This window comes from Bufo gargarizans, chromosome 4, assembly GCF_014858855.1.
Source record: "Bufo gargarizans isolate SCDJY-AF-19 chromosome 4, ASM1485885v1, whole genome shotgun sequence".
NCBI classification, from domain to species: domain Eukaryota; kingdom Metazoa; phylum Chordata; class Amphibia; order Anura; family Bufonidae; genus Bufo; species Bufo gargarizans.
Window position 1 is genome coordinate 528,716,342 of NC_058083.1, and position 72,089 is coordinate 528,788,430.

At 47.1% G+C, this 72,089-nt stretch overlaps 1 protein-coding gene and 1 long non-coding RNA gene across 3 annotated transcripts; both read right to left on the reverse strand.

Annotated features, from left to right (window-relative positions):
* Positions 1–5,363: 5,363 nt before the first annotated feature.
* On the reverse strand, positions 5,364–44,750 carry LOC122934749 (oocyte zinc finger protein XlCOF22-like). Of its 2 annotated transcripts, XM_044290430.1 has the most exons (7): positions 44,655–44,750; positions 44,077–44,218; positions 43,797–43,964; positions 43,590–43,713; positions 43,382–43,479; positions 42,445–42,499; positions 35,270–37,023 (listed from the first exon to the last, which is right to left on the reverse strand). In XM_044290430.1, the coding sequence occupies exons 2-7, from the start codon at positions 44,182–44,184 to the stop codon at positions 35,540–35,542; spliced, it is 2,037 nt and encodes a 678-aa protein (XP_044146365.1). In that variant the 5' UTR covers positions 44,185–44,218; positions 44,655–44,750; the 3' UTR covers positions 35,270–35,539. The 2 variants fall into 2 exon arrangements, with proteins under 2 accessions (XP_044146366.1, XP_044146365.1); XM_044290431.1 differs by lacking the exons at positions 35,270–37,023; positions 42,445–42,499; positions 43,382–43,479; positions 44,655–44,750 and adding exons at positions 5,364–6,480; positions 10,358–10,412; positions 14,376–14,473 and having other exon boundaries at positions 44,077–44,621.
* Positions 14,901–15,752, reverse strand: LOC122934835. The gene is made up of 3 exons (XR_006388691.1): positions 15,715–15,752; positions 15,074–15,218; positions 14,901–14,961 (listed from the first exon to the last, which is right to left on the reverse strand). It is a non-coding gene; the product is annotated as an uncharacterized LOC122934835 (long non-coding RNA).
* Positions 44,751–72,089: the final 27,339 nt, after the last annotated feature.

Consider the following 72,089-nt stretch of genomic DNA (forward strand, 5'->3'; position numbering starts at 1 on the left):
CCCCTTGGGCAGATTGGTGAGGAGACAGGCAAGTTATAAAACTTTATATTTCGGTATTTAGAAGGTGGACAGGGGGGATACTTACATGCTTTTAATAGACTGTATAAGACCTGTAATGTCAGATATATAACACAATATGCTGAATTTGCCTGTCAGTGTCCCTTTAAGACCACTTGAAAAATGGCAAAAAAATCATATTTAGCATGGCTGGATCTTAACAAGGTTCCAAGTAGCGCTTCAACATGCAACAAGAAGAAATGGGAGGGAGACAAAACATTTTTTGAGCATTCAATTTAATGAAAACGAATAAACTGAAACAGGCTGTTTTTCAGCTGATCAAAAGTTTAGGACCACATGCCTTTAAAAGGCCAAATCTATGCAAAGATGTGGATTCATTGTCATTCTCTGTCAGGTAGTCACACGTTGTGATGGCAAAGGCAAAAAAACTCTTGTTGAACTGTATAAGCAGGGTCTCTCACAGCGCGCCATCGCTGCTGAGGTGGGACGCAGTAAGACAGTCATTTGGAATTTCTTAAATGATCCTGAGGGTTATGGAACAAAAAAGTCAAGTGGAAGACCCAAAAAAAATGTCATCAGCACTGAGCCGGAGGATCCAATTGGCTGTCCGTCAAGACACTGGACGATCCTCAACCCAAATTAAGGCCCTTACTGGTGCTGACTGCAGCCCCATAACCATCAGATGGCATCTGAGACTGAAGGGCTTCAAAAACAAAAAACGTCTTCAAAGACCTCGCCTCCTTGAACGCCACAGAACTGCTCGTTTGGACTTTGCAAGAGAGCACCAAACATGGGACATTCAAAGGTGGAAGAAAGTTTTATTCTCTGATGAGAAAAAATTTAACCTTGATGGTCCTGATGGTTTCCAACGTTACTGGCATGACAAGCAGATCCCACCTGAGATATTTTCTACGCGCCACAGTGGAGGGGGCGCCATAATGGTCTGGGGTGCTTTTTCCTTCAGTGGAACAATGGAGCTTCAGGAAGTGCAGGGGCGTCAAACGGCCGCTGGCTATGTCCAGATGTTGCAGAGAGCATTCCTCATGACTGAGGGCCCTCGTCTGTGTGGCAACGACTGGGTTTTTCAAAAGGACAACGCTACAGTACACAATGCCCGCAGGACAAGGGACTTCTTCCGGGAGAATAACATCACTCTTTTGGTCCATCCTGCGTGTTCCCCTGATCTAAATCCAATTGAGAACCTTTGGGGATGGATGGCAAGGGAAGTTTACAAAAATGGACACCAGTTCCAAACAGTAGATGGCCTTCATGCGGCCATCTTCACCACTTGGAGAAATGTTCCCACTCACCTCATGGAAACGCTTGCATCAAGCATGCCGAAACGAATTTTTGAAGTGATAAACAATAACGGCGGAGCTACTCATTACTGAGTTCATGTTTGGAAGTTGGATTTCTGTTTTGGGGGGGGTTTAGTTTTTTTTTTAGAGGTGTGGTCCTAAACTTTTGATCAGCTGAAAAACAGCCTGTTTCAGTTTATTCGTTGTTTTAATTAAATTGAATGCTCAAAAAATGTTTTGTCTCACTCCCATTTCTTCTTGTTGCATGTTAAAGGGAGTCTGTCAGCAGATTTACCCCTTTTTAACAGTTGCCATTATGCTGTAGCCGCAAAACAGATGATTAACACAGTACCTTGATACGCTTTGGTGGACTTTTAAATCTGCCAAAAACGAACTTTGATGAGGGCTCGCAAGTGCCCAGGGCGGAGTCCACCGGGTTGGAGCCCAGGCAGCTCTGCCTCTTCGGCTCTTATCCCCGCCCAGCCTCCTCCTCTGCTCGCCTATCTGTTGTCTCTCCCCCTCAGCGAGATCCCGCGCCGACGCGATGACTTCCTTGGTCGGGGCATGCGCATAAGCTACTGCGATGCCGTGTCAGCAATGGGCATCGCAGTGCGCATGCCCCGGCCAAGGAAGTTATCGCATCGGCGCGGGATCTCGCTGAGGGGGAGAGACAACAGATAGGCGAGCAGAGGAGGAGGCTGGGCGGGGATAAGAGCCGAAGAGGCAGAGCTGCCTGGGCTCCAACCCGGTGGACTCCGCCCTGGGCACTTGCGAGCCCTCATCAAAGTTCGTTTTTGGCAGATTTAAAAGTCCACCAAAGCGTATCAAGGTACTGTGTTAATCGTCTGTTTTGCGGCTACAGCATAATGGCAACTGTTAAAAAGGGGTAAATCTGCTGACAGACTCCCTTTAAAGCTCTACTGGGAACCTTGTTAAGATCCAGCCATGCTAAATATGATTTTTTTTGCCATTTTTCAAGTGGTCTTAAACTTTTGATCAGGACTGTATTAACATAGAAAATTAAAAATAACACCATCAAAAATTCTTTAAAAATGTTAAACATAAAAATGGGATTTAAACAATATAGGCTATTTTCTGATGACACATTTCCTTTAAGAAGATAGAGGAGCCCTCTTATATTACAAGTGCCCCACTTGGTTTCTGGAACCTTACAGCAAGCCCAGACCAGACACCTTTCTACGGCCAGACTCACCAAATACGAGGTTTCGCTCCTCACACCTACAATCTAGTTATTAAGCATTGCAATGTTCTGAATTCAGCCACCTTGCTGCAAGTGGATTCAGAAAAGGGACTAAGAGAAAGTGGAAAAATCAGCCAGTGAGGAATACCAATTTAACATGACTGACAGGCATTGATGGAGCTGAAAACTAAAGGGTTACCAAATATTACTAATGTACTACCACTGAGCATTTTGTAGATGGCTTCAGATCATGGGACAACGACCAAGGAAGATTCCTCAAAATGGTAAGGCAGTGATACAGAAACCACTCCCTTGTATTCGTTCTGCACAGGAAGCAGAGCTGAAGGCATTCACAGCAGCGTGTAACCTGGGTAAGGGAAAAGAAGTGAACATCTATATAGACTAGAGGTATGCATTTGGTATAGCACATCATTTTGGAGCCATTTGGTGAAGCCGCATCTTCTGGACCTCTGCAGCTAAGCCTAGAAATAAAAGCTGTTAAACGCTATTATCGAAGGTGTGAGCACATACCAAAGCCCTGTGGCTATTGGGAATGCCCTGGCAGACCAGGTGGCTAAAAAGACAGTATTACTCGCCTTGATGGTAGCTTCCTCATCTGCTAAGACTGCAGTTGACTTGTTACATACTGTCCAGAACCATATATCCCTTCAAGAAAAATAAGTATGGATGGAGGGAGGTCCCATACAAGGAAAAGGAGGGCTGTGGCACTAGACTCTGCTTGCCACATTGTTTGTTCCCTATGATAGCTGCCCTGACTCACTCCATGGTTCACAACCTCAAGGGAGCGGTGTGCCATAGTCTTGCAGTGCTGGCCGGCCCCCAAGGTTCCTGAATGCAACTGCTCAATTTGTGTAGGGATACCTTATATGTGCAAGGCATAACCCAGGTAGGCCTACCTAAGTTCCAAGGAGATGTACCCTGAAACAAAAGTATGATTTTAGATATTGCAGGTGGACTACATTCAGCCACCTAACCTGGGTGCTTACAAATTAGTTTGGGTCTATATAAATTTATTTTCAGGATTGCCCAAAGCCAGGTCTGTGACCAAAGCAAACACCAAGACAACAGCCAAAAAACTAAACTAATGAATAATAATCGTCTACAGATCTGAGGTGCCAGAGGCCATAGAGAATGATAGGGGCACACATTTTACTGGTGAACTTACAAAGGAGACCACAGCAACCCTAGGGATAGAACAAGTCTTCCACACAACTTACCACCCCAATGCTTAAATGGTACCCTAAAAATGAAAACTCAGGAGGTGTATGGAGGAAAGTCAGTTTCCATGGAGCATTTAGCTATTGCTATGTAATCTGTCAGGATCAACCCGAGTAAGACAAACTCTCCCCACACGAGATAAAAAAAGGTATGGATGGAGGGAGGTCCCATACAAGGAGAAGGAGGGCTGTGGCATGTGAATACTAGACTCTGCCTGCCTTGTTGTTTGTTCACTATGATGGCTGCCCGGTCTCACTCCATGGTTCACAACTTCAAGGGAGTGATGTGTGCCAGAGTCTTGCAGAACTGGCTTGTCAAAAACTGTCCCCACACAGACCACTCTCCATGGTCCCCCCTTTCTCACACAGACCGCTCCCCATGGTCCCCCCGCTCTCACACAGACCGCTCCCCATGGTTCCACCTCTCTCACACAGACTGCTCCCCATGGTCCCCCCTCTCTCACACAGACCGCTCCCCATGGTCCCCCCTCTCTCACACAGACCGCTCCCCATGGTCATCCCTCTCTCACACAGACCGCTCCCCATGGTTCCCCCTCTCTCTCACACAGACCGCTCCCCATGGTTCCCCCTCTCTCATACAGACCACTCCCCATGGTTCCCCCTCTCTCACACAGACCTCTCCCCATGGTTCCCCCTCTCTCACACAGACCGCTCCCCATGGTTCCCCCTCTCTCACACAGACCGCTCCCCATGGTTCCCCCTCTCTCACACAGACTGCTCCCCATGGTTCCCCCTCTCTCACACAGACCGCTCCCCATGGTTCCCCCTCTCTCACACAGACCGCTCCCCAAGGTTCCCCCTCTCTCACACAGACCGCTCCCCATGGTTCCCCCTCTCTCACACAGACCTCTCCTCATTGTTTGCACTCTCTCGCACAGATCCTTCCTCATGTTTCCCACTCTCTCGCACAGACAGCACTAATGTTCCCTCTATTCATACAGAGTAAGCCCTTCACCTCCCGGATCACATGACCATCCTCTACTCCTTACATACACTCTGGACTGTGTATGAAGCTGGCAGTTTGGTGCACCACCAATATGTTTCTCATGAAGCACACACATCCCTATAACCTGTTCATGAGAAGATGTTCATATAAGTTAGACAGAACTGAATGCTGCATTCCAGGTGCATGCTGTACCCAGGGAAGGGGTCTCTTTTTTTTTTTTCCTGGATCCTCCCAGACATTCCAGGAGAGTTGGCAGTATGTACTGATCACACTTCCTTTAGCTCATCACAGCTTGAAATCGGACTCCTCCCACACATGTAACAGATCAGATGGTCATAAACCCCTCCATGGACAATCCCTGACTCATGTGCACTAGCATTAAGGAGGAGGGGAGGGAACATGAACACTTCCCAGGACAAACGTAGAAGACTTTTGTTTTTTGTATTTTGGGTTTGCAACTGTGACAGATTATGAGCAATGATTGGGGATGCACTCTGCCAACCAACTAAACATGCAGTGTTCTGTAATCTGCAGACAGCATGAAGCTGGGCAGATTGCTATATATTAAACAATATAGTATAACTTATCCATAAAAAAAAAGAGGAAAACATGAATTGCACAACCACACGTTTTGGGCCGAAACCTGGCATTTATGCAAGAAAGTGGTGGGATCACCGCCAGACCTGATTACAGTCAATAGGGATGCGGCAAAGAACTGTAACTGCTCTCTGGCTGTCGGCTGGACTAAGAACCATTGCATGCAACATTTTTTGTCCTGCCAAAACCCGCGATTTACGCCGGAAATCGGTCTGATCACCGCCAGACCTCATTACAGTGAATGGGGATCCGTAGGAGAACTATAACTGCTCTCTGCTGGAACAGCCTGCCAAATCTGCTGGCGATATGTGAATGAAGACTTAGGCAGCAAGCTCCAGTCCTGTCACATTTTGAACAAGGTCTCCTCTCCTCTGTGAGTTTTTTGATGTATACGAAAACCCGATTTCCAGCTAAAACACTTTCCACATTCTGAACATGAAAATGGCTTCTCACCTGTGTGTATCCTAAAATGTTCCACAAGGTTTGATTTCTTCCTAAAACATTTCCCACATTCTGAACATAAAAATGGCTTCTCTCCTGTGTGAAGTCTTATATGTTCAACAAGACTTGATTTTTGACTAAAACACATCCCACATTCAGGACATGAAAATGGCTTCACCCCGCTGTGAGTTTTCTGATGTTTTACAAGAAACGATTTCATGCGAAAACATTTCCCACATTCAAGACATGAAAATAGATTCTCCCCTGTGTGATTTCCCAGATTATGAACAAAAGCTGATTTCTGGGCAAAACATTTTTCCCATTCCGAACATGAATATGGCTTCTCTCCTGTGTGAATTCTTAGATGCTCAATAAGATTCGATTTCTGACCAAAATATCTCCCACATTGATCACATGAAAATGGCTTCTCTACCGTGTGAGTTCTTTGATGTCTCTCAAGAGAAGCTTTACACTGAAAGCATTTTCCACATTGCAGACATGAAAATGACTTTTCATCTCCATGAATTCTCTCATGCAAAGAAAGATTAGAATTCTTTTTCAGGTGTTTTCCAAATGGAAACATTTTCTCCTGTCTTTGTCCAGTTCTTGGTTTGTCAACCGGTGATTGATTAGCTGAAGGTTTCCAGTGACCAGTGGTATCAGTGAATAGATGTCCGCTGTGAAGGGCTGAGGGTGTGTCTTGTGTGTTGTTATCTTCACCTGAAACACATTTTCCCAAACAAATTGATTATGGCCAAAAAAAATGTAACCAGACAAATTTTTTAAAAATAAAAGTGTTATGTGAGCTAGAAAAGAGAAAAAGAAAGGAAACAAGAAAGGTAACACCAGGATTGTGAGTAGTGGTAGTAGTCCAACTGGACGTACAATCATATTTTAAAGAGGACCTTTCACCGATTATGACATTGTGAACTAAGTATACAGACATGGAGAGCGGCGCCCGGGGATCTCACTGCACTTACTATTATCCCTGGGCGCCGCTCCGTTTTCCTGCTATGCCCTCCGGTATCTTCGGTCACTAAGTTATAGTAGGCGGAGATTTCAGTCACTAAGTTATGGTAGGCGGAGTCTGCCCTTGTTCTTCTGTAGCGCTGGCCAATCGCATTGTTGCAGAGCTCACAGCCTGGGAGAAAATAACCTCCCAGGCTGTGAGCTCTGCGCTGCGATTGGCCAGCGCTAGAGCAGAACAAGGGCAGACTCCGCCTACCATAACTCAGTGACTGAAATCTCCGCCTACTATAACTTAGTGACCGAAGATACCGGAGGGCATAGCGGGAAAACGGAGCGGCGCCCAGGGATAATAGTAAGTGCAGTGAGATCCCCGGGCGCCGCTCTCCATGTCTGTATACTTAGTTCACAGTGTCATAATCGGTGAAAGGTCCTCTTTAAACTCTTCCTGTATACTTATGTGACTCCACACTTTATTAACCCTCATTAAAGACTTCTAATGGAAGTATAAATGGTAATAGAAGTAGTAGAATGTATCTAGCAGCCATGTACAGTAAAGTCCTTTATTACCAAGGTATTCAGGCTGCGATTAAAGGGAACCTGTCACCTACAAAAACCATCTGAAGCCGCTAGCAGTTCGGCTGGCTTTGTCAAACTCTCAGCATAAGCGCCGTCAGTCACAGCGAAGAGGCAGGGAAGGTGGCGTGGTTACCCCCCTGACTTCAAGCATGTCTAGAGAAGCGCGCCGGCAGGGAATAAAGGAATGTTTTCAGAGCTTTTGTCGCATCGGCCTTCAGTAAGAAAATTATTGTCAGAAACACACTGCTCGCTACTCTCAGGTACTGCTAGCGGCTTCAGATGGTTTTTGGAGGTGAAAGGTTCCCTTTATGCCCCTTGTGACCTCCACTATATTTGTATGGTGGAAGTTATGTCGTTAAACATGACATTCGCTCAGGCGTTCAGCAGGCGGATAGCTGCCGGGTTTCTGCTGTTTCAAACCCGGCTTATGTATGCAATTAGCCTACTTCAGGTAAACATAATAAAACAAGGCTAGAATTGTAAATTTTTAGTCACCTTGCCTTCCAAAAAATTTAATAAAAAAGTTGCATGTACCCTAATATGGAACCATTAAAAAATACAACTCGCCTGCACTCACACAGCTCCACTGGCAGCAAAATAAAAAAAACTTATGGGTGTCAGATTCTGACATACACAAAGCAATTTATATATTTATTCTTTTTTCCTACTAAGCATAAAAAAAACTATATATACATGTTGGTATCCTTTTACTGCAAAGTGAACATTTGAAAAGCAAAAGTAAAAAAGCAGAGGCTTTTTGTTTCTTCCATTTCCATCCCACAAATGTTTTCATTTTTGTTACAGTTTTGTCAATACATCATATAAACTATTAAATGGTTCTGTTAGAAAGTACAACTCGTACCAAAAAAATAAGCCCTAATGGCAAGCAACGTTGCATTACAAAAACATCAGTCACCTTTTTAAAACACCCTCCTTTCCAGTGCTGTGTCTCCCGCCCTTTCAACTCTGGCCTCAAAGTGATAGTCGGGTCCAGGAACCCATTCCTGGTCATAAGACTCACCACACCTGTCACACGTGTGCCAAAATGGCAAGTCAAGCCTGCCAGACGTTATTTATTAATTTATTTATTTATTTTTTAACCTAGGCCGCATATCCCCTTTAAAGGGTTTATGGGGTTCCCTGAGACTGCATATGTCAATATCACGTGTGGATGACTCTAAATACTGCGGCGCTATCCCACTCACTTAAATACTGAAGTAGGTAGCTTTACCCACTACACAATTGAGACAGCTTTGACGTTTCTGTGGTTGTTTCCAGCATCCAAAGCTTCAGCAAAAATCGAAACGCTGAAATCTGATATATAAAACTGAGTCTGCTTTCATAGCGCCTACCAGTAGCCATTTGGCTCCAGAAGTATATAGCGGGCTCAGCATGCATGTTGGTACTTGCATCCCTGGATCCGATGAAAGCTGTAATGGCACCGGACGGGGTTAAAAGCAGAGTGTGCCTGGAGTGCATGCTGTACCTGCGCTCCCTGGACTTTGTGCAGCTGTCATGGCCCATAACAGGTAGGAACTAGTGTTAGGGACCACTCATAGAGGCGACCTTGACGTGGCTAGTGGCTTATTACGCTTTGGCCAAAATGTACACTAATGCCTCATTCAACATCCAGCATAGAGGCAGGGCAGAGTGCTGGTTGCAGAGTGCGGTTGTGTTTTTGCATTTGTATGTGTATTTCACCATAGCAATGTGCACCTGCATACAGGGTTGTGCTGACTGAACCCCCCACATTTTTTTCTTTGAAATCTGATATTGATGACCTATCATAATGTTCAGTCGCAGAGAACAGCTTTAAGGTTACCTGAAAAGTTGTCCATATACCCTACTCCAGATTCTTTCCTTCTCTCAAGCTTCATCCACACTGCAAACACCCTTAACCCACCAGCTATTTATCTTCCTGTTTGGCCGCTATAATTCTGAATTCTACTAAAACGGACGCCCTTTAAAGGGCCACTAAGCCCAGAATCCAAAGAAAAAAGAACAGACTAAATGTAACATCATTGCTTGTTTCATCAGATATCACAATTTCAGAGTATTAAAATAAACTAGAACAGCAGTACATTGTTCTCTCAGGCTGTAGCCATGTCTTCTTCCCCTCCTTCTCTCTCCCTCTGATGCTAGTGCACGTGAGCCAGGAAGTTTAGGAGGAGGCGGCTGGCTTAAGTCTGGATAATTTTTGTCTACACAATCTGAGTGACCATTTTGTTTAAAGGAATACCCTAGTTACTAATAGCACAAAATAGATTTGGTAACAGCACCAGCCATAGTACCAGCTATAAATCATACAGCTGAATAGTGAGAAATCCTTCCTGCCTACAGTATATAGACAAACTTGACATTTAGGGACCTGGAAAAACTCGGTAGCACGTTCTGTAGCATCAGTGCACTGGTACTGTCTAGTATCCCTGCGCACACACAGGAGGAGGTTTTGTAAGCTGCTATGTTTCGCAGTTTCCAGCCCCTTCATAGTGCTCTGGGTGTCTACTGAAGTGTATTGGAGTTAAGCCCCACCACTTTCCTGAACTTCCTATGTGACTGTGAGGTCAGGCTAATGCACATAAACTGATAACAGCCTGTCTCCAGCCAAAGATGGAGAGGCAGGGAGGAATAAGGAACTTTCGTAGCAGTGTGAAGATGTCCAAACAAAAAGGAAAAAGTAAAGACAAACTTTCCTTAGCAGGTTCTTCTTTTTTCTGGCTGTAGTGTCCCTTTAAATTCATAGGATGAGGACAGTACAAGTTTCCAATACAGACATGCCATGGAACTTATATCCCACTGGTTAGTCTAATCGTATAATTCAATATTCCCTCTGAATCAGCATTTACCCTCCAGTCTTTTTGTGATTGTATCTGTCCATATTGTGTCTCATTGGACCGGGGCAAATAAAGATGATGGAATATTACGGCAGAATACGAAGAATTAACTATAATGTTAACAATACTCATGATGAGGAGGTTTCTCTGAACTTACTATCAGTTTTCCTATTAATAAAGAAATTTACAGTCAAAAAAGATTTACGATAGGCTCTTACTTTTCACAGACACTAAAAGGGTTTTTTCGATTCCACTCGTTCCATCAGAACTTTCCTGCAAGATTAAGGACATGAGATAAAAAGGAAATGGAGCCTTAGATTCATATATTTGTACAGTTGTATCAGGTCTCCTCTCAAATATCTCCTCTTAGGACTAAATTAAGGTCATTACTATTAATCTTTCCTCATAACAGACGTTCTCCAGGCCCCTCATTACTTCCTGTTTCTCTACGTATTCTAGAAGAGGGTGCACTAATGATTTGTGAAGTATTAAACATTATGGGGGTCTTTTATTAAGAACGATAGTCTTAATATCCCCTATAGCTGGTGGTGGATCCGTCAGCGTTATGTAGAGGTGCCGGCCTCTACAAAACTTCGGCGTATCCACCGGCCGGTCTAAATGTAAGACAGCTTCCTTGTCTTACATTTAGACAATTTTCTATGTCTAAACCAGGTGTGGTAAATGATGAATAAGATGGGCCTACTGACCCGTCCCCTTTCCCCGCCCACTTTTTTAGACCTGGCGTCTAAAGCGCCAGTCTTAATAAATGTGCCCCAAAATGTCTACTCATAACTCAGGGTCTCCAGTCAACATCACCTTTGTTATTCCTCTGCACATTCTAGATGAGGTTGTGCTAGTGTTCTGTAAAGCATTACGATTATGTACCTAACCAGTGAGGCCATGACTTTTTTAGACAATAATAGTAGTATTCTGTCTTAGAAGCAGCTGCCTGGCATTGTGCTCTTGGTCTATACAGGTGGAAGTTTAAAAGAATCTTTTTTTAAGACATCAGAAACCATTTGTGGCCATGTCCTACATAGCGAAAAACAACAAGAGAAAATGAACACACAGTATACTCCACTGCTGCTGGGGGAGGTCAGTAGATGGAGAGTACAGTATACTCCACTGCTGCTGGGGGAGGTCAGTAGATGGAGAGTACAGTATACTCCACTGCTGCTGGGGGAGGTCAGTAGATGGAGAGTACAGTATACTCCACTGCTGCTGGGGGAGGTCAGTAGATGGAGCGTACAGTATACTCCACTGCTGCTGGGGGAGGTCAGTAGACTGGAGCGTTTACAGTATACTCCACTGCTGCTGGGGGAGGTCAGTAGACTGGAGAGTACAGTATACTCCACTGCTGCTGGGGGAGGTCAGTAGATGGAGAGTACAGTATACTCCACTGCTGCTGGGGGGAGGTCAGTAGATGAGAGTACAGTATACTCCACTGCTGCTGGGGGAGGTCAGTAGACTGAGAGTACAGTATACTCCACTGCTGCTGGGGGAGGTCAGTAGATGGAGAGTACAGTATACTCCACTGCTGCTGGGGGAGGTCAGTAGATGAGAGTACAGTATACTCCACTGCTGCTGGGGGAGGTCAGTAGATGGAGCGTACAGTATACTCCACTGCTGCTGGGGGAGGTTCAGTAGATGGTAGCGTACAGTATACTCCACTGCTGCTGGGGGAGGTCAGTAGATGTAGTGTACAGTATACTCCACTGCTGCTGGGTGAGGTCAGTAGATGGAAGCGTACAGTATACTCCACTGCTGCGGGGGAGGTCAGTAGATGGAAGTACAGTATACTCCACTGCTGCTGGGGGAGGTCAGTAGATGGAGAGTACAGTATACTCCACTGCTGCTGGGGAGGTCAGTAGATGGAGAGTACAGTATACTCCACTGCTGCTGGGGGAGGTCAGTAGACTGGAGAGTACAGTATACTCCACTGCTGCTGGGGAGGTCAGTAGACGGAGCGTACAGTATACTCCACTGCTGCTGGGGAGGTCAGTAGTGGAGCGTACAGTATACTCCACTGCTGCTGGGGGAGGTCAGTAGATGGAACGTACAGTATACTCCACTGCTGCTGGGGGAGGTCAGTAGATGGAGAGTACAGTATACTCCACTGCTGCTGGGGAGTCAGTAGAATTTACAGTATACTCCACTGCTGCTGGGGGAGGTCAGTAGATGGAGTGTACAGTATACTCCACTGCTGCTGGGGAGGTCAGTGAGTGGAGCGTACAGTATACTAGATGGAGCGTACAGTATACTCCACTGCTGCTGGGGGGAGGTCAGTAGATGGAGAGTACAGTATACTCCACTGCTGCTGGGGGAGGTCAGTAGATGGAGAGTACAGTATACGCACTGCTGCTGGGGGAGGTCAGTAGATGGAGAGTACAGTATACTCCACTGCTGCGGGGGGAGGTCAGTAGACGGAGAGTACAGTATACTCCATGCTGCTGGGGGAGGTCAGTAGATGGAGAGTACAGTATACTCCACTGCTGCTGGGGGAGGTCAGTAGATGGAGAGTACAGTATACTCCACTGCTGCTGGGGGAGGTCAGTAGATGGAGGCGTACAGGTATACTCCACTGCTCTGCTGGGGGAGGTCAGTAGATGGAGAGTACAGTATACTCCACTGCTGCTGGGGGAGGTCAGTAGATGGAGCGTACAGTATACTCCACTGCTGCTGGGGGGAGGTCAGTAGATGGAGAGTACAGTATACTCCACTGCTGCTGGGGGAGGTCAGTAGATGGAGAGGACAGTATACTCCACTGCTGCTGGGGGAGGTCAGTAGATGGAGAGTACAGTATACTCCACTGCTGCTGGGGGAGGTCAGTAGATGGAGCGTACAGTATACTCCACTGCTGCTGGGGGAGGTCAGTAGATGGAGAGTACAGTATACTCCACTGCTGCTGGGGGAGGTCAGTAGATGGAGCGTACAGTATACTCCACTGCTGTGGGGAGGTCATTAGATGGAGCGTACAGTATACTCCACTGCTGCTGGGGGAGGTCAGTAGATGGAGCGTACAGTATACTCCACTGCTGCTGGGGGGAGGTCAGTAGATGGAGAGTACAGTATACTCCACTGCTGCTGGGGAGGTCAGTAGATGGAGAGTACAGTATACTCCACTGCTGCTGGGGGAGGTCAGTAGATGGAGATGTACAGTATACTCCACTGCTGCTGGGGGAGGTCAGTAGATGGAGCGTACAGTATACTCCACTGCTGCTGGGGGAGGTCAGTAGACGGAGAGTACAGTATACTCCACTGCTGCTGGGGGAGGTCAGTAGACTGGAGAGTACAGTATACTCCACTGCTGCTGGGGGAGGTCAGTAGATGGAGCGTACAGTATACTCCACTGCTGCTGGGGGAGCGTCAGTAGACGGAGCTGTAACAGTAATACTCCACTGCTGCTGGGGAGGTCAGTAGATGGAGAGTACAGTATACTCCCACTGCTGCTGGGGGAGGTCAGTAACGGAGCGTACAGTATACTCCACTGCTGCGGGGGGAGTCAGTAGATGGAGCGTACAGTATACTCCACTGCTGCTGGGGGAGGTCAGTAGATGGAGCGTACAGTATACTCCACTGCTGCTGGGGAGGTCAGTAGACGGAGAGTACAGTATACTCCACTGCTGCTGGGGGAGGTCAGTAGATGGAGTTTACAGTATACTCCACTGCTGCTGGGGGAGGTCAGTAGATGGAGTGTACGTATACTCCACTGCTGCTGGGGGAGGTCAGTAGACGGAGAGTACAGTATACTCCACTGCTGCTGGGGAGGTCAGTAGATGGAGAGTACAGTATACTCCACTGCTGCTGGGGGAGGTCAGTAGATGGAGAGTACAGTATACTCCACTGCTGCTGGGGGAGGTCAGTAGACGGAGCGTACAGTATACTCCACTGCTGCTGGGGGAGGTCAGTAGATGGAGAGTACAGTATACTCCACTGCTGCTGGGGGAGGTCAGTAGATGGAGCGTACAGTATACTCCACTGCTGCTGGGGGAGGTCAGTAGATGGAGAGTACAGTATACTCCACTGCTGCTGGGGGAGGTCAGTAGACGGAGAGTACAGTATACTCCACTGCTGCTGGGGGAGGTCAGTAGATGGAGTGTACAGTATACTCCACTGCTGCTGGGGGAGGTCAGTAGATGGAGTGTACAGTATACTCCACTGCTGCTGGGGGAGGTCAGCAGAAAGCTTCATTACATCAGTCTATAGAGGATTTGTAGAAATCTCAGCTTCACCTACCTGATGATCCAGTGGGATATTTGGTTTCTCCTCTGGACAGTCCTGGGAATACTGAGGACTGGGACATCTCTCTGGTGAATTTCTCTGATTGGATCCATCTGTAGGAAATACACACAGTGACTGAATACATTGTCTATATGTGATGATCAGATGATGGGGAATCTGACTCTCACTGTTCTCTCCTCTGCAGTCATGGAAGGTCTCCTCTTACCTGGTGATGTGAGGGACTGGTGATTCTCCATCATGATGTCCTTGTACAGATCCCTGTGTCCTTCTAAATACTCCCACTCCTCCATGGAGAAATAGACAGCGACATCCTGACACCTTATAGGAACCTGACAACACAAGGACACAGTCATTACCAGACGCCTCCCTTGGCGTTATTGTATAATGTCCCAGCATTCCCAGCAGCGCTCACCTCTCCGCTCAGCAGCTCAGTGATCCTGGTGGTAAGTTCTAGGATCTTCTGCTCATGTATCAGGGAATGAGGTGGAGGCTCGGTGATGGGGCTCTGGGTCCTGCTCCATCCTCCTGACACACGGGGTGTCACACACTCACCAGACGACTTCTTCACTACTGTGTAATCCTGTGTATGGGGAGACGCCGATCACTACAGAGATTCTAAGAATCCTTCACCTTTCCAGTCATTTCCCTGTTTTATTACTAGAGATAAGAGTGATGTCATGTGAGACTCTCACCTCTCCAGTTATCAAGGAGATGATCTCCAGGGTGAGGTCTAATATCCTCGCAGCCATGTGGTCTCTGTCCTTCTCCATCCTTGGTGGGTCATTGATGGAAAAGACCATTGGCTCTAAAAAGAGGAGAGTCCTGCACCTAAAGAACCTGAGGGGAAACAAGGACAAGTGAGAGAAATATCACAAAGTGGAATTATTTTGATTGTATAAGCCATAAGTTTGAGTGATAGGTGGCGGTCCAGCTGTTAACACCCCCATTGATTCTGAGAATGAATAGGCCACAGTACTGGTTTAGTGCTGCATCCCTCCGCTGTGCAGGGACAGTGAGGAGAGGACACAGCGCTGCAGCCCCTTCATCTAGAAGAGGTTGTCCCCACCGATCACACACTGACTCCATATCCTAGTGATATCACAGAACAGTGTGTGATGGAAGACCCCTCTAATCTATAAGAACAGCCCCTCTTACAGGGGTCTGGGGGTCTCCTAATATTCCAGGGGGAGAGCAGACATGTCTGAGGAGAACTCCCCTCCTGTGAGCAGAGACTCTCTATGGCCGGTGCTGCCCCCTGCTGGCTGGACCTGCTATATATCACCTATAGAACCGCTCCATTCTAATAAACCCAGAACCAAGACCAATAACTGACCTGCAGATCTCACCTCCTGGGGCTGCAGGACCTGCGATGACGTCACACTGGTCACATGACAGGAAGTGCTGAACGGTGAAAAACAACAACTGCTTTACTCCTCCCCTCATGTGACTGATCACATGACCATGACATCATCAAAGGTCCTGAAGTCACTAGGATATAACATCTATAGATAAGTTAGTGTAGCCTCCTCCAATATAGAGCAGAGACTAGAAGGAAATGCTCCCTATGTTTCTCCCTCCCTCACACAGACCAATCCCCATGGTTTCCCCCCTCTTACACAGACCTCTCACCATGGTCCCCCCTCTCTCTCACAGACCGGTCCCCATGATTCCCCCCCTCTCTCTCACACAGACCGGTCCCCATGATTCCCCCTCTCTCTCTCACACAGACCGGTCCCCATGATTCCCCCTCTCTCTCTCACACAGACCGGTCCCCATGATTCCCCCTCTCTCTCACACAGACCGGTCCCCATGGTTCCCCCTCTCTCACACAGACCTCTCCCCATGGTTCCCCCTCTCTCACACAGACCTCTCCCCATTGTTTCCCCTCTCTCACACAGACCGCTCCCCATGGTTCCCCCTCTCTCACACAGACCGCTCCCCATGGTTCCCCCTCTCTCACATAGACTGCTCCCCATGGTTCCCCCTCTCTCATACAGACCGCTCCCCATGGTTCCCCCTCTCTCTCACACAGATACCGCTCCCCATGGTTCCCCCTCTCTCACACAGACCTCTCCCCATGGTTCCCCCTCTCTCACACAGACCGCTCCCCATGGTTCCCCCTCTCTCACACAGACCGCTCCCCATGGTTCCCCCTCTCTCACACAGACCTCTCACCATGGTCCCCCCTCTCTCTCACAGACCGGTCCCCATGATTCCCCCCTCTCTCTCACACAGACCGGTCCCCATGATTCCCCCCCTCTCTCTCACACAGACCGGTCCCCATGATTCCCCCTCTCTCTCACACAGACCGGTCCCCATGGTTCCCCCTCTCTCACACAGACCTCTCCCCATGGTTCCCCCTCTCTCACACAGACCTCTCCCCATTGTTTCCCCTCTCTCACACAGACCGCTCCCCATGGTTCCCCCTCTCTCACATAGACTGCTCCCCATGGTTCCCCCTCTCTCACACAGACCGCTCCCCATGGTTCCCCCTCTCTCTCACACAGATACCGCTCCCCATGGTTCCCCCTCTCTCACACAGACCGCTCCCCATGGTTCCCCCTCTCTCACACAGACCGCTCCCCATGGTTCCTTCTCTCTCACATAGACCTCTCTTTATGGTTCCCCCTCAAAAAGATAAATTCTGCATTAACAATACAACTCACGTATCCCCGTTAGTCTCACTTATTGTAGGGTCATTTAGAGTTCATACGCTGGGTGCATAGGATGGTGCAAACTGGTAAAAAAAAAACTGTTTATACTGGGATAGTATAGGGGCCAGGAGAACTTCCATATAGATATATATGTATAATGCTTCCTGTAGCTCTATGTAATTTGCATCATGTCCAGTCTTCACAGTAAATGTGCAGTTCTGCTTTACACTGATTTGATGAATATAATCCAGTCTAATTATGTCTGTTGACAATAAATTACTCTGCCGGGCATTGTTTCCCAGAGAAAGATTCCTGGAAGCATTGTATCTACAGTACAGACCAAAAGTTTGGACACACCTTCTCATTCAAAGAGTTTTCTTTATTTTCATGACAATGAAAATTGTAGATTCACACTGAAGGCATCAAAACTATGAATTAACACATGTGGAATTATATACATAACAAAAAAGTGTGAAACAACTGAAAATATGTCATATTCTAGGTTCTTCAAAGTAGCCACCTTTTGCTTTGATTACTGCTTTGCACACTCTTGGCATTCTCTTGATGAGCTTCAAGAGGTAGTCACCTGAAATGGTCTTCCAACAGTCTTGAAGGAGTTCCCAGAGATGCTTAGCACTTGTTGGGACTTTTGCCTTCACTCTGCGGTCCAGCTCACCACCAAACCATCTTGATTGGGTTCAGGTCCGGTGACTGTGGAGGCCAGGTCATCTGGCGCAGCACCCCATCACTCTCCTTCATGGTCAAATAGCCCTTACACAGCCTGGAGGTGTGTTTGGGGTCATTGTCCTGTTGAAAAATAAATGATGGTCCAACTAAACGCAAACCGGATAGAATAGCATGCCGCTGCAAGATGCTGTGGTAGCCATGCTGGTTCAGTATGCCTTCAATTTTGAATAAATCCCCAACAGTGTCACCAGCAAAGCACCCCCACACCATCACACCTCCTCCTCCATGCTTCACGGTGGGAACCAGGCATGTAGAGTCCATCCGTTCACCTTTTCTGCGTCGCACAAAGACACGGTGGTTGGAACCAAAGATCTCAAATTTGGACTCATCAGACCAAAGCACAGATTTCCACTGGTCTAATGTCCATTCCTTGTGTTCTTTAGCCCAAACAAGTCTCTTCTGCTTGTTGCCTGTCCTTAGCAGTGGTTTCCTAGCAGATATTCTACCATGAAGGCCTGATTCACACAGTCTCCTCTTAACAGTTGTTCTAGAGATGTGCCTGCTGCTAGAACTCTGTGTGGCATTGACCTGGTCTCTAATCTGAGCTGCTGTTAACCTGCGATTTCCGAGGCTGGTAACTCGGATGAACATATCCTCCGCAGCAGACTCTTGGTCTTCCTTTCCTGGGGAGGTCCGCATGTGAGCCAGTTTCTTTGTAGCGCTTGATGGTTTTTGTGACTGCACTTGGGGACACTTTCAAAGTTTTCCCAATTTTTCGGACTGACTGACCTTCATTTCTTAAAGTAATGATGGCCACTCGTTTTTCTTTACTTAGCTGCTTTTTTCTTGCCATAATACAAATTCTAACAGTCTATTCAGTAGGACTATCAGCTGTGTATCCACCTGACTTCTCCACAACGCAACTGATGGTCCCAACCCCATTTATAAATGGTATAGTATAAAAAAGTAAAAAAATAAATAAATAAAACAAAATCACTGCCATTCCCCAAAATGAAAATACATAAACAATAAAAAAAATACACATCATGGGCATCGCCGCATTTGAAATGTCCGTACTATTAAAATATAAAAATATTTATCCCGTACGGCAAACGTCGAAACAGATAAAAAGTCAAAATGGACAGTTAGCTGTTTATTGGTCACTTCACCTTCTGTAAAAAAATTAAATAGAAAGTAATCAAAAAGTCTTACACACCCCAAAATGGTATCAATCAAAAGTACAGATTGCCTGGCACAAAAATCTGCCCTCACACAGCTCTGTACTCATAATTACAAAAAAGTCATATTGGTCAGAATATGGTGACGAAAAGAAAAAAATAGTATTATTTTTTTTCAGTATTAAAACACAAAAATACTATACATATGTGGCATCGCCATAATCATAATGGCCTGCAGTATGAAATAACAGGTCAGTTTTACCGCAAAACAAAACCCATAAAACTGTTGCAGAGTTGCATTTTTTTTTTCAAATTTCCCCCCATTTCGATTTTACTTTTCTAGCAGAACGCCACTACATCATATTGAATTTTAAACGGTGGAATTAGAAAGTACAACTTGACCTGCAAAAAACAAGCCCTTATACGGCTATGTGAACGGGAAAATATGTTCGTAAGGGAGTGAAAAATGAAAACGGGAAAAACTTCTGGGGCTGAAAGGGTTAAGACTAGGGATGAGCGAACTCGAACTGAATAGTTCGGGTTCGTACCGAATTTTGGGGTGTCCGTGACACGGACCCAAACCCGAACATTTTCGTAAAAGTCCGGGTTCGGGTTCGGTGTTCGTCGCTTTCTTGGCGCTTTTTGAAAGGCTGCAAAGCAGCCAATCAACAAGCGTCATACTACTTGCCCCAAGAGGCCATCACAGCCATGCCTACTATTGGCATGGCTGTGATTGGCCAGAGCACCATGTGACCCAGCCTCTATTTAAGCTGGAGTCACGTAGCGCCGCCCGTCACTCTGCTCGGATTAGTGTAGGGAGAGGTTGCAGCTGCGACGTTAGGGCGAGATTAGGCAGTGATTAACTCCTCCAAAAGACTCCATCCAGTGATCGATCTGCAGCTGCGGATCATTGAACTGCTGATATTCAATTGCTCACTGTTTTTAGGCTGCCCAGAGCGTTTGTCAGTCACTTTTTTCTGGGGTAATCGGCGGCCATTTTGTGTCTTGTGGTGTGCCAGCACAAGCTGCCACCAAGTGCATTTAACCCTCAATAGTGTGGTTGTTTTTTGGCTAAATCCTACATCAGGGTCAAGCTGTCACCAAGTGCATTTAACCATCAATAGTGTGGTTATTTTTTGGCCATATACTACATCAGGGGCAAGCTGAGCCTGTCACCAAGTGCATTTAACCCTCAATAGTGTGGTTGGTCAAGCTGTCACACCAAGTGCATTTAACCATCAATAGTGTGGTTATTTTTTGGCCATATCCCAGTCTAATTCTGTCTGTAAACGTATACCTGTCACCCAGCGCCTAAATAATTGGCCTCAAATTTATAGTCAGCTAAATCTGTGGTTATTGCTGTGGCTGGTCAAGTTATTTAGCGTCCGTCAAAGCACTGTTTTTGTTCTGGGTTGAAATACAATTCCCAATTTAGCAATTTCCTAATTTAGTGGTTTCTGCTGTATCAGACCTACTTTAAATCTATCCCTAAAAGGGTATATAAGATTCAAGGTGCAGATAGGGTCATTCTGAAAAACTTCACACACACGCTACTGTGCATTTCCAAGTCTAATTCTGTCCGTAAACGTATACCTGTCACCCAGCGCCTAAATACTAGGCCTCAAATTTATATCCAGCTAAATCTGTGGTTACTGCTGTGCCTGTATTAGTGTAATACGGTACCTAAATAGATAGCCAGATAGTGTTAGGTGTCTGTAAAAAAAGGCCTGAATTTGAATTCAATACATTGGGCCAAATAATATTTTTCTTATTGTGGTGAACGGTAACAATGAGGAAAACATCTAGTAAGGGACGCGGACATGGTCGTGGTGGTGTTAGTGGACCCTCTGGTGCTGGGAGAGGACGTGGCCTTTCTGCCACATCCACACGTCCTAGTGTACCAACTTCCTCAGGTCCCAGTAGCCGCCATAATTTACAGCGATATTTGGTGGGGCCCAATGCCGTTCTAAGGATGGTAAGGCCTGAGCAGGTACAGGCATTAGTCAATTGGGTGGCCGACAGTGGATCCAGCACGTTCACATTATCTCCCACCCAGTCTTCTGCAGAAAGCGCACAGATGGCGCCTGAAAACCAACCCCATCAGTCTGTCACATCACCCCCATGCATACCAGGGAAACTGTCTGAGCCTCAAGTTATGCAGCAGTCTCTTATGCTGTTTGAAGACTCCGCTGGCAGGGTTTCCCAAGGGCATCCACCTAGCCCTTCCCCAGCGGTGGAAGACATAGAATGCACTGGCGCACAACCACTTATGTTTCCTGATGATGAGGACATGGGAATACCACCTCAGCACGTCTCTGATGATGACGAAACACAGGTGCCAACTGCTGCGTCTTTCTGCAGTGTGCAGACTGAACAGTAGGTCAGGGAGGAAGACTGGGTGGAAGACGATGCAGGGGACGATGAGGTCCTAGACCCCACATGGAATGAAGGTCGTGCCACTGACTTTCACAGTTCGGAGGAAGAGGCAGTGGTGAGACCGAGCCAACAGCGTAGCAAAAGAGGGAGCAGTTTGCAAAAGCAGAACATGCGCCTGCTACTGCCCGCCGCCATCTGGGACCGAGCACCCCAAAGGCAGCTTCAAGGAGTTCCCTGGCATGGCACTTCTTCAAACAATGTGCTGACGACAAGACCCGAGTGGTTTGCACGCTGTGCCATCAGAGCCTGAAGCGAGGCATTAACGTTCTGAACCTTAGCACAACCTGCATGACCAGGCACCTGCATGCAAAGCATGAACTGCAGTGGAGTAAACACCTTAAAAACAAGGAAGTCACTCAGGCTCCCCCTGCTACCTCTTCTGCTGCTGCCGCCTCGGCCTCTTCTGCAGCTGCCGCCGCCTCGGCCTCTTCTGCAGCTGCCGCCGCCTCGGCCTCTTCCTCCGCCTCTGGAGGAACGTTGGCACCTGCCGCCCAGCAAACATGGGATGTACCACCAACACCACCACCTGCGTCACCAAGCATCTCAACCATGTCACACGCCAGCGTTCAGCTCTCCATCTCACAAACATTTGAGAGAAAGTGTAAATTCCCACCTAGCCACCCTCGATCTCTGGCCCTGAATGCCAGCATTTCTAAACTACTGGCCAATGAAATGCTGTCATTTAGGCTGGTGGACACAGACAGCTTCAAACAGCTCATGTCGCTTGCTGTCCCACAGTATGTTGTTCCCAGCCGGCACTACTTCTCCAAGAGAGCCGTGCCTTCCCTGCACAACCAAGTATCCGATAAAATCAAGTGTGCACTGCGCAACGCCATCTGTGGCAAGGTCCACCTAACCACAGATATGTGGACCAGTAAGCACGGCCAGGGACGCTTTATCTCCCTAACTGCACACTGGTTAAATGTAGTGGCGGCTGGGCCCCAGGCGGAGAGCTGTTTGGCGCACGTCCTTCCGCCGCCAAGGATCGCAGGGCAACAGTCTTTGCCTCCTGTTGCTACCTCCTCCTACTCAGCTTCCTCCTCCTCTTCTTCCACCTGCTCATCCATTCAGCCACACACCTTCACCACCAACATCAGCACAGCCCGGGGTAAACGTCAGCAGGCCATTCTGAAACTCATATATTTGGGGGACAGGCCCCACACCGCACAGGAGTTGTGGCGGGGTATAGAACAACAGACCGACGAGTGGTTGCTGCCGGTGAGCCTCAAGCCCGGCCTGGTGGTGTGCGATAATGGGCGAAATCTCGTGGCAGCTCTGGGAATAGCCGGTTTGACGCACATCCCTTGACTGGCGCATGTGCTGAATTTGGTGGTGCAGAAGTTCATTCACAACTACCCCTACATGTCAGAGCTGCTGCATAAAGTGCGGGCGGTCTGTTCGCGCTTCTGGTCGTGGTGGTGTTAGTGGACCCTCTGGTGCTGGGAGAGGACGTGGCCTTTCTGCCACAGCCACACGTCCTAGTGTACCAACTACCTCAGGTCCCAGTAGCCGCCATAATTTACAGCGATATTTGGTGGGGCCCAATGCCGTTCTAAGGATGGTAAGGCCTGAGCAGGTACAGGCATTAGTCAATTGGGTGGCCGACAGTGGATCCAGCACGTTCACATTATCTCCCACCCAGTCTTCTGCAGAAAGCGCACAGATGGCGCCTGAAAACCAACCCCATCAGTCTGTCACATCACCCCCATGCATACCAGGGAAACTGTCTGAGCCTCAAGTTATGCAGCAGTCTCTTATGCTGTTTGAAGACTCCGCTGGCAGGGTTTCCCAAGGGCATCCACCTAGCCCTTCCCCAGCGGTGAAAGACATAGAATGCACTGGCGCACAACCACTTATGTTTCCTGATGATGAGGACATGGGAATACCACCTCAGCACGTCTCTGATGATGACGAAACACAGGTGCCAACTGCTGCGTCTTTCTGCAGTGTGCAGACTGAACAGTAGGTCAGGGATCAAGACTGGGTGGAAGACGATGCAGGGGACGATGAGGTCCTAGACCCCACATGGAATGAAGGTCGTGCCACTGACTTTCACAGTTCGGAGGAAGAGGCAGTGGTGAGACCGAGCCAACAGCGTAGCAAAAGAGGGAGCAGTTTGCAAAAGCAGAACATCCGCCTGCTACTGCCCGCCGCCATCTGGGACCGAGCACCCCAAAGGCAGCTTCAAGGAGTTCCCTGGCATGGCACTTCTTCAAACAATGTGCTGACGACAAGACCCGAGTGGTTTGCACGCTGTGCCATCAGAGCCTGAAGCAAGGCATTAACGTTCTGAACCTTAGCAAAACCTGCATGACCAGGCACCTGCATGCAAAGCATGAACTGCAGTGGAGTAAACACCTTAAAAACAAGGAAGTCACTCAGGCTCCCCCTGCTACCTCTTCTGCTGCTGCCGCCTCGGCCTCTTCTGCAGCTGCCGCCGCCTCGGCCTCTTCTGCAGCTGCCGCCGCCTCGGCCTCTTCCTCCGCCTCTGGAGGAACGTTGGCACCTGCCGCCCAGCAAACATGGGATGTACCACCAACACCACCACCTGCGTCACCAAGCATCTCAACCATGTCACACGCCAGCGTTCAGCTCTCCATCTCACAAACATTTGAGAGAAAGTGTAAATTCCCACCTAGCCACCCTCGATCTCTGGCCCTGAATGCCAGCATTTCTAAACTACTGGCCAATGAAATGCTGTCATTTAGGCTGGTGGACACAGACAGCTTCAAACAGCTCATGTCGCTTGCTGTCCCACAGTATGTTGTTCCCAGCCGGCACTACTTCTCCAAGAGAGCCGTGCCTTCCCTGCACAACCAAGTATCCGATAAAATCAAGTGTGCACTGCGCAACGCCATCTGTGGCAAGGTCCACCTAACCACAGATATGTGGACCAGTAAGCACGGCCAGGGACGCTTTATCTCCCTAACTGCACACTGGTTAAATGTAGTGGCGGCTGGGCCCCAGGCGGAGAGCTGTTTGGCGCACGTCCTTCCGCCGCCAAGGATCGCAGGGCAACAGTCTTTGCCTCCTGTTGCTACCTCCTCCTACTCAGCTTCCTCCTCCTCTTCTTCCACCTGCTCATCCATTCAGCCACACACCTTCACCACCAACATCAGCACAGCCCGGGGTAAACGTCAGCAGGCCATTCTGAAACTCATATATTTGGGGGACAGGCCCCACACCGCACAGGAGTTGTGGCGGGGTATAGAACAACAGACCGACGAGTGGTTGCTGCCGGTGAGCCTCAAGCCCGGCCTGGTGGTGTGCGATAATGGGCGAAATCTCGTGGCAGCTCTGGGAATAGCCGGTTTGACGCACATCCCTTGACTGGCGCATGTGCTGAATTTGGTGGTGCAGAAGTTCATTCACAACTACCCCGACATGTCAGAGCTGCTGCATAAAGTGCGGGCGGTCTGTTCGCGCTTCTGGCGTTCACATCCTGCCGCTGCTCGCCTGTCTGCGCTACAGCGTAACTTCGGCCTTCCCGCTCACCGCCTCATATGTGACGTGCCCACCAGGTGGAACTCCACCTTGCACATGCTGGACAGACTGTGCGAGCAGCAGCAGGCCATAGTGGAGTTTCAGCTGCAGCACGCACGGGTCAGTCGCACTGCGGAACAGCACCACTTCACCACCAATGACTGGGCCTCCATGCGAGACCTGTGTGCCCTGTTGCGCTGTTTCGAGTACTCCACCAACATGGCCAGTGGCGATGACGCCTCTATCAGCGTTACAATACCACTTCTATGTATCCTTGAGAAAACACTTAGGGCGATGATGGAAGAGGAGGTGGCCCAGGAGGAGGAGGAGGAGGAGGAGGAGGAGGCAGAGGGGTCATTTTTAGCACTTTCAGGCCAGTCTCTTAGAAGTGACTTAGAGGGAGGTTTTTTGCAACAGCAGAGGCCAGGCACAAATGTGGCCAGACAGGGCCCACTACTGGAGGACGAGGAGGATGAGGATGAGGATGAAGCATGGTCACAGTGGGGTGGCACCCAACGCAGCTCGGGCCCATCACTGGTGCGTGGCTGGGGGGAAACGCAGGAACGCACACGATACGCCTCCCACAGAGGACAGCTTGTCCTTACCTCTGGGCAGCCTGGCACACATGAGCGACTACATGCTGCAGTGCCTGCGCAACGACAGCAGAGTTGCCCACATTTTAACGTGTGCGGACTACTGGGTTGCCACCCTGCTGGATCCACGGTACAAAGACAATGTGCCCACCTTACTTCCTGCACTGGAGCGTGATAGGAAGATGCGCGAGTACAAGCGCACGTTGGTAGACGCACTACTGAGAGCATTCCCAAATGTCACAGGGGAACAAGTGGAAGCCCAAGGCGATTATTTTATTTTTATTTTAATTCATTTCCCTATCCACATTTGTTTGCAGGGGATTTACCTACATGTTGCTGCCTTTTGCAGCCCTCTAGCTCTTTCCTGGGCTGTTTTACAGCCTTTTTAGTGCCGAAAAGTTCGGGAACCCGAACATTTCCGGGAAGTTCGGCCGAACTTCTCGAACCCAAACATCCAGGTGTTCGCTCAACTCTAGTTAAGACCACATGACATTGTATTGATTTTGTTATTTTATTATATGTATTTTTCTCTTCTGTTTGTAGATGAGAAGATGTTGACATTGTCTGCCAAAACTGGGGCAACATAAAATGTTTCTTTGTATTGGGACGGGATGATTTTCGGAGTGAGCTGTGCTTGTACCCAGGGAATGTATGACAATGTGTGAGGGTGCTGCTGAGTCGCATGAAGGCAGACGGCAGGGGTCACGACATGCGCTGTAGCATGTAAAGTGTGTGTGCATCCTAAGAGCTTATTAGACATATTAACAGCAAGGTAAATGCATAAAACTGAGGTACTGAGTGTGTGGAGAGAAATCACTTACATGTTTATAATGTTTCATGTTTTATATAATGTGTATGGAGCTCCAGGAAACAGTTTTTGTTATACAGGTGAAACTCGATAAATTTTGAATATCGTGCAAAGTTCATATATTTCAGTAATGCAACTTAAAGGGGTTGTCCAGGTTCAGAGCTGAACCTGGACATCCCTCCATTTTCACCCCGGCAGCCCCCCTGACATGAGCATCGGAGCAGTTCATGCTCCGATGCTCTCCTTTGCCCTGCGCTAAATCACGCAGAGCAAAGGCATTTTTCTGAGTTCCAGTGACATACCGGGCTCTCTATGGGGCTGACAGGCAGCCCGGTGACGTCACCGGCACTGATGGGCGGGATTTGGCTCTGCCCTAGCCAGTAAAATGGCTAGGGCAGAGCTAAAGCCCGCCCCTCAGAGCCGGTGACGTCACCGAACACACTGCTGGGCGGAAGTTACCGCCCGGCAGTGTGTTATTGAAAACACAAGAGCCTGTGCCCTGCGCGATCTAGCGCAGGGCACTGGAGCGCATCGGAGCATGAGATGCTCCGATGCTAGGCTCAGGAGGGCTGCCGGGGTGAAAATAAGGGTATGTCCGGGTTCAGCTCTGAACCCGGACAACCCCTTTAAAAGGTGAAACTAACACATGAGACTCAGGCAAAGCGAGATATTTCAAGCCTTTAGGCCCCTTTCACACGGGCGAGATTTCCGCGCGGGTGCGATGCGTGAGTTGAACGCATTGCACCCGCACTGAATCCTGACCCATTCATTTCTATGGGGCTGTTCACATGAGCGGTGATTTTCACGCATCACTTATGCGTTGCGTGAAAATCGCAGCATGTTCTATATTCAGCGTTTTTCACGTAACGCAGGCCCCATAGAAATGAATGGGGTTGCGTGAAAATCGCAAGCATCCGCAAGCAAGTGCGGATGCGGTGCGATTTCCACGCATGGGTTCTAGGTGACAGTCTATTCACTGTATTATTTTCCCTTATAACATGGTTATAAGGGAAAATAATAGCATTCTGACTACAGAATGCTTAGTATAATAGTGCTGGGAGGGTTAAAAAAAATAAAAAAAGTTAACTCACCTTATCCCCATGATCGCCTAGTTCCCGGTCGGTCTGTTCTTTAGCTGTGGCTAAAGGACCTGTGGTGATGTCAGATCACATGCTCCATCACCATGGTGATGGACCATGTGATTGGAGCATGTGATCTGACATCACCAAAGGTCATTCAGCCCACAGCTAAAGAACAGACCGGGATCTACACGATCATGGGGATAAGGTGAGTTAACTTTTTTATTTTTTTTAACCCTTCCAGCGCTATTATACTAAGCATTCTGTATTCAGAATGCTATTATTTTCCCTTATAACCATGTTATAAGGGAAAATAATACAATCTTCAGAACATCAATCCCAAGCCCGAACTTCTGTGAAGAAGTTCGGGTTTGGGTACCAAACATGCGCGATTTTTCTCACGCGAGTGCAAAACGCATTACAATGTTTTGCACTCGCGCGGAAAAATCGCGGGTGTTTCCGCAACGCACCCGCACATTTTTCCGCAACGCCCGTGTGAAACCAGCCTTATTGGTTATAATTTGGATGATGATTATGGTTTACAGCTTATGAAACCCCAAAGTCACAATCTCAGGTCCCCTTTGCTCAGGGGGTACGGACTAATTATCTGACTAGAGTGTGAGACTTTGAGACTAGAATATTGAACCTTTTCACAAAATTCTAATTTTAAGTTGCATTACTGAAATAAATGAACTTTTGCACGATATTCTAATTTTTCAAGTTTAACCTGTAAGTTCAGTGAGCTCAGATGTGTGCATTAAATGGGTCCTTTATGTTTGTTACTATGTTCGATTATGAGTTAAAAGTTATTGTAACGGACCGTTTCAGCAGACAAGGGGTTAAAATCCGTTTAGGCGATATGCCCCTTTCTGAGAGACAGGCACAGCTACTGCAGAACACCAACCTCCCGAACTGGATACAAAATAGCACTCCAAACTGGAACCTTGCGAATAGCTGCCAGCAGACGAACAGGAAAAGTGTACAGTCAGCTTACTCTCCTGGCAATCAGTCTCTAACAGCATATAGGGAATCCCCCCAATAACGAGACAAGGCTCCGTCTTGAGGGTCAGCAGTGGTCTGACTGTACTTCAAGTACAGCCTCTTTTATTGATAAAAAACAAACATAGTACTGCCCACAGGGTTTTGATATCCAACCAATCAGTAATTCACAACACACACAATGTAAATACAGCAACCAATCGTTCCCGCCCCCTAGAGGACCAGAAGGGAGACTGCGACACAGGACAGATACAACATATCTCCACAATGCATCATGGTTTCCTCCTCTCTGCCTGGGAGACAACCGAGGGCAATCCAATTATCTCTCAGGACAAAGGGGAGATCGCCAATACACATGTGGAGACAACAGGACAGACATCACCATTCAAACACACAATGGGACAATAGAACCACACCCAGCATATTCCTCCCAAGCTGACAAGTTACACTTATTATAAGTTGTTACAACTTTGTGAGGTTACATTGTCCATACATATAACTTACATCAATTTAAACAGTATAACTTGGGGAACAAACCTATCCAAAATTCCCTGGAATAGGTTCAGGGGTTTAAAAGTTAGTAGGGGCCATAATCCTGAGGCAAGAGGCTTTTAAACAGCCCTCTCCAAAACCCAGTGGCGAGGTTGGTTTCGCCACAGTTATGTTTATTACTTAGGCTACTTTCACATTGGCGTTTTGGATTTCCGTTTGTGAGATCCGTTCAGGGCTCCCACAATCGGTCCAAAACGGATCAGTTTTGCCCTAATGCATTCTGAATGAAAAAGGATCAGAATGCATCAGTTTGCCTCCGTTCCGTCTCCATTCCGCTCTGGAGGCGGCTTACAGCGTTTTGGTTTTGGAGGCAAACGGATCCGTCCTGGCACACAATGTAAGTCAATGGGGACGGATCCTTTTTAACTGACACTATGTCTTGACGATGTCTTGGCTATGTTACAGATAATACAAACGGATCCGTTCTGAACGGATGCATGCGGTTGTATTATCTGAACGGAAGCGTTCGTGCAGATCCATGACTGATCCGCACAAAACGCGAGTGTGAAAGTAGCCTTATTAAATGTGGACCCGAGATCTGACCTCATGTGTTGCCAAATAGAAAACTGACTGAGGAAGGTCACACAGTCCGACCAGGAGGGGTGACCATAGATGACATAGAGGGGAGGGAGCAGCTAACTCCAACTCCACGGTCTCAAGAACTCTGAAAAGCCTACTAGACACTGGGGAACCACGTGAATCCACTACAGTACTATTGTGGTGTGTGGATGAATTGTTGTCATGTTGTGCCGCAGTGGAAGAGTCATGTTGAATCAAAGTCACTTCTTTTATTTTGGCTGCAAATGGGTGTAAGGCTTCAAAGGAGGAATTTCAGCTTTGTTAAAGGGACACTGTATGTCTCTGGGCATTAAACATCCGAGACCTAGTAGTCGTAAAGCCATGGACAAAGTCCCACTACCAAAATCTACGTGCCTATTTTAGTATTGTTGCTTCTGGATACGTGATGCCTCGGGTACAACGGCCCCTTTGTTTGCATGCCTTATTTTAGATCTCTTTACCATCACTCCGAAACCCAAATTCATCACTGCCCCCCATGGTAACGATCCCTAATACATTAACCGGTCAAGCCATGGGGGTTCTCATATAAGAGAATTCCCTTGGACACTACTGTGCCACTCTGGATCCCATAATCCTGGGATCCCTTACCCGTGTACGAGCGGTTGCAGCTGAGCTCATTAAAGGAAATGTGTCACCAAAAATTTTACCGGCCAGTTAAAACCAGATAGTAGCATATCTCCTTTTTTTATTAATCTCTTTTTATTTTCTGATTGCAGATTTATTTATTCCATTTTCTGAACATGGTTATGGGGGCGGCCATCTTGCCTAAGATGTTCTTAACAGCATTTACAAAGCATTAAAAAATATCTTTACGGCAGCCCCATGGTCCATAGACACAATGGTCAGGAGGGGACCTCATTGACTTCTATGGGAGAGTCTTCTAGGCATGCTCAGTGTCCTGTGCAGACGTCATTGTACAAGGAAAGAATAGATAAGCATTATCTGTCATTGCAATCCTGCCTGTAATGATATTACCTTTGTGTCTAGATAAGCAGATAACTGCTGTAGAGTGATCTGTACAAAGAAGTGGCGCCTATTATTAGGCTTAGTGGCCAGTGCGAAAACTGCAGGATGTTATGTCTTTTGTTTAAATATAGATATTAACATAGCAACCTAAAAATAACACCACAAAAAATTCTTTAAAAATATGTAAAACATAAAAATGTGGTCATTTTCTGATGACACATTTCCTTTAAGAAGAAAGAGGAGCCCTCTTATATTACAAGTGCCCCACTTGGTGTCTGAAACCTTACAGCAAGCCCAGACCAGACACCTTTCTACGGCCAGACTCACCAAATACGAGGTTTCGCTCCTCACACCTCCAATCTCGTTATTAAGCGTTGCAATGTTCTGAATCAGCCACCTTGCTGCCAGTGGATTCAGAAAAAGGGCGAAGAGAGAGTGGAAAACAGACCCTAATTTTTCAATCAGCCAGCGAGGAGTACCAATTTGACATGGCACACAGGCATGACTGCCAGACATTGACAGAGGTGGAAACTAAAGGGTTACCAAATATTACTAATGTACTACCACTGAGTATTTTGTAGATGGCTTCAGATCATGGGACAACGACCAAGGAAGATTCCTCAAAATGGTAAGGCAGTGATACAGAAACCACTCCCTTGTATTCGTTCTGCACAGGAGGCTGAGCTGAAGGCATTCACAGCAGCGTGTAAACTGGGTAAGGGAAAAGAGGTGAACATCTATATGGACCAGAGGTATGGGTTTGGTATAGCACATCATTTTGGAGCCATTTGGCGAATCCGCATCTTCTGGACCTCTGCAGTTAAAGGGAACCCGTCATCAACTGTATGCTGACCTTACTGAGGGCCGCAAATAGTGACAGAAATGCTGATGTCAGCGGTGTGTCAGTCATGAGCTAAAAGTAAGTGGTTGCTGAGAACCAGCATCATAATCATTGCAGCCCAGGACCTGAGAAGAGTCAAATCTACCTGAGAAGAGTCCTGGTTATTCATAATCTCCTGCTCTCCCCGTCCATCTGCTGATGATCGGCAGTTCTCTCCTAGAGAGAAAGGGAGAAAACTAGGTAGAAGACGTCAGTCATCAGCAGGTGGGCAGGAGAGCAGGAATTCATGAATAACCAGGACTCTTCTCAGGTGGCCGTGACTCTTTTCCAAGCCCAGTCTGCAATGATTGTGATGTTGGTTCTCGGCATACACTTAGTTTTAATTTTCAAATGATAAACCGCTGAAAACTCGCCTGTCTCTACTTTATACATAAAGCATATATTATAGCATAAAGTTGATGACAGGTTCCCTTTAGGCTTAGAAAGAATGCTGTTAGACGCTATTATTGAAGGTGTCAGCACATACCATAGAGCAAAGCCCTGTGGTTATTGGGAATGCCCTGGCAGAACAGGTGGCCAAAAAGGCAGTATTACTCACCTTGATGGTAGCTGCCTCATCTGCTAAGACTGCAGTTGACTTAGAATTGGTACATACCGTTCAGAACCAGATATCCCTTCAAGAAAAATAAGTATGGATGGAGGGAAGTCACATACAAGGAAAAGGAGGGCTGTGGCACTAGACTCTTCTTGCCACGTTGTTTGTTCCCTATGATGGCTGACCTGGCTCGCTCCATGGTTTACAACTTCAAGAGAGTGATGTCTTGCAGAACTGGCTTGTCCCAGGGTTTCTGAATGCAACTGCTCAATTTGTGCAGGGATGCCTTATATGTGCAAGGCATAACCCAGGCAGGCCTACCTAAGTTCCAAGGAGATGTACCCCGAAACCAAATTAGCCATTTTAGAGATTGCAGGTGGACTACATTCAGCCACATGCTTCCAAATATGTTTTTGGTCTGTGCAAATTTATTATTGGGGTGGCCCAAAGCCTGGCCTGTAAACAAAGCAAAAGCCAAGACGACAGCCAAGAAACTAGTGAGTGAACTAGTCTGTAGTGGCAGGGTGGAATGCTTAAATGGCACCCTAAAAATGAAAACTCAAGAGGTGTATGGAGGAAAGTCAGTTGCCATGGAGCATTTAGCTATTGCTATCTAATCTGTCAGGATCAACCCAAGAGTAAGACAAAAACACTCCCCACATGAGATACTCTTTGAGAGTGTCCCCAAGACAGGGTTGTACTTTCTCTAGCCACTCATGGCTCACTGTCCCTGGACATCCAGGAACTGCATAAGCATCTAACTGAAACTCACAACCGTGTTCTTTCTTCCATCCCAGATCTCAACTGTATGCAGGAAACTCATGATTTAAAGCCTGGAGACTGGGTGATGGCAAAGGGACACATCAGGAAGTCTTTATAGCCAAGATATAATAAGCCCTCCCAAGTACAGTCACCTCTGTACAGACATTGGATCCATGAGAGTCACCTACTGATAGTGTGACTTCTAGGACTGACCATACTGCCACCACAGACTCAGCCTCCAAATGACAACTGGGCCAATATGTTTTTCAAGCATCATCTAGTCCTAGTAAATGTATAAATTTGAGGGACTGGATTTTGGAAATACTGTATTTGGGGGTGACTGGTACTACTCCTCCTCCCAGGTATGATGCTCTCTACATACAGAACACAACTTAATGATTGGGTGAAGAGTTAGGAAAGTCCCCCTGCTGCCACTAGGGTAGTGGAAAGTAGTTGGCTGTTGATAAGTGTAAATGAGAAAAAGGGAGGAAAATGATAGAGATGGTTTCTGCATTTACAATACATCTCACCCATCCCCCTTCATCTCTCTTATTGTAGGGCTTATAAGCTGTTGAATTAGGGTTTCCATAACACCCCTCTCTCACACAGACTGCTACTCATGATTAATAATGGAAAGATTCAGACTCCAGCACTCACTTTTTTGAAGTGTCAAGTTCTCCGTCTTTATTTAGCAATTGTGCACAGACAATACAAGGCTCAATTCTCTCTGGTGTAGGCTGTTGACGCGTTTTGAAAGGTTCTTATTCGTATTGTTACGAATAAGAACCTTTCGAAACGCGTCAACAGCCTACACCAGAGAGAATTGAGCCTTGTATTGTCTGTGCACAATTGCTAAATAAAGACGGAGAACTTGACACTTCAAAAAAGTGAGTGCTGGAGTCTGAATGTTTCCATTATTTCTCTGTACCTGCAAAGGAGGTTGAAAAACCAAGGCACCGAGCACGCAGACATATACTATTGTGGAAATAATGAGCCGGGATTTCTACCCTACATGCTACTCATGATTCCCTTTCTCACACAGACCGCTCCCCATGGTTCCCCCTCTCTCACAAACACCGCTCCTCACGGTTCCCCCTCTCACACAAACACTGATCCTCACTGTTCTCCTCTCTCTCACACAGACCTCTCCCCATGGTTCCCCCTCTCTCACACAGAACGCTCCCCATGGTTCCCCCTCTCTCACACAGACCTCTCGCCATGGTTCCCCCTCTCTCACACAGACCGCTCCCCATGGTTCTCCCTCTCTCACACAGACCGTTCTCCATGGTTCCCTCTCTCACACAGACCGTTTCCCATGGTTCTCCCTCTCTCACACAGACCGCTCCCCATGGTTCTCCCTCTCTCACACAGACCGCTTCCCATGGTTCCCCCTCTCTCACACAGACCGCTCCCCATGGTTTCTCCTCTCTCACACAGACCACTCTCCCTGGTTTTCCCTCTCTTACAAAGACCGCTCCCCATGTTTCTCCCTCTCTCACACAGACACTCCCCATGGTTCTCACTCTCTCACACAGACCGTTCTCCATGGTTCCCCCTCTCTCATAAACACCGCTCCCCATGGTTCCCCCTCTCTCACACAGACCGCTCCCCATGATTTATCCTCTCTCACACAGACCGCTCCCCATGGTTCCCTCTCTCACACAGACTGCTCTCAATGTTTCCCCCTCTGTCACACAGACCGCTCCCCATGGGTTCTCCCTCTCTCAAACAGACCGCTCCTCATGGTTCCCCCTCTCTCACACAGACCACTCCTCATGGTTCCCCCTCTCTCAAACAGACCACTCCTCATGGTTCCCCCTCACTCACACAGACTCTTCCCCATGGTTTCCCTCTCTAACACAGACCTCTCACACTTTCTCACACAGACCGCTCCCCATGGTTCTCCCTCTCTCACACAGACCGCTCCCCATGGTTCTCCCTCTCTCAAACAAACCACTCCCCATGGTTCCCTCTCACTCACACAGACTCTTCCCCATGGTTTCCCTCTCTAACACATACCTCTCACACTGTCTCACACAGACCGTGCCTCATGGTTCCCCCTCTCTCGCACAGGCAGCACTAAATTTTCCCCCTTTATTCATGCAGAGTAAGCCCTTTACCTCCCGGATCACATGACCATCCTCTACTCCTTACATACCGTCTGGACTGTGTATGAAGCTTTTAGTTTGGTGCAGCACTAATGTGTTTCTCTAAAGCTCATGAAGCGCACACATTTCTATAACCTGTTCATGAGAAGATGTTCATATAAGCTAGACAGAACTGAATGCTGCATTCGAGGTGCATGCTGTGTCCAGGGGGGTCTCTTTTTTGTTCCTGGATTTTCCCGGACATTCCTAGGAGAGTTGGCAGTATGGACTGATCACATGGCCATGACATCATCACACTTCCTTTAGCTCATCACAGCTTGAAATCGGACTCCTCCCACACATGTAACAGATCAGATGGTCATGACCCCTCCGCCCACAATCCCTGACTCATGTGCACTAGCATTAGGGAGAAGGGGAGGGAACATGAACACTTTCCAAAATGTAGAAGACTTGTTTTTGTTTTTTGTATTTTAGCTTTGCAACTGTGACATGTAATGAGAAATGATTTTGGAACCACTCTGCCAACCAACTGAACATGCAGTGTTCTGTAATCCACAGACATCATGGAGCTGAGCAGATTGCTATATATTAAATAATATAGTATAACTTATCCAAAAAAGAGAAAAATACAGATTGCAAATCCATGCAATATTTTTTGTCCAGCCAAAACCTGGCATTTATGCCGGAAAGTGGTGAGATCACCTCCAGACCTCATTACAGTCAATGGGGATCCGGCAGAGAACTGTAACTGCTCTCTGCTGGAACAGCCTGCCAAATCTGCTGCCAAGATGTGAGTGAAGCCTTAGGCAGCAGGTCTGACAATGACGCTCGAGTCCTGTCACATTTTGTACAATGACTCCTCTCCTCTGTGAGTTCTCTGATGTTTAAGAAAACCCGATTTCCAGCTAAAACACTTTCCACATTCTGAACATGAAAATGGCTTCTCGCCTGTGTGTATCCTAAGATGTTCCACAAGATTTGATTTCTTACTACAACATTTTCCACAGACTGAGCATGAAAATGGCTTCTTCTCAGTGTGTGCATTCAGATGGTGAATAAAACTTGACTTGCGGGTGAAACATTTCCCACATTCTGGACATGTACTTGGCTTTCTGTCTGTGTGAGTTCTTAGATGCTTTATAAGACTTGATTTGTGGCTGAAACATTTCCCACATTCTGAACATGAAAATGGCTTCTCTCCTGTGTGAGTTCTTAGATGCACCATAAGATTTGAATACTTGCTAAAAAATTTCCCACATTCTGAACATGATAACGGCAACTCCTCTCTGTGACTTCTTAGATGTTCCACAAGACTTGATTTCTGACTAAATTCCTCCCCACATTGAGGACATAGAAATGGTTCTGCCCCTGAGTGAGTTTTCTGATGTTTTTCAAGGGCAGATTTTTGTCTAAAGCATTTTCCACATTCTGAGCACGAAAATGGCTTCTCTCCTGTGTGAACCCTTAGATGCTTCACAAGATTTGATTTCTGGCTAAAACACTTTTCACATTCAGAACATGAAAATGGCTTTTCCCCTGTGTGGCTTCTTAAATGTTCCATAAGGCTTGATTTCTTACTAAAGCATTTCCCACATTCTGAACATGAAAATGGCTTCTCTCCTGTGTGAAGTCTTATATGTTCCACAAGGTTTGATTTTTGACTAAAACACATCCCACATTCGGGACATGAAAATGGCTTCACCCCGCTGTGAGTTTTCTGATGTTTTACAAGAACTGATTTCTTGCTAAAACATTTCCCACATTCAAGACATGAAAATGGATTCTCCCCTGTGTGAATTCTTAGATGATGACCAAAAGCTGATTTCTGGGCAAAACATTTTCCACATTCCGAACATGAATATGGCTTCTCTCCTGTGTGAATTCTTAGATGCTCAGTAAGATTTGATTTCTGACCAAAATACTTCCCACATTGATCACATGAAAAGGGCTTCTCTACCGAGTGAGTTCTTTGATGTCTCTCAAGAGAAGCTTTATACTGAAAGCATTTTCCACATTCCAGACATGAAAATGACTTTTCATCTTCATGAATTCTCTCATGCAAAGAAAGATTAGAATTCTTTTTCAGAGGTTTTCTAAATGAAAACATTTCCTCCTGTCTTTGTCCAGTTCTTGGTTTGTAAACCAGTGGTTGATTAGCTGAAGGTTTCTTGTGACTTGCAGTATGGGTGAATAGATCTCCGCTGTGAAGGACTAAGGGTACATTAGGAGTTATTGAATTGTCTTGTGTGGTATTGCTATTGTCTGCTTCATGAAAGGGAGATAAAAAGAGATGTTCAAGGGGGCCATCCATCTCCTCTTCACCTGAAAAATTAAACAAAATGTTTTTTGTTTTGTTTTTTCTAAACAAATTGACTTAAAAAGATTATGGGCAAAAAAATGTTACGTGAGGTAGAGAAGAGAGAGAGGAAGGAAACAGGAGAGGAAACACCAGGAATGTGAGTAGTGGTAGTAGACCAAATGGACGTAAAATCATGTTTTAAACTCTTCCTGTATACTTATGCATCTCTTAAGGTTTTTCAACCATTCTCAAAGACTGCTAATGGGATTATAAATGGTAATAGAAGTAGTAGTAGAAGAAGTAGAATGTATGTAGCAGCCATGTACAGCAAAGTTTATTATGACCAAGGTATTCAGGCTGCGATTAAGCCCTTCGTGACCTCCACCTTATATTTACGGCGGAAGTTACGTCTTTAAACATAATTGGTACTGCAATGTCTGAAATATTAAAATATCACGTTATTTATCACAGTGCAGAGAAAAAAATTCCCCATTGCTAGAATTATAAAAAAAATGTTGTCACCTTTCTTTCCAAAAAAGTTAGTAAAAAAGTTGTATGTACCCTAATATAGAATAATACAGCTCCATTGGCAGAAATATTAAAAAGTTATGCGTGTCAGAATCTGACATACACAAAGCAATTTATATATTTATTATTTTTTTCCTACTAAGGTTTTTTTTTTTTCATTTTTGGAAAGTACCATAGCATAACAAACTATATAAATTTTGGTATATTTTTACTGCAAAGTGAACACTGGAAAAGCAAAAGTCAAAAAGCAGAGGCTTTTTTTTTCCCATTTCCATCCCACATCATGTAAACTATTAAATGGTTCTATTAGAAAGTACAAATCATCCCCAAAAGAATAAGCCCTGATATGGATATGTCTACGGAAAAAGTTGCGACTTTTTAAAGCGAGAAAATAAAAATAAAAACATTGTCCCCAAAATTTGGTTGGTCTAAGGGTACTTTCACACTTGCATTTTTCTTTTCCGGCATAGAGTTCTGTCACAGGGGCTCTATACCGGAAAATAACTGATCAGGCATATCCACATGCATTCTGAATGGAGAGTAATCCGTTCAGTTTGCATCAGGACCAAAAGGTCCTGAGCATCAAGACCAAGCAGCAGCTCACTCTCCTGCATTACCTCCCCCATGATGTCGCTGCTGCTGTCAATCAGCAGCAGGGACGAGTCTTGGGGATCGGGAGCTGGTCCTGCAGGAGGCGGAGAGCTGATGCTGCTCAGAGCTGGGGCCACTGGCTTGTGTCACGAAAGCCACAACTGCCTTGGAGTCCTGAGACTAAATGGGGCGGCTGCCACACCCAAAAAAATCCCGGATGAGGTGGACTACCCTGACAGCTGTGCCCACCCCTCCGTGGGTAGAGGAGCAGCCCCGTGCTGGCAACGTTCCAACTCCCCTACCACGACCACAGATGCCAGCAAACCCACAGCTGCTCATGATCAGCAAAAAATTTATTTACAGCCCAAAAAACTATACAAAGAAAATAAAGAGGGAATTTGGGATGACTTTATTGGGTTTGGGACAATGGGGCACAAAGCAAATAAAATAGGGATTTAGAAAAATAGACAGCAAATGACTTTTTAGTTTTTTAGACGAAAGACTCTATCACAGCATAGTAATTCCTATCACACTACCTAACACCCTGCACTGGAACCTATCAGCAACACTATATCACTATCTAACCTACACTGATTATCTCCCACTAACTATCTGTATTATATACAGTTGCAAGTAAAAGTATGTGAACCCTTTGGAATTATATGGATTTCTGCACAAATTGGTCATAAAATTTGATCTGATCTTCATCTAAGTCACAACAATAGACAATCACAGTCTGCTTAAACTAATAACACACAAAGAATTAAATGTTACCATGTTTTTATTGAACACACCATGTAACCATTCACAGTGCAGGTGGAAAAAGTATGTGAACCCTTGGATTTAATAATTGGTTGAACCTCCTTTGGCAGCAATAACTTCAACCAAACGTTTCCTGTAGTTGCAGATCAGACGTGCACAACGGTCAGGAGTAATTCTTGACCATTCCTCTTTACAGAACGGTTTCAGTTCAGCAATATTCTTGGGATGTCTGGTGTGAATCGCTTTCTTGAGGTCCTGCCACAGCATCTCAATCGGGTTGAGGTCAGGACTCTGACTGGGCCACTCCAGAAGGTGTATTTTCTTCTGTTTAAGCCATTCTGTTGTTGATTTACTTCTATGCTTTGGGTCGTTGTCCTGTTGCAACACCCATCTTCTGTTGAGCTTCAGCTGGTGGACAGATGTCCTTAAGTTCACCTGCAAAATCTCTTGATAAACTAGGGAATTCATTTTTCCTTCGATGATAGCAATCCGTCCAGGCCCTGACGCAGCAAAGCAGCCCCAAACCATGATGCCCCACCACCATACTTCACAGTTGGGATGATGTTTTGATGTTGGTTTGCTGCGCCTCTTTTTCTCCACACATAGTGTTGTGTGTTTCTTCCAAACAACTCAACTTTGGTTTCATCTGTCCACAGAATATTTTGCCCATACTGCTGTGGAACATCCAGGTGCTCTTGTGCAAACTGTAAACATGATGAAATGTTTTTTTTTTGGACAGCAATGGCTTCCTCTGTGGTATCCTCCTATGAAATCCATTCTTGTTTAGTGTTTTACGTATCATAGATTCGCTAACAGGGATGTTAGCATATGCCAGAGACTTTTGTAAGTCTTCAGCTGACACTCTAGGATTCTTCTTCACCTCATTGAGCAGTCTGCACTGTGCTCTTGCAGTCATCTTTACAGGACGGCCACTCCTAGGGAGAGTAGCAGCAGTGCTGAACTTTCTCCATTTATAGACAATTTGTCTCACCGTGGACTGATGAACAGCAAGGCTTTTGGAGATGCTGTTATAAGCCTTTCCAGCTTTATGCAAGTCAACAATTCTTAATCGTAGGTCTTCTGAGAGCTCTTTTGTGCGAGGCATCATTCACATCAGCCAATGCTTCTTGTGAAAAGCAAACCCAGAACTGGTGTGTGTTTTTTATAGGGCAGGGCAGCTGTAACCAACACCTCCAATCTCATCTCATTGATTGGACTTCAGTTGGCTGACACCTCACTCCAATTAGCTCTTGGAGATGTCATTAGTCTAGGGCAGGGCTTGACAAATTTCCTTGGAATCTAGGAGCCAGCTAAAAAAGTTAGGAGCCGTTTTATTTTTTACCTTTTATAAAGCCTTTTTTTTTCAGCGACAAAAATAACACCTCTTAAATTAACATATAAAGAAGTCTAGACCCAAACAACATGGGCATTGTTTATTATCAGTGTGCTATGACGTCACTGTGTGTGTAATCCCTGCGCTGTGACGTCACTGTGTGTGTAATCCCTGCGCTGTGACGTCACTGTGTGTGTAATCCCTGCGCTGTGACGTCACTGTGTGTGTAATCCCTGCGCTGTGACGTCACTGTGTGTAATCCCTGCGCTGCAGCTGACTGAACTGAGATCCCTTCCCCAGGATGTTTGGTCCGGACTCATTCATCTCATAGAACTGCAGCTATGAAATCCACAGCGTATTGCAGCCAATACCAGCAAAATGGATAAAATTTTACCAAAAATCCTCACACTTCATAAAATCCACACAGAAATGAACCTACTGTGCACAATTCAAATCTGCACCGTGGTAATATAGGATTTTACCACGTGTAACTGAATTCCACAGCAAATCCACACGCTACATGTAGAGTTTGATATAAATTGAGTTTGATATATCAGATGATTTAGCCATTTTGGAGTCTTATGGCAGCTCCTAGGAGACCTGTGTGGTATACAGCCTGTCACCCAGCTTTCCTGAGGAGAACATATCTCAGTATGGGAACATATAGAGAAGTCATCAGATGATTTGGCCATTCAGCATTCTTAGTTCTCATAGGAGCTGCAACCCGGCTTTCCAAGACTCCTGAATGGGTAAATCATATGATAACGTATCTAAATGCTCCTATACGGAGATATATTCTCTTCAGGAGACCAGGAAAGCTGGGTGACAGACAGCCTGTATACCACACAGCTCTCCTAGGAGCTGCCACCCGGCTTTCTGTGTGGTATACAGGCTGCCACCCAGCTTTCCTAGAAAGGGACAGAACTAAGAAGTGGCCGAATGGTAACTGCAGGGATGGAGGACGGTGCAGGAATGGCCACCAGTTGTGGCTAGCAGGAGCTCCGGCCTAATGACAGCAGCAGGTGTGCAGCTCCCCCCTGGGTTCATGGCCGTAGCAGGCAGACATTACAAACTTAGTGCAGAGAGCCTCATTTACAGCAGCAGAGCCGGCCGGATTGTCTTACCTCCACTTGTCCGCGAGTGCAGCGCCGCTACCTGTGCTCCCGCTCTGCCTCCCCTGCACTAACTCCTCTCTCCCCCGCTGAGGCTCTCTGACCGGCACACGGGCTCTGATGATAAGTATCGGCCGGGCTCCTGTAAAGGCTTCGCCATTTTTAACTGCCCTGGAGATGACGCACGCTGCGACCGAGATGGCGAGAGAGAGTGGCCAAACCACGATGGAGCCGAAAGCTGAGGGGTCCGGGCAGGGTGGCAGTCCGAACCTGGGCGCGCGTGCCGCGCAAGTGATAAAAGAAAAAAAAAAAGGTTTCATTTTGCTAGCGGTCCTAACCCTCCAGTGTCTGCGCCCGGCTGCTGGGCCTATTTTCAAGCAGAGGCAAATACCCAGGCGCCAGGGCAAAATTCCTAGTCGCCATGGCGACCTGGCGCCTGGGATTTGTCGAGCCCTGGTCTAGGGGTTCACATAGTTTTTCCACCTGCACTGTGAATGTTTACATGGTGTGTTTAATAAAAACATGGTAACAATTTAATTCTTTGTGTGTTATTAGTTTAAGCAGACTGTGATTGTCTATTGTTGTGACTGAGATGAAGATCAGATCACATTTTATGACCAGTTTGTGCAGGAATCCATATTATTCAAAAGGGTTCACATACTTTTTCTTGCAACTGTATATGAGCTAACTAACTATCTAATTTAATTGAATAAGGATCCAGATAACTCAGCAAAGCACAGAGCACAGCAATGACACTGCTCTCTCTCTCTGTCAGACCTGCAAAAAACAACAGAAAATGGCTGCTGGGGAGGTTCTTATATAGTAAGGGGTCGGCAACTTTCCTATTGGTTGCTAGGGATGTTGCTAATCTCTGACATAGATATTGCAGCCTTTTCATTGGCCCACAAGCAGAAGCAGTGAGGGTACTGATGAAAAATAATCTAGAATATTTGCAATTACGAAGATCTAGCACTATATTCTAGATCTTCGCAAATTCTCGAAGTGCCGATATATTCGCAATCAACACTAATGATGAGGAGGTTTCTCTGAACTTCCTATCAGTTTTCCCATTAATAAAGACAATTACAGGCAAAAAAAGATTTACGATAGGCTCTTACCATTCACGGACACTGAAAGGGTTTTTTCGATTCCACTCGTTCCATCAGAACTTTCCTGCAAGATTAAGGACATGAGATAAAAAGGAAATGGAGCCTTAGATTCATATATTTGTACAGTTGTATCAGGTCTCCTCTCAAATATCTCCTCTCAAGACTAAATAAAGGTCATTACTTTTAATCTTTCCTCATAACTGAGGTTCTCCAGGCCCCTCATTACTTCCTGTTTCTCTACATATTCTAGAAAAGGGTGCACTAATGACTTGTGAAGTATTAAACATTATGGTGGTCTTTTAGACTGGTCTTAATATCCTCTATATCTGGTGGAGCTGCCGGAGTTATGTAGAAGTGCCAATCTCTACATACCTTTGGCGTATCCAGCGCCAGTTCTAAATGTAAGACAGCTTGTCTAAACCAGGCATAGAAAATGATGAATAAGATGGGCCTACTGACCCGTCCCCTTCGACGCCCACTTTTTTAGACCAGTCTTAATAACTGTGCCCTAAAATGTCTACTCATAGCTAAGGGTCTCCAGTCAACATCACCTTTGTTATTCCTCTGCACATTCTAGATGAGGCTGTGCTAGTGTTCTGTAAAGCATTACGATAATGTACCTAACCAGTGAGGCCATGACTTTTTCAGACAATAATAGTAGTATTCTGTCTTAGAAGCAGCTGCCTGGCATTGTGCTGTTCATCTGTGATTTACATCTACACTGAAAAACATTGAATCTCAATTGCCAAATAGATGTCCAAACATGTGGAAGTTTAACCTAATCTTTTTTTAAGACATCAAAAACCATTTGTGGCCATGTCCTACATAGCGAAAAACAACAAGAGAAAATGAACACACAGTATACTCCACTGCTGTTGGGGGAGGTCAGTGGAAAATGTCATTACATCAGTCTATAGAGGATTTGTAGAACCTCAGCTTCACCTACCTGATGATCCAGTGGGACATTCTGCGTTTCCTCTGGACAGTCCTGGGAATATAGAGAACTGGGACATCTCTCTGGTGGATTTCTCTGACTGGATCCATCTATGGGAAATACACACAGTGACTGAATACATTGTCTATATATGATGATCAGATGAATCTGACTTCCAAAACTGTTTTCTCCTCTACAGTCATGGAAGGTCTCCTCTTACCCGGTGATGTGAGGGACTGGTGATTCTCCATCATGATGTCCTTGTACAGATCCTTGTGTTCTTCTAAATACTCCCACTCCTCCATGGAGAAATAGACAGTGACATCCTGACACCTTATAGGAACCTGACAACACAAGGACACAGTCATTACCAGACCCCTCCCTTGGCGTTATTGTATAATGTCCCAGCATTCCCAGCAGCGCTCACCTCTCCGCTCAGCAGCTCAGTGATCCTGGTGGTAAGTTCTAGGATCTTCTGCTCATGTATCAGGGAATGAGGTGGAGGCTCGGTGATTGGGCTCTGGGTCCTGCTCCATCCTCCTGACACACGGGGTGCCACACACTCACCAGGCGACTTCTTCACTACTGTGTAATCCTGTGTATGGGGAGACGCCGATCACTACAGAGATTCTAAGAATCCTTCACCTTTCCAGTCATTTCCCTGGTTTATTACTAGAGATAAGAGTGATGTCATGTGAGACTCTCACCTCTCCAGTTATCAAGGAGATGATCTCCAGGGTGAGGTCTAATATCCTTGCAGCCATGTGGTTTCTGTCTTTCTCCATCCTTGGTGGGTTCTTGATGGAAAGGACCATTGTCTATCATAAAAGAGCCCTGAACCTAAGGAACCTGAGGGAAACAAGAATGGTCGAGGGAAAAATTTTGATTGCAGGAATAATAGGTTTGAGTGACAGGTGGTGGTCCATTGTCTATTATAAAGAACCTGAGGGAAACAAGGTGAATTGAGAGGAAAATCACAAAGTAAAATTATTTTGATTGGATAAGCCATAAGTTCGAGTGATAATTGGGGGTCCAGCTGTTAAGACCCCATTGATTGTGAGAATTGAGTCTGGTTTAGTACTGCATCCCCTTCAATATTTTTTCTTAAACTTGGCACTCCCAGCCTCCACTTTGCAGGGAAAGTGAGGAGAGGACACAGCGCTGCAGCCCCTTCATCTAGAAGAGGTTGTCCCCACCGATCACACACTGACTCCATATCCTAGTGATATCACAGAACATTGTGTGATGGAAGATCCCTCTAATCCAGAAGAACAGCGACTCTTACAGGGGTCTGGGGGTCTCCTAATATTCCAGGGGGAGAGCAGACATGTCTGAGGAGAACTCCCCTCCTGACCTCCAGACTGTGTGAGCAGAGACTTTCTATGGCCGGTGCTGCCCCCTGCTGGCTGGACCTGCTATACATCACCTATAGAACCGCTCCATTCTAAAAAAAACAGAACCAAGTCACACATTCCCCGACCAATAACTGACCTGCAGATCTCACCTCCTGGGGCTGCAGGACCTGCGATGATGTCTCATTGGTCACATGACAGTAAGTTTTAAACAAAAACAAAAAAATCACTGCTTTACTCCTCCCCTCATGTGACTGATCACATGACCATGACATCATCAAAGGTCCTGAAGTCACTAGAATATAACATCTAAAGATAAGTTAGTGTAGCCTCCTCCAATACACAGCAGAGACTAGAAGGAAATGGCTAAAACTACTCTCAATGGTTCCCCCTCTCTCACTCAGACCGCTCCCCATAGTTCCCCCTCTCTCACACAGACCGATCCCCATGGTTCCCCCTCTCTCACACAGACCGCTCCCCATGGTTCCCCCTCTTCCACACAGACCGCTCCCCATGATTCCCCCTCTCTCACACAGACCGCTCCCCATGGTTCCCCTCTCTCTCACACAGACCGCTCCCCATGGTTCCCCCTCTCTCACACAGACCGCTCCCCATGGTTCCCCCTCTCTCACACAGACCGCTCCCCATGGTTCCCCGTCTCTCACACAGACCGCTCCCCATGGTCCCCCCTCTCTCACACAGACCGTTCCCCATGGTCCCACCTCTCTCACACAGACCGCTCCCCATGGTTCCCCCTCTCTCTCACACAGACCGCTCCCCATGGTTCCCCCTCTCTCACACAGACCACTCCCCATGGTTCCCACTCTTACACACAGACCTCTCCCCATGGTTCCCCCTCTCTCACACAGAACGCTCCCTATGGTTCCCCCTCTCTCACACAGAACACTCCCCATGGTTCCCCCTCTCTCACACAGACCGCTCCCCATGGTTCCCCCTCTCTCACACAGACCATTCCCCATGGTTCCCTCTCTCTCACACAGACCGTTCCCCATTGTTCCCTCTCTCTCACACAGACCGCTCCCCGTGGTTCCCCCTCTCTCACACAGACCGCTCCCCATGATTCCCCCTCTCTCACACAGACCGCTCCCTATGGTTCCCCCTCTCTCACACAGACCACTCCCTATGGTTCCCCCTCTCTCACACAGACCACTTCCTATGGTTCCCTCTCTCTCACACAGACCGCTCCCCATGGTTCCTCCTCTCTCACACACAGACCGCTCCCCATGGTTCTCCCTCTCTCACACAGAGCGCTCCCCATGGTTCCCCCTCTCTCACACAGACCGCTCCCCATGGTTTACCTTCTCTCACACAGATCTCTCCCCATGCTTCCCCCTCTCTCACACAAACCGTTCCTCCTCTCTCACACAGACCGCTCCCCATGGTTCCCCCTCTCTCACACAGACCGCTCCCCATGGTTCCCTCTCTCTCACACAGACCGTCCCCATGGTTCCCCTCTCTCACACAGACCGCTCCCCATGGTTCCCCCTCTCTCACACAGACCGCTCCCCATGATTCCCCCTCTCTCACAGAGACCGCTCCCCATGATTCCTCTCTCTCACACAGACCGCTCCCCATGGTTCCCCCTCTCTCACACAGACCGTCCCCATGGTTCCCCTCTCTCACACAGACCGCTCCCCATGGTTCCCCCTGTCTCACACAGACCGCTCCCCATGGTTCCCCCATCTCTCACACAGACCGCTCCCCATGGTTCCCCCATCTCTCACACAGACCGTACCCCATGAAAAAGATATATTCTGCATTAACAATAAATCTCACGTATCCCCGTTAGTCTCACTTATTGTAGGGTAATTTACAGTTCATAAGCTGTGTCCATAGGATGGTGCAAACTTAAAAAAACTGTTCATACTGGGATAGTATTGGGGCCAGGAGAAATTCCATATAGATACTGTATATGTCCAGTCTTCACAGTAAATGTGCAGTTCTGTTTAAACTGATTTGATGAATATAATCCCGCCTCAATTAAAGCTGACAGTCTGCAGGTAAAGCTGACAGTCTGCAGTTAAAGCACATCTTGTTAGTTTCATTTCAAATTCATTGTGGTGGTGTATAGAGCCAAAAATGTTAGAATTGTGTTGATGTCCTAATATTTATGGACCTGACTGTATGTATGTAGATATCATAAAGCGGAAGACTGATATTGACATACGGCACATATATATGTATTTGAATCACCTACGGTCTCAATAAAATGGTACACTCCCAAAGCCTACGATATAACACAACATGAAAGGAGTGCTTAACACACCAATGATGAGTAATAAAAAGTCAAATTTATTAATATCTTAGTTAAAAGTTAGACATAATTTCACAATACATATATGTAAATAAGCAGGGACTAACCACAGTCACACATCGCCCTGCTATCAACCCTATCACAGTAATAATGAATGGTTATACCCCAAATGACCAATGGAATGTTGGAACAACGTCCTAATAAATATGATGGGTCAAAAATGCGAGGTGTACATGCAGAAACGTGTATGCCCCAAGGAAATCAAGGCGACACTAACAAGGCACAAAACAAATAAGTCTACTGGCCAAGAGGTGCAACTAGCATATAGAGCAACATACCGAAATTGCTGGGGCTGACAACGGGGCAATGCGCTCCTCGACGCGCGTTTCGCGTGTGTTCGCTTCCTCAGGAGGAGTGAATGGTTAGGGGAGGGGGACGAGTTAAAAATATATTTTTTTCTCCACACACAACAGTGTAGAAAAACCAAAAAAGGGGGTCAGTCAGCACATACCAAACCGCAGGAGCACATTGCTAAGGCAGGGGAATAACATTAAAGGACAGAGACATGCAATGCAACAATAAACTGCAATATAAAGTACAAAATTGCATAATAATAACAAGTGCTACACTGTAAGTGCGAGATACTTAGCAAATCGTTTTGTACAAAATTATTTGAGCCCGTCTGCCGAGCGTCAAGGCGATCTCTGTTAGACGGGTTCCTACGCTAAATTCTACCTGTTAGGTGCCATGACGGCTACCATACACTTCAGGGAGTGTAGGTTACACAGCAGGCCCACTCCACAACACCACCGGCGCCAAACAGCTACCAAGGACCGCAGTGAGAGTCCACAAACTAACTCACTCCTGGTGCCATGGCTTCAGTGAGTGAAGTGGAGCAGGCCTGACTATGTACTAACACTAATTAAAATCAGCCTATGAGGCAGACAGGGTGGTCAGGATTGCATGACTGAGGAGGCAGCCACCCGTCTAACAGAGATCGCCTTGACGCTCGGCAGACGGGCTCAAATAATTTTGTACAAAACGATTTGCCAAGTATCTCACACTTACAGTGTAGCACTTGTTATTATTATGCAATTTTGTACTTTATATTGCAGTTTATTGTCGCATTGCATGTCTCTGTCCTTTAATGTTATTCCCCTGCCTTAGCAATGTGCTCCTGCGGTTTGGTATGTGCTGACTGACCCCCTTTTTTGGTTTTTCTTTGCAGTTTGTATTTGAGGTGTGGCTGCCTCCTCAGTCATGCAATCCTGACCACCCTGTCTGCCTCATAGGCTGATTTTAATTAGTGTTAGTACATAGTCAGGCCTGCTCCACTTCACTCACTGAAGCCATGGCACCAGGAGTGAGTTAGTTTGTGGACTCTCACTGCGGTCCTTGGTAGCTGTTTGGCGCCGGTGGTGTTGTGGAGTGGGCCTGCTGTGTAACCTACACTCCCTGAAGTGTATGGTAGCCGTCATGGCACCTAACAGGTAGAATTTAGCGTAGGAACCCGTCTAACAGAGATCGCCTTGACGCTCGGCAGACGGGCTCAAATAATTTTGTACAAAACGATTTGCCAAGTATCTCGCACTTACAGTGTAGCACTTGTTATTATTATGCAATTTTGTACTTTATATTGCAGTTTATTGTCGCATTGCATGTCTCTGTCCTTTAATGTTACACACAACAGTGTGCTGCATCCTCCTTTTTCCAAAGTCTACTTCCTGCACCAGAGGACGCTTTGCACCTAAGTATGGCTACACCATCTGAAATCCGTGACCCAGATGTCTTCACCTACAGTAGGGAGGATGAACTGAGTATCTTGCGTGACACGGTGAGAGACACCACTTTTCTATTCACCCCGTCATTGCTGGACACCAAAAAGCAATTTGAATATGAATCCAGGCGCCTAATCAATTTGGAGCTCCATATGTTCACTATGTGTGAGTACCACCAGAATCACAGAATAGCACGTGGCATGAGGTCACAGTTGAGACCGGATTTATTCCCCAATAATGTTGATTTCTGCACCAGATTCACCCAAATATGCAATAAGTTTGCTTTTGATATGATATTGCTCAATGTGGAGTTCTTACAAACAGAGATAATGGTGGTACAGGAAATTGTCCAAAAAAACACAGCATTACTGGAAGAATTGATGCCAGCTGAGGAATATGCGGCATATATTACTTCATGTGTACCACACTTTGATAAATTGAAATCCGAATTGCAGGATAAGAAACGACATAAATGGATACGGGATATGGAGGACTACACACGTGTTTTTTTTTTTATATATGGCAACGAGACCCCAAAAATATTAGAGGAGGAGATAGGAGGCAGAATTATTCCTCTGACAAAAGAAATATGCGACCAAGACCTCAAGATCATGAAAATCAGGAGCAGGGAGAGGCTGGTCTACAAACAACACTCCCAAAGCCTTTTTTAGGACTGGGTCCAGATTCAACAGAACCAGGAGGGGCGGTAAACGCCATCACAAACGGGGAGGACAGAACCAAAAACTACAGACCCCAACGCCAGAAGGCACTAAACAAAAAGAGGACACAGTGGTAAATATTTCTTCTTTTACCCTAAATGATGCACAGCAATCCGTGTTGAACAGGGGGCTCTCCTTTTGCCCCGTGTCCAAGACGGATTGGTTCAGCATGGAGTTGGACTTGCATAGGTTCCTACGGAACATTAAACTTAAGATTTGGTTTTCTACACAGTGTCAAACCCCTAGATGTGATGGGGATAGATCAACTGAATTGTTTTTGTGTAATACAGGGTTATATACTAAGAGCAATTTTAATCCTATAGTAGATCACCCAGCAGTTGATGCTTTTTTCCTAGCAGTACGGAGGGATATTGATGAGTTAAAACATGCCTCTGAGGGTAATTGCCTGAGATATGGCAATATCACATCAGATGAGATCACCGCGGTGGGCTCTCTGGCCTCCAACCACAGCCTCACCATCAAGTCGGCCGACAAGGGTGGTGGGGTTGTGGTTATGGACACCAGTGAGTACATCCGGGAGATCTATGGTCAATTGAATGATGTACAGGTGTACAAGCGGGTCACACAGGACCCCAAATTTGGTTTACTAAGAGAGTTGCGGCACATCTTGAATCAGGCCCGAGAGGCCGATATCATTGATGACAAACTTTTCTCCTACCTTTATTGTGATAAACCGTGTACGCCCATTTTGTACACCTTGCCTAAAATCCACAAAAGATTGGTTCCCCCCCCCCCCCCCGGACGACCTATTGTGTCCGGGAGGGGGTCTCTATTCTGTAATGTGGCGATTTTTCTTGACAGAATGCTGCGCCAATATGCCATCTCTGCGAAATCTTTCATTAAAGACACAGGTGACTTTCTGTCTAAGATAGATGATCTTGACATCCCTGCAGGCGCAGCTCTGGTATCATTCGACGTGTGTAGCTTATACACGTCGATTGACCATGAGTTGGGCCTTCAGGCGGTAGAAATATGCCTTAAGGATTCAGATCACACTGAAGTTTGCCAAGCTTTCATGTTGACACTATTGAGATTTGTTTTAACCAAAAATTATTTTCTGTTTCAGGACGATTTTTATGTGCAGATGCGTGGGACGGCGATGGGGTCCAACGTGGCGCCCACTTACGCTAACATCTACATGGCCCACCTTGAGGAGTCGTCTATATATGGCAGCCGCCCCTTCAGACATGTTCTGGGGTGGTGGCGCTATATTGACGATATCTTCTTGGTGTGGACGGGCGACACGTTGGGCCTCCTCGCGTTCCACGCATTTCTCAATTAAATCGATCCAACAGTAAAATTCACTGTGGTCCATTCTATTGATAAATTGCAGTTTCTGGATACGGAGGTCCGGATCATGGGACCGGGATTGATGACTGATCTGTTTGTGAAGACCACTGATAAAAATAAGTTGTTGCGCTATGATAGCCATCATCCCCGCTCCATGATTCGATCATTGCCCTTCAGTCAGTTCCTCCGAGTACAGAGGATTGTGAGGGATAGACAGACTAGAGAGATACGGTTTGATGAAATGGGTCAGAAATTCTCTACTCGAGGGTACCCAAAGAAATTGATCAGAGGAAGCATCTCGCGAGTGGATAATAATCCACTACAGTCAGCCCCAAGGTAGGGTCCTCAAAAAAACTACAGTATTCCCTTTGTCTCCCAGTTCTCTGCTGACAGTCCGCAAATCGCGGCTGCCATCAGGAAGCATTGGAGGATGATAGGGAATAGTTTCCCACAGGTTGAGGAGTTTGATACACCACCTCTATTTGCCTATCGTAGAGGATGCAATTTGGGAGATAGATTGGTGAAATCTGACGTGGGCAGTGCCAAGACCAGCGTTAGAGCATTATGCGGCTCCACACGGACTGGCTGCTACCCGTGCTATCATTGTATAAACTGTAATCTTATGCTGAAAGGTGATGAATTTTTTAATCCGGCTACCAATAAAATGATTAAAATTACCCAATATCTGACGTGTGATTCGTCCTACGTGGTCTACCAGCTGACATGTCCCTGTGGGAGGTGGTATGTTGGTGAGACCACGTGGGACGTAAAGACACGGTTTAATCAACATCGGTACTCTATCAGAAAAGAAAAAATGGATTTGCCAGTGTCCAAACATTTCAAAGAGGCAGGACACACACAAAAAGACCTGAGGTTCCATATATTGGAACAGATAGAATTGGGAAGGCGGGGGGGGGGGGGGGTGAGATAGACAAGCTCTCCACAAAAAGCAAGAGCTATTCTGGATTTTCACCTTGAAAACCTTGAGGCCCAACGGGTTGAATGTTGATTTTAGAGTGGATTAGTGGTGTCTCTCGCCTTGTGCTGCTTGGTCCTTATCCCCTACTGTAGGTTGAATGTACATGTGTACATAGGAATCAAGTGAAATGAATTCGGTTTCTGTATGAAAGATTTTTTGGAAAAATTATTTACTTTTGTTTTTAGATTCACTTACTGATCATGGTCATGACTGATGCCCTGTATGGTGAGATGAGCATCGCTGGTCCTGTCGGCTACCCACAGCTTTTTTCTGCCACGCCCACATACAGGATGGCCCGGCTGCTGTTCCGGTTCAGATGTGGAGTATGATCCATGTTAGTCGGGAACCTACCCACATAGTGTATATATATATATGTATCTTTATTTTAATGGGATTATTATTGTTACATTTAGTTCTGGCATCAGCCACTCTGTGTACGGTGTGGAGGGTGAGGTGGTCCATTGGGGTGGGCGACAGTTCGCGGGGAGGCCCTTTGCGATGTCGTCACCTCCTCAGTCCGACGGCGATTTGTCTGCTGATAAGGTTTATCACCGCCGTGAGACACCAGCCTTCCCTATTGTGTGCACGTCAGAGTGGCTGCATGGCCAGCGAAAATGGTTGATAGGACGCCGTATCCTGGATGTCCTCATTTGTTTACTGTAGGAATCTCGGGACCGTTGCGATCCAAACCTATATTTTGGAGAGCACCCGACAGTTATAAGGAGGGTGATGAGGGACTGATGGTTCCCCCTATCCTTTCCCAAGGTGGTCAGAGGGCCCATATATGGGATGGTTTCTGGTGGGTTATGCGGCAGATGGGGAGTTGGGAAGGAATGGGTTAAGTGGAATGGTGGTGTGGCTATGGAGGAGGAAGGGGAGGTGGCAGTAGTGGGGGATAAATACGCCCTCCCCTGCTCCTGCCTCTTCCTCTGTTCGGTGAAGGAAGATGGTAGGTCTGCTAGCTCCCTGTCCCCCAAGAGATATGGCCGCAGGAGATGTTCACTTGCGTGAAGCGCTCCTGGCTAGGTTTAGCGAGGAAGGGGAGGGCTGGCTGCGCTCTTTTTTGAGCGGTCTTAGCGCTCCTGCTTCCTCCGTCCCTCATGCGCCTGTGGTGATGGATGCGGTGGTGGCTCCGCTAGTGGCTGTTTCTCCCCCCAGTGCCTTATGCGATGCGCCGGTGGAGCGGCGTTCGGGTCGTACTCACCGCCCCCCGGTTCGCTTGGGACATTCCCCTCCCTCCTCCCTGGCTATTGCGTCAGCTGATGTGGCAGTGCGCAGGCGCGCTGCCTCTGTTCGGCGCCCGGGTGTAGACTCGCGCCGCCGGCATGTAGCTCCGCCCCTTCCGCTTCCGCCTGCTTTGCCGCCCCAGTTGCGGAGTTCAGCGGCAGTTCAGGCGACCGGCGTGTGTGTCATGGGGTCCAATAGCAGTGCCCCAGATGAAGGGGACAGGCATGCTTTGCTTGGGGGTCCGGGGTCTGGTCAGCATGTGGCTATGCTGCCTACTCCTATAGTTGGTAGTGATACTGTTATGGGTGCTCCGCTATTGCCCCCTTCCCTCCCACCGAGTCAGCCACTTGCTGCCCCCTCCTCCCTGGTCCGGTCACGCAGGCGCAGGGAGGTGTCATTGTCCCCCTCCTCATCGGTGGATGGCAGGAGCAGGGGTCGGCGGGATCGCCGTAGTCGCCGTCAGCTGCGCGGATCCCGGTCGTCTAGGCGTAGTAGGTGGTCCAGATCCTCTCGGTGGCGCTCCCTGTCGTCTTCAGATGGGTCATCGGGCGCCTCAGGGGAGTCTGTACGTTCACCGCGTTCCCGACGGGATCGGCCGGTCCCAGTTGAAGTGTCCAGGGCCGCTAGCCTGGTGAATTTGGCGGTTCACAGGGATGTCGTTCCTGTACCTGCGATGGCTGCGCCAGTGCCTTCTCTTGCTGGTGAGTACCACTTTGCCGGGGCGTGGGGTAATAGTGGGGCTACTGCCGGGTATTATTAAAATCCTTGTTAGACAGATTGCCAGCCTCATCGTCACCTGCAGCTTCAGTGGCTGTGGCGCCAGTAGCCGGGCCGGTGTCTGGGGAAACATTGTCCCCCTCGGTAAGGCCCTCCCCTCCGGTGTTGGCGGGCGTGCACAAGGATTCCTTTTTCTGTGGGGTTAGTCCGCTGGGCTCGCATTTGGAGGAGGCAGTTAGGGAAAAGATTTGGTCTAACCAATATGTGGACATTTGGTCCCTGATATCGGTGGACCAACACACGGTGGATAAAGAAAAACGTTTTTTAGATAAGCCATATGATAGACGGATGAAAGTGTCCAGGACTGTGAACAACTGGTTAAAAGCGTTCGCAGTCTTGGGTTGTGTTATGGGCCAGCGTCATCCTGAGCGCTGTGCGGAGTTGTTCATATACCTGGACACTATATATAGTGCCTATAAGGCGCATGGGGGCAGTGCGTGGTGGAGGTATGATGAAGAGTTTAGGAGACGTTTAGCGCTGCAGCCGGAGCTGGCATGGGGGGTTAAGGCCACAGATGTATGGCTTCGACTTATGGTGTCGCAGCGACCCCCTCCCTTTCCAGGGGCGGCCGCTGGTGTCGGGCCTTCCACAGCTCAGGGATCAGTGGCCGTTAGACGACCAGGCGCGTGCTGGTTGTTCAATGAGGGTTTTTGCAAATACGCCGGTCTGTACAAATATAAACATAAATGCTCAGCTTGCGGGGGCCCTCACGGAGCGGGTAGATGTACTAAATCCCAGGTTAGGCCCGGGAGAGTCCCTCCTGTCTTTGAACAAAAGGACGCCGGTCAGCGTGGTAGAGATGGCGCCGTGGCTAGACAGGTACCCCAATAGGGAGGCTGCGGGGACGCTTCGTAATGGTTTTTCTGAGGGTTTCTTTATACCGTTTGTTCTTAATAGGTCCCCGGTTTACTCTGATAACCTTAAGTCTGTCAGAGAAAATCCGGAAGTTTTGGTGGAAAAATTGCAGAAGGAAGTGGCCGCAGGTAGGATGGCGGGGCCTTTTATTGCCCCTCCGTTTGCTAATTTGCGGGTTTCACCGTGGGGTGTGGTTCCCAAAAAAGAACAGGGGAAATTTCGTCTCATACATCATTTGTCTCATCCCCGGGGTATGTCCGTGAATGACGCCATCCTGCCTGAGGAGGCGTCGGTGACATATGTGTCGTTTGATAGGGCGGTGGCATTGGTGAGGAATGCGGGGCGGGGTGCCCTTATGGCGAAATCGGATATTGAATCCGCTTTTAGGCTTTTGCCCATTCACCCTGACTGTTTCCATTTGCTTGGCGGTTGCTTTAAGGGCCTTTTCTACTATGACATGTGTTTGCCTATGGGGTGCTCCATTTCGTGCCATTATTTCGAGATGTTCAGCTCCTTCTTGGAATGGGTTGTTCGAGTGGAGTTCGGGTTGTCGTCAGTGATTCACTATCTTGACGATTTCCTTTTTGTGGGTTCACAGGAGGGTGACGGCTGTCGGCTCCTGCTGGCCACATTTTTGGAGGTAATGGCACGTTTTGGAGTTCCTATTTCTGCGCAAAAGATGGAGGGTCCGGTAACTTGTCTTTCCTTTTTAGGGATTGAAATTGATTCGGTGGCCATGGTGTTTCGGCTTCCTTTGGACAAATTGAGTACTTTGGTGGGGTTGATCGAGGGTTTTTTGGTAGTTGAAAAGGTGACCTTGCGGCAGCTCCAGTCCCTCCTGGGTTTGCTTTGCTTTGCGTGTCGGGTCATGCCTATGGGTCGGGTTTTTTCGCGGCGCCTTTCTTTGGCTACGCGGGGGAGCCGATCCCCTCGGCATCGCATTCGGCTCACAAAGTCATTAAAGGCTGACCTGAGGGTGTGGAGTTCCTTTCTGGGTTCTTATAACGGGCATACTTGCTTTATTACTGAGTTGGTGTCGAACTCTGAGTTGGAATTGTGGTCTGATGCGGCTGGTTCTTGTGGTTTTGGAACGATACTGGGTAAGGAGTGGTGCGCGGCTTCCTGGCCGGATGAGTGGCGGGTTTTGGGCCTTGTCAGGAATCTCACACTGTTGGAGCTGTTCCCTATAGTAGTGGCGGTGGAGATTTGGGGAGAACGTTTGGAGAACCGGCATGTTTGTTTTTGGTCGGATAATTTAAGTACTGTTCAGTGTATTAATTGTTTGTCTTCTTCCTCCCTCCCGGTGCTGGCGTTGCTGCGTCATTTGGTGCTTCGTTGCTTGGAGCGGAACATCTATTTCAGGGCCAGGCATGTTCCCGGAGTTGACAATCGGATCGCTGATGCTCTTTCTCGCTTTAATTGGCAGGTGTTTCGGGAGTTGCATCCGGAGGCGGTATCGGATGGGCTGGAATGCCCTCAGTTCCTGTGGCAAGTAGTGGCCAACAGCTGATGTCACTCGTGAGTGCGTCAGTGTCACCAGCGACGTGGCAGGCGCATGGTAAGGCCTGGGCTGAATGGTTGGCGGTGTGTGGGCCGAGAAATGTTGCTGGGAGGGATGATATTCGCTTGGAGGTGACTGTGGAGTGGCTGTTGAGAATGCGGTCTATGGGGGTTTCTGCCCCTGTTGCGCGGCGACGGCTGTCCGGGGTGGCGTTCTACTTCAAATTATGCGGTTGGACGGATGTGATGAAATTTTTTGTGGTAAGACAGGCTATGAAAGGATGGCAGAAGGAATATGTGGTGAGGGATAACAGACGGCCTGTTTCTTTCGCTTTGCTTTGCAAGATGATTGAATGTTGTGGGACTTTTTGTTCATCGGATTTTGAGGGTGCTGTGGTGGCGGCTATTTTTTGCTTAGCCTTTTTTGCGGCCCTGAGGGTGGGTGAACTGGTTGCTCCATCAAGTTCTAAAGCTGGGGGTTTGTTGCAATCGGATGTTGTGTTGGCGAATAATGCTCTCAGAGTACATATTAAGAGGTCGAAAACGGATCAGTTGGGGACTGGGGGCGTGGTTGCCGATATTACCGGTGTCGGGATTAGCTTGCCCAGTTAGGTTGGTTGGCGAGTATATGGCTGTCAGAGCAAGGGGAGTGAATTTTCTTGCGCATGCGGATGGGTCCCCATTTACGAAATTTCAGTTTTCTTCAGTTTTGCGCAAATGCTTGAGGCAGGCGGGGGTTGTTCCTAGTGAGTTTGGTACTCATTCTTTTCATATAGGGGCAGCTACTGAAGCGGCTAGAGCGGGCCTAACTGAATCTGAAGTGATGCGTATTGGTAGGTGGCGATCTGCTTGCTTTGCCCGGTATATTCGGCCGGATCTGCTGGTTTGAATAAAAAAAAAAAGAGGGGTTCAGTGTTTACAGTATGTATGGTGGTTATGTTTTTCTTTTTGTCTTTTTAGGTGCTGTTCGTCCGGTGGTGTGGTTATTGGGCCACTCTTATATTTTCTGGGCGGCGCAGAGAGCGGAGCGGAGGCCTGGAGGCCGGAACTTGGGATTCAGGGAAGTGGAAGTTTTTTGGAAAGGTATAAGGGGCCTTCGGTGGTCGCAACTGTTGCCGGAGGTGGTCGATTTGGGTCTCCGGTCCGCTGGTCCGGTAATACTGGTGATTCATGCGGGCGGAAATGATTTATGTGCCCTTCGGCTTATGGAATTAATGGCGCTCATGCGCTCTGATCTAGAGCGGTTTCCGGCCTTCTTTAGGGAATTGGTCATCGTGTGGTCGGAGGTGATTCCACGGTTGGTCTGGCACGGGGCTCGGGATGGTGAGGCACTTGAGAGGTGCCGGAAAACACTAAATGCTCGCATTTCGCGCTTTGTGCGTTCTCGAGGTGGTATAACGGTCCGTCACCGTCAACTGGAGGGAGACAACAGGGCGTTGATGAGGCCGGATGGTGTGCACTTGACGGTTTGGACATATTTTTGTCTGGCATCCAAGACGGGATAGAGCAAGGTTTATTTTTACTGGGTGGTGGTCGGAGTCCTGTATAAATTCGGCCTCCTCCGTGGCGGCAATGTGGAGAACAGAAGCATGATGGGAGACGATCTGGAGCACGTGCCCTCTGGTGTTCAGGGGTTGGCACACGCACAGAAGGAGTGGTTGGAGGAGGAGTTTATAATTGCCTGTATAATGTGAGCTGTGGCCGACAATCACCCAGTAAAAGAGAGTTTTAAAGTTGAAAGATGTCCGTGTCCTTTGTTATAGGATAAGTTAATGAGGGGGTGGGCCTGAAGGTAGGTGTTATCCTAACCCCTTATTTCCCTGAATACCAACAGTCTGGAGAGCACCCGACAGTTATAAGGAGGGTGATGAGGGACTGATGGTTCCCCCTATCCTTTCCCAAGGTGGTCAGAGGGCCCATATATGGGATGGTTTCTGGTGGGTTATGCGGCAGATGGGGAGTTGGGAAGGAATGGGTTAAGTGGAATGGTGGTGTGGCTATGGAGGAGGAAGGGGAGGTGGCTGCAGTGGGGGATAAATACGCCCTCCCCTGCTCCTGCCTCTTCCTCTGTTCGGTGAAGGAAGCTGGTCCCGCCCGCCCGCCCTGGTTATGGTTTTTAATTTTATGCTTGGTTGGTCATATTGTATTTCCTTTCTTGAGGTTCCTAGTGGTGCGGAATTCGGAAGTCACAGCTGGCGGCAATGTGGAGAACAGAAGCATGATGGGAGACTGATTTGGAGCACGTGCCCTCTGGTGTTCAGGGGTTGGCACACGCACAGAAGGAGTGGTTGGAGGAGGAGTTTATAATTGCCTGTATAATGTGAGCTGTGGCCGACAATCACCCAGTAAAAGAGAGTTTTAAAGTTGAAAGATGTCCGTGTCCTTTGTTATAGGATAAGTTAATGAGGGGGTGGGCCTGAAGGTAGGTGTTATCCTAACCCCTTATTTCCCTGAATACCAACAGTCTAGTAAATAGATTCCCTAAATTTATTCTGTGTATCTGACATTATCTGATCATGTGACATTTGATCACTTGACCACTGGTGGGAGGCCGATATTTCTACATGGACATGCGCACACTGGGCGGGAGGCAGGCCCGGCCATCTTTGATGTGGTTACCAGTCAGTCTCTCTGCGCCTGAGGAATCGCGTGACTTGATACTCCCGCGCATGTGCAGAGACTAAACGGGGACGCCACCGAGACCGCGATGCCGGCTCTTTACAAACTATCAGCTGACTGTGAGTTTTAATGTTATGGTAATAATGGGACACACCTGCACCAATTAGAAGTACCGTATTTTTCGCCGTATAAGATGCACCGGCCTATAAGACGCACCTAGGTTTTTGAGGAGGAAAATAAGAAAAAAAATATTTTGAACCAAAAGGTGCACTTTTAGTGGGTTTTGAACTAATTGTGGTCTGTGGGTGACGCACTGTTATGGGGGATCTGTGGGTGACACTTATGGGGGATCTGTGGGTGACACTTATGGGGGATCTGTGGGTGACACTTATGGGGGATCTGTGGGTGACACTTATGGGGGATCTGTGGGTGACACTTATGGGGGATCTGTGGGTGACACTTATGGGGGATCTGTGGGTGACACTTATGGGGGATCTGTGGGTGACACTTATGGGGGATCCTCTCTGGATGGCACTGTTATGAGGATGAGGATCTGTGAATGACAGTTATGGGGGGGGGATCTGTGGATGACACATATATAGCATCTTATGCTGTCATCCACAGATCCCCTCCATAAGTGTCCCTGTAGTGAATGACCCTCAATACAGGGGGTGGGGGTCGCATCTGCTTTAATAATGACAGCGGGGCCCGTGCAGTGACTATTCTACTACACGGGCCCCGCTTACTGTATAATCATATCTCTCTAATAGTTAATTGTTGTATGCATGTAATCGCATAATGAGCGCTAATGAGCGCTGTGTATTACCGTACTTAAAACTAGCAGCGCTCGCCGTTCAGAGCAGAGAGGAGGGAGGAGGCAGGCCGGGAGGACGGGCGCTTGCAACGTGAGTCATACGTCACGCGCCTGCGCCGCCTGCTTCATTCATAAGTGGGCGGCGCAGGCGCGTGACGTATGACTCACGCTGCAAGTGCTCGTCCTCCTGGCCTGCCTCCTGCCTCCTCTCTGCTCCGAACGGCGAGCGCTGCTAGTTTTAAGTACGGTAATACACAGCGCTCATTAGCGCTCATTATGCGATTACATGCATACAATTAACTATTAGAGAGATATGATTATACAGTGAGCGGGGGCCGTGTAGTAGAATAGTCACTGCACGGGCCCCGCTGTCATTATTAATGCAGATGCCGCCCCCAGCCCCTCCTCCCTCACAGCTGATACACCCGCCGCACGGCATCGCGGCGGGTGTATCATTGAAAACTGGGCAAAATCAGCTACATTCGCCGTATAAGACGCACTGCTATTTTCCCCTCACTTTTGGGGGGAAAAAAGTGCGTCTTATACGGCGAAAAATACGGTAATTACAGTACTTTTTATATGTTGGGAAACACTATGTAATTTAATATACGGTAACACTTTTTATATGTACTGTATCTTGTAATCTTTGCGGTAACAGACATGAAATTTGCTCACTAATATGAACTACTGTTTTTATGAATTTTGGTTTTTGTATGTATAAATTGATTCGATTATAAGTTTAATTCATGCACCTTTAAATTGTACGCTTGTAACACATGTGCACATAGCTTGAGAAAGACAGCAACAAGCTGTTGAAACGTCGCTGCTGACACTGGGTGAATAAACTACACGTTTTCCTTTGAAATCCGTGGTGTGCTGCTGGCCTTCTTTCATTTCTATCCAATTGGACCTTGGTGCTGGTCCACACTGGCCTGACTTGCACCCGAATTTAACAGTGTGCTGCATCCTCCTTTTTCCAAAGTCTCTCTCTCTCTCTCTCTCTATATATATATATATATATATATATATAAAAGCCTATTTATACACACCTAAAGTTTTATACATATTTATATATATATTATTTTTTTTTATATATATATATATATATATATATATATACATACCCATATACTATTACTGTAATTTGTTTTAAATCACACTTATCTTTTAATGAATTTATAGCAACCATCCACTATTTTATGCCAATTTATTTATAATTTGTAGTATTATTATGTCTAGTTTTATAAGCATCCATGCGCTTGGTGCCCTTAGAACATCCCCGCACAATCTACATCTATTTACTATGTAGCCACTCCCTGCTGTGTGCCACCTATTGTCCTCCTCCCCTCTCTTGCCTTTGCGCTCCATCGTGTAGTGCATCAGATATCTGCATTCTTCCATCAGCGCTTACTTCCGGTTGTGCTCCTCGCGCTTCTGGTTACATTGCGCTTAACGGTGGAACTCATTGCACTCTGGATGCGTTCCACCGACAACTTCCGGTGTGTCACTTCCGCTATCTGTGCTTTAGCGCACCTTTCGACCTGAATACCAAGCCACATGGCCATAAATAGTTGTTATGTGCTAAAATTGTTTTTAATAATCTTGGATGTATTGTACCTGCTCCTGAGGAAGGGGAATATTGTCCCAGAAATGCGTTGAGCCACATATGGTTTTACTGAAATAAAAGGATTGGTCAGAAGCCTCCAGACGTGTGCTGCCACCAATCTTCAACATCTCTGCATGCGATCCTGGCCAGGTGGGTTCAAAGTCTCAGGTGTCTTGAGTTTATCCTGCTGACTACCCCCCAGCGAAGTGAGTGCATACAGATTTTATTTTATTTTAATCCATTTTACTATTCATTGATGCTCATGCATATTTTAAACCTTTACCTTCACTGAAACATTTGTAACTGTCTCCCTAACTCTCTTACTGAGTACACTATATCCAATACTAAGGGAGTGGCGTTTATCATCCCCTACGCTGTGGACATTTACCTTCAGTCTGTTGTAACCACATCACCACACAACGGTTTTCTTGTCGCATTTCCTGATTACCTCCACACTATATCATCTCTCTGTGGTCTCGTGATTCTGCTGTCACCTCCACACTATGTCACCTTGCCACTCTGTGATCTCCTGATGCTGCTGCCACCTCCCCACTCTGTTACCAGGTCACTCTGTGGTCTCCTGATGCTGCTGCAGCCACCTCCATACTGTCATTGTGCCACTCTGTGGCCTCCTCTTGATTCTGCTGCTGCCGCCACTTCCACACTCTGTCCCTGTGCCATTCTGTGGCCTCCTGATGCTGCTTAGACCTCCACACTGTCATTGTGCCACTATGTGGCCTCCTCCTGATGCTGCGGCCACCTCCAGACTCTGTTATTGGGCCACTCTGTGGTCTCCTCATGCTGCTTCCACCTCACCACTATGTGATAGGGCCACTCTGTGGACTTCTCATGATGTTCCCACCCTCCCCACTTCATGACTGGGCCACTATTTTGCCTTTCAGCCGAACTGACATCATCATTTATTTGACCCTTCTGATCTGTCAGAAGGAAGGAAAAATTAGATGCACAACGGATCCTGTCTGTGTAGCAGCTGTAAGGCCTGTATGGTCCTATCAGAATTGGCTTATGATTTGGTAGCCAAATGCAGGAATGGGTACAGAAGACATGCAAATATTCTATTCATGGTCATCTCTGTTTTGGATCCACTTTTTTGGGCATTAGCAATACTGATGGATTACTGACCAAACACTGACTGAGTGAAGGCTGATGCTCAACAGACAGGATCTGTTTTTTGGGGGTTATTGTTCTGACGGATCAGAGGAAGGGTAAAATAATCAAACTTAGTGCTGACACCCTCTCCACTCTTTCGCGTGGCTCTACTTGTATAAGCGTTTAATAGAACAGGTTCTGGAGACATCTACAGTCAGGTCCATAAATATTGGGACATTGACTCAATTCTAACATTTTTGGCATTTTTGGCTCTATACACCACCACAATGGATTTGAAATGAAGCGAACAAGATGTGCTTTACCTGCAGACTGTCAGCTTCAGGCGAACGGTGTAGGAATTACAACAGTTTGCATATGTGCCTCCCACTTGTTAAGGGACCAAAAGTAATGGGACAGAATAATAATCATAAATCAAACTTTCACGTTTTAATACTTGGTTGCAAAACTTTTGCAGTCAATTACAGCCTGAAGTCTGGAACTCATAGACATCACCAGACGCTGGGTTTCATCCCTTGTGATGCTCTGCCAGGCCTCTACTGCAACTGTCTTTAGTTTTGTCTTCAGCAAGTGAAATACATGCTCAATCGGATTCAGGTCAGGTGATTGACTTGGCATTGCATAACATTCTACTTCTTTCCCTTAAAAACTCTTTGGTTGCTTTTGCAGTATTCTTTGGGTCATTGTCCATCTGCACTGTGAAGCGCCGTCCAATGAGTTCTGAAGCATTTGGCTGAATATGACCAGTTAATATTGCCTGAAACACTTCAGAATTCATCCTGCTGCTTTTGTCAGCATATAAACCTACAAAACCTCTCTGTCTAACGATGACAGCACTACACTCCACCTGGGGCAACACACAATGTCATAGCAAAAAAAACTGTGGGACCAATTATCAAAAAATATACCAACTTTATTTCAATAATGTATATAAAATATGGAAGAAAAAAAGGCAAGCTGAAAAGGGATATACAGAGAAGCGAGGGGCAACACCTCATTGGACAGCCATGTACCTCTGCAGAACTGTACTAACAGTCTCCGGATACCAGGTTATATGCTGTGTCTCACAATAAATGGTCATAAATCTCCTAAAATAGAAGGATATATATATATATATATATAACAACTGTGGTAATAATATATATCACCCACCCCTATTGGGGAATGTGTTGAACGACTACTAATATGAGGCACACAAGCTTAAGCCCCAAGTAACTATGTAAAACAATGTACACCAAGTGGGTGAGAATTATTCAGCTCACAGCCTCAATATGTAACGAAGGACTCATATGGACAATGTGGCATAACGATATGATCATGGACTCATACTAGTAGGGACGTAACTGAAGACATGGTCTGACCAAAAGAAGGTAAAGGAGCCCCAAGCACAAGACCTCGACGCATGTTTCTGTCACAACCAGACATCTGAGAAGCTCTGACAGATGCCTTTCAGAACCTCCTCCTTGAGCTTCCTTTGTTTTGCTTTCAGTTCCTCATCTCGTTAGCCTCTCTCAGCTGTCTTGTAGTTGAACTGATTGCATTCCTTTAAATTCCTCCCCATAATGCAGTAGTGTGCGGTTTATACAACTTCCTGGAGTGTGTGTGCATGCTGATCTCTATTTCCCAGTCTTCTACAAGATAAGTGCTGTACATTCTTTTGTGATTTTCTGTTTGCTGGATCCCAGGTGACCCTGACTCCCTCCGTGTCTAGTGTAGGAAGCCGGTGGCCGTGTCCCCTCACTATTGTAGGGTGTTCAGGTGTCATATAGTCGAGGTACGAGGATATGCGATCATCCACCATTGGGGTGTTCGCATAGGCTGAGCAGTCAGGGAGAGTGCCAGGTCTTATGCAGGGGTCTCCCTTTTGTTCCTTAGCTTTGGATCCAGTGAGTTATAGATTCATTTTGCATTGTCTTGTTTCCTGTACACCTTTCCGTGACATTATAAACCACCAAAACCGTCTCAAGCATGGATCCGGTTTCACTTTTGACTGAACGCTTCCAGGGTCTTTCATTGGAGGTAGCTGATCTCCGTAAGACTCTTTCTCAGTTTCTAGTGACCGGTTCAGCTTGCGTTCATGGAGTTTGTTCGGAGCCTAAGATCTCCGGGGGTAGTGAGAATTTTGTGCGTTTCAGAGAGGCTTGCAAACTCCATTTTCGCCTTCTTCCCCATTCCTCTGGTGATGAGGAACGGAGGGTGGGGATCATTATATCGCTGCTCAGGGGTAACGCTCAGTCGTGGGCCTTTTCGCTGCCGGAGGGGGCACGGCCCCTCCGTTCAGTGGAAGAATTCTTTTTAGCCCTGGGTCAGATATATGATGATCCAGATAGTGTTGCTTTGGCTGAGTTTAGACTACGTCTGTTATGCCAGGGTAAACAATCCGCAGAGGTATACTGCTCAGAATTTCGGAGATGGGCAGCTGATACTGGTTGGAATGATGCTGCACTCCGAAGTCAATTTTGCCATAGTCCTTCAGAGGGATTGAAAGATGCATTTGCCTTTCATTAGAGGCCTATCTCCTTGGACTCTGCTATGTCTCAGGCCGTTCGTATTGACAGGCGTCTTAGAGAGAGAGGAGAGATCTCTCCTTCCTGTCATACTCAGTCCCAGGACAGTGCAGCGGTCTCATTCTGTGCGCAGGGGTCTCAGTCGCTGTCAGCCCCTTTTGAGCAGGAGCCCATGCAGTTGGGGTTGATTGCCTCTGACAATAGATAATTCAGCCCGCATGGGAAGGTTTGTTTTTGTTGTGGAGGTATAAATCATTTGGCAAATGTTTGTCCCTCTAGGAGATTCAGGCAGTTTTCTGGGAGTAATAAAGAAACAAAAAGGAAAAAATCTTTTAAAAATGTTCCATCTGTTACTATTGGCAGGGTTGAGGCGGAAATTGAAGGTTTTCCGTTTGCTTGTAGTTCTCGTTTTGTCCTGCCTGCCAGGGTGGCGCTAGAGAGCAAGAACATTTTTTGTGAGATTTTTGTAGATAGTGGAGCAGCTGTCAATCTCATTGATAATCATTTTGCTATAACTCATGGTTTCCAGGTATGCACTTTGGGAAAGGATATTCCTGTTTTTGCTATTGATTCCGCTCCACTTTCTCAGAAATCATTAAAGGGCATAGTTCACAATATCCGTTTAATTGTGAGTGATGCTCATGTTGAGGATGTGTCATGTTTCGTCCTTAGCGGATTACCTACTCCTCTTGTGTTGGGGCTACCCTGGCTCACTAAACATAACCCCACCATTGATTGGCAAGCGAGGCAAATAAATGGTTGGAGTGACTTTTGCAGAGAGAATTGCCTCACGACATCTATTTCTGAGGTTTCTACTAAGACTGTACCACCTTTTCTCTCTGAATTTTCGGATGTCTTCTCTGAGAGTGGAGTTCAGGATTTGCCCCCGCACAGGGAGTACGATTGTCCTATTAATCTCATCCCAGGCGCCAAGCTGCCTAAATCTCGTTTATACAATCTTTCCCAACCTGAAAGGGTCGCTATGCGTGCTTATATCTCTGAGAGTCTGAGAAAAGGACACATACGACCCTCGAAGTCACCTGTTGCCGCTGGTTTTTTCTTTGTTAAGAAAAAAGATGGTTCTTTAAGACCTTGTCTGGATTTCAGGGAGCTGAACAGTATCACTATTCGTGACCCTTATCCGCTTCCTCTGATCCCGGACCTGTTTAACCAGATTGTTGGGGCTAAAGTATTTTCCAAATTAGATCTAAGAGGGGCATACAACCTGGTCAGGGTCAGAGAAGGAGACGAATGGAAGACGGCCTTCAATACCCCTGAGGGCCATTTTGAGAATTTGGTTATGCCTTTTGGTTTGATGAATGCCCCAGCCGTTTTTCAGCATTTTGTGAACAGCATTTTTTATCATTTAATGGGAAAATTTGTATTAGTGTATTTGGATGACATTTAGATTTTTCTCCTGATTTCAAAACTCATAAGGAACACTTACGTCAGGTCTTGCTCATCCTGCGGGAGAATAAATTATACGCGAAACTGGAAAAATGTGTGTTTGCGGTTCCAGAAATTCAATTTCTGGGGTTTCTTCTCTCCGCTTCTGGTTTTCGCATGGACCCCGAGAAGGTCCGCGCTGTGCTTGAGTGGGAGCTTCCTGAGAATCAGAAGGCGCTGATGCGTTTTTTGGGCTTTGCCAATTATTACAGGAAGTTTATTTTGAATTATTCCTCTATTGTTAAACCACTCACTGATATGACCAGAAAGGGGGTAGACTTTTCTTCCTGGCCGGTAGAGGCGCGTAAGGCCTTTTCTAATATCAAGGAGAGTTTTGCTTCCGCTCCTATCTTGGTACAACCTGATATTTCTCTACCCTTCATAGTTGAGGTTGATGCTTCTGAGGTGGGTGTGGGTGCGGTCTTGTCTCAGGGTTCCTCTCCTGCCAAATGGCGACCGTGTGCCTTCTTCTCGAAGAAACTCTCCTCCGCAGAGAGAAATTACGATGTGGGAGATAGGGAATTATTGGCCATCAAGTTGGCTTTTGAGGAATGGCGCCATTGGCTAGAGGGAGCCAGACACCCTATTACTGTGTTTACTGACCATAAAAATCTGGCCTACTTGGAGTCAGCCAAGCGTCTGAACCCGAGACAGGCCAGATGGTCTTTGTTCTTTTCAAGGTTTAATTTTGTTGTCACGTTCCGTCCTGGGGTTAAGAATGTGAAGGCAGATGCCCTGTCACGTTGTTTTCCGGGAGGTGGGAATTTTGAAGACCCGGGTCCCATTTTGGCTGAAGGTGTGGTGGTCTCTGCTCTTTTTCCTGAATTGGAGGCAGAGGTGCAGGCAGCCCAGTCAGAGGCTCCTGATCTTTGTCCTCCTGGGAGGTTGTTTGTGCCTCTCGCTTTAAGACACAAGATTTTTAAGGAACACCCTGATACGCTCCTTGCTGGGCACCCGGGGGCAAGAGCCACAGTGGATCTCATCGCTCGGAGATTCTGGTGGCCTGCACTTCGTAAGTCGGTTGAGGGTTTTGTGGCAGCCTGCGAGACTTGCGCTCGTGCCAAAGTCCCTCATTCACGGCCATCAGGTCCTCTCCTTCCCTTACCCATTCCTTCCCGTCCTTGGACACATCTGTCCATGGACTTCATAAGGGACCTGCCTCGTTCCTCGGGGAAGACTGTGATTCTGGTGGTGGTGGACCGTTTTAGCAAAATGGTGCATTTCATCCCTTTTCCTGGTTTGCCCAATGCTAAGACGCTGGCGCAGGCATTTATTGATCACGTTGTCAAGTTGCATGGTATTCCTTCAGACATAGTCTCTGATAGGGGCATGCAGTTTGTTTCCAGATTCTGGAAGGCTTTCTGTTCTCGCTTGGGGGTTCGGTTGTCATTCTCTTCTGCTTTCCACCCGCAGTCGAATGGCCAGACAGAGCGCGTCAATCAGAATCTGGAGACATATCTGCGCTGTTTTGTGGCGGAGAATCAGGAGGATTGGTGTTCTTTTTTGTCCCTTGCTGAGTTTGCTTTAAATAACCGTCGTCAGGAGTCCTCTGATAAGTCACCATTTTTTGGTGCATATGGGTTTCATCCGCAGTTTGGGACTTTCTCGGGAGAGGGGTCTTCTGGTTTACCTGATGAGGACAGATTCTCCTCGTCTTTGTCATCTATTTGGCAAAAGATTCAGGATAATCTAAAGAGCATGAGTGAGAGATATAAGCGTGTGGCAGATAAGAGACGTGTGCCTGGTCCGGACCTGAATGTTGGTGATCTGGTGTGGTTGTCTACCAAGAATATTCAAATTGAAGGTTCCCTCCTGGAAGTTGGGTCCTAAGTTTATTGGGCCTTACAAAATCCTGTCTGTCATCAATCCTGTTGCCTACCGTCTTGATCTTCCTCAGACTTGGAAGATCCATAATGTTTTTCATAAGTCCTTATTAAAACCTTATGTTCAACCCATTGTACCCTCGCCTTTGCCTCCTCCTCCGATTATGGTTGATGGGAATCTTGAATTTCAGGTCTCTAGGATTGTGGATTCTCGTGTTGTCCGCGGTTCTCTCCAGTACCTCGTTCATTGGGAGGGTTATGGTCCTGAGGAGAGGATGTGGGTCCCAGTGACGGACATTAAGGCCACTCGTCTCATCAGGGCTTTCCATAGGTCCCATCCTGAGAAGGTGGGCTCTGAGTGTCCGGAGTCCACTCGTAGAGGGAGGGGTACTGTCACAACCAGACATCTGAGAAGCTCTGACAGATGCCTTTCAGAACCTCCTCCTTGAGCTTCCTTTGTTTTGCTTTCAGTTCCTCATCTCGTTAGCCTCTCTCAGCTGTCTTGTAGTTGGACTGATTGCATCCCTTTAAATTCCTCCCCATAATGCAGTAGTGTGCGGTTTATACAACTTCCTGGAGTGTGTGTGCATGCTGATCCTATTTCCCAGTCTTCTACAAGATAAGTGCTGTACATTCATTTGTGATTTTCTGTTTGCTGGATCCCAGGTGACCCTGACTCCCTCCGTGTCTAGTGTAGGGAGCCGGTGGTCGTGTCCCCTCACTATTGTAGGGTGTTCAGGTGTCATATAGTCGAGGTACGAGGATATGCGATCATCCACCATTGGGGTGTTCGCATAGGCTGAGCAGTCAGGGAGAGTGCCAGGTCTTATGCAGGGGTCTCCCTTTTGTTCCTTAGCTTTGGATCCAGTGAGTTATAGATTCATTTTGCATTGTCTTGTTTCCTGTACACCTTTCCGTGACAGTTTCACCTTAACGGCTTCATTACCTCCTGACGAAGCCGTTAAGGTGAAACGCGCGTCGAGGTCTTGTGCATGTGAGCAAGGAGACATAGAAGTGGGATACTAACAATTTTTCATGAACCTCTGCAACACCAAATTTAGCACATGTGCGAGGCAAGGGATGTGCATCAAACCAGCTAGGCCGAGAGCTGCTACGAGATTTTGCCCAATTGGTCTGTTCTTCCATGCCCGTCCACAGCTCCTGCCCACTGTGTGTTTTTTTCCCCAAAAAATATGAGTTTCAGAACAGCCTGCTGTCATTTCCCCCTGGTTGTGCTGAAGGTGGTGGTGCAGGTGTTGTGCTGACATAATGAGGAGGTGGTAGAGGAGGAACAGGAGGAGGAAGCAGAGTAGGAAGCAACAGGAGGCAACGAGAAACATCCAGCAATCCTCGGTGGCGGTAGGACATGCGCCAAACCCCTTTACGCCTCAGGCCCAGCCCTCACTACATTTATCCAGTGGGCAGTTTCACCTATCACTGGTTATGGCTGGGAACCATGTACTGTGGGACAGCCGCCGTCATTAGATTTTTAAAACGCTCCGTCTCCATCAGATGGAATGGCAGCAATTCAAAGGCCAGGAATGGACAGCTGAACGCTTCTATAGGACAGTGTGGAGATGCGTGGTGTCACTTCAGCAGGGGGGGGGGGGTTTTGGGGGGGTTGGGGAGGCTGAGACCGCAGCAAGAGAGGGAGCAAGAGAAGCCTCAGATCTTTCATGGTTTTTCAGGTGTCTACTGAACTGCAAAAAAAATCACAGAAAAAACTAAGATAAAAACATCCTGCACGATATGATACAAATTTGCGGATGTCCCTGGCCATATTATTGAAGAAAACCACAGAAATAAGATAATAATGCACTTATTAAAGCAGATGCAAGCACTATATATGTACTAAGTCCTCACTCTGATATGATAATGTCTGAGACACTTAGTCAATATATTTTGATCAAAACACATCTAAGCCGCCTACCGAACGCCAAGGTGGTCTCAGGTCAGGCGGTCCTACGCTAAACCTACCTAAGCCGTTGGGCTTCTATGTTCAGGAGCGCAGACGCCGCACATATGGTGTGCTGCTCCTAGTAACCTCCATGTGCATCAAGCAACCAATGGGAGGAGGAGCAAGCACAGCCATATGTACCACCTAATTAAGGCGCTCATTGGATAGGGGATGGGGGCAAAAGTGCAGAGGAATGCTACTCCCAAGATACTAGGTGCGCATTCACACTTGAAGGTGCCACTCCCTCAAGCAAACACTACATAAACAAAAAAAATCACAGAAAAAACTAAGATAAAAACATCCTGCACGATATGATACAAATTTGCGGATGTCCCTGGCCATATTATTGAAGAAAACCACAGAAATAAGATAATAATGCACTTATTAAAGCAGATGCAAGCACTATATATGTACTAAGTCCTGCGCACCTAGTAGCCCAACGGCTTAGGTAGGTTTAGCGTAGGACCGCCTGACCTGAGACCACCTTGGCGTTCGGTAGGCGGCTTAGATGTGTTTTGATCAAAATATATTGACTAAGTGTCTCAGACATTATCATATCAGAGTGAGGACTTAGTACATATATAGTGCTTGCATCTGCTTTAATAAGTGCATTATTGTCTACTGAACTGCAGCTTGTGCTTTGCAGTTAGATGCCTGGTCATGCAGGTGGTGCTCAGGTTTAGAACATTTATGCGTCGCTTCAGGCTCTGACTGCACAGCATGCAAACATCCCAGGTCTTGTCATCAGCACATTGCCTGAAGAACTGCCACACTAGAGCCCTCCTTTGAGTTGGCTTTGGTGTGCTCTGTCCCTCTGCAGTAGCAGGCTTATTGGCTGAGGGGCCGGCTGCTCTGCTTTTGCACCCTGCTCCCTCTTTTGCTGTGCAGCTAGCGCTGCATGACCCCCATCTCTTCCTCTGAACTGCACATATTACTCTGATGACCTGGATGCCATGTGAGGTCTAGGACTTCATCATCCTCCACATCATCTTCTACCCACTCCTCACCTCTGCCCTCCTGGCTGGTCTGCACAGTGCAGAAAGACGCAGCAGTTGACACCTATGTTTAGTCATCATCAGCTGAGATGCGCTGTGGCGGTCCTCCCATCTCCTCATCCTCAAACATAAGTGGTTGTGCATCAGTGCAGTCAATTTCTTCCACATCTGAGGCAGGGCTATGTGGATGGCCCATGGAAACCCCACCAGCAGTCATCAAAAAGCATAAGTGACTGCTGCATAACTTGGGGCTCATCAGGGATTGAAGTGGAAGACAGATGCCCATTGGCCGCCGGTGCCAACTCTGCTCTTTCAGAAGAGGACTGGGTGGAAGACAGTGTGAAGGAACTGGAGGCACTGTCAGCCATCCAATCTACTACCACCTCTACTTGTTCTGGCCTCACCATTCGTAGAGCGGCCAACAAAATAATGCAGTAAATCCTGGCACCTGCCTGCACCAAAAGAAGGTGTCTCATTTGGGCGCCTATCTGGCACAGATAGACAATGTCCTCTCCCTACAGCAGGAGCTCCAACACCACCAGAACCACAACCACATCTCCTAGTTGATGTTCCTCTCATTTTTTTACGGTCACCCACCAAATTAGCTGACAGACAAACAATTGTATTACTGTGTCATGGCTGCAAATGAAGTGTTTTGAACCCCAAACACAATTAACAGATTGATTAACACTCCTAATACAGTAAGACAGATGCAAAGGCGGTATGATGAACCCCATAAAAGAACTAACACTCTTATTTACACTCCTATTACATTTAGATGGGTGAAAATGCAGTGTTATAAAAAAAAAATTGCTTTGTGTCACCGACACAATTAACAGACTGATTAAATCCAATATATAAAGCTGAGTGTATGTGTGCATGTCCGGTAAAGGAATCCGCACCGTCGCATTTACAATTACGAAATTTGGCACACAGGTACATCAGGTGTCCGGGAAGGTTTTAGACCGGGTCTTAGCTCTCTAGGACGTACCGTTCCCGAGATATTCCCAAAAAATGCATTAGCCAATAGAAACTTGGTCACATGACCCTTA

Excerpts from the sequence above, each read along its gene's own strand:
- LOC122934749 (XM_044290430.1), bottom strand. The coding sequence starts at position 44,184 with ATGGTCCTTTCCATCAAGAACCCACCAAGGATGGAGAAAGACAGAAAC. Across the intron at positions 43,714-43,796 it reads CTGAGCTGCTGAGCGGAGAG|GTTCCTATAAGGTGTCAGGA; the intron begins GTGAGCGCTGCT and ends TTGTGTTGTCAG. Across the intron at positions 37,024-42,444 it reads CCTTTCAGTGTCCGTGAATG|GTGAAGAGGAGATGGATGGC; the intron begins GTAAGAGCCTAT and ends TTAATTTTTCAG.